Source organism: Struthio camelus, chromosome Z (genome assembly GCF_040807025.1).
Source record: "Struthio camelus isolate bStrCam1 chromosome Z, bStrCam1.hap1, whole genome shotgun sequence".
NCBI classification, from domain to species: Eukaryota; Metazoa; Chordata; class Aves; order Struthioniformes; family Struthionidae; genus Struthio; species Struthio camelus.
This window is the reverse complement of record NC_090982.1, coordinates 27,129,441-27,201,529: the sequence shown is the minus strand read 5'-3', so window position 1 is coordinate 27,201,529 and position 72,089 is coordinate 27,129,441. Positions and strand designations below refer to the sequence as shown.

Here is a 72,089-nt window from a genome sequence, read left to right as displayed (position 1 = left end):
TCTGTTGAGAATACCTCCAAAACTATAGACTTTTTGATGCAAACAGTCCCTGTTCTGACAGGTCTCTTTTGCACAGTGACTTCCTGCAGAAATCTTTCTCTATCCATGACATGTCTGTTCTCCTTATAAGACCCTTCTACATGTCAGGAGAGATAGTTCTGTTCATTCATCAACTTTAACTGACTTTAAATAACTCCATTAAACCACTGTATGCAGACCAGATTTTCCCAGACTAGATTTTATCTAACAAGCTTCTCAATGAAGCTAGATAAGACCAGGATGGTCTCCTATTAAACAGAGTACACAAGAAGGAAAAAACGTTTTTTTCTCATGAGGAATATATATTCTGGGTTACTACCTGCAGAACCACTTACCAAGGGCAGTAAGGCAGTTCTCAATATCACCCTTCAGCTCCAAATCCAGTACCTTGTTCATGTCATGCTGGCTGTATTTGGTGTACCTCTGAAAAACTAAATAAGGGAAGAAAATAGTGATGAATATATAGTATTTTCCCTCTTACGCCTTTGTCTCTTTCTGCCCTTACTGCTGCACCTCTACAGAGAGGACCGGCTGTAGGCCATATTTCTCATCTTCCTTACCAAGCACAATGTTAAGAGCAATGTTACTGTATACCTGGAGTCAGCATGAGAAATAGGACTGTGGAAGGATGGTGGGGTTCATGTTCCCAGTGGTAGGGGAAGGGGAAGTCCAGTGACTCCACTGGAGCCTGTGTCATAAGGTAATATCTCCCCTGCCTAAGGCAAACTGGCTGGGGACCAAGACCATGTGGGTAAGCACTCAGGACTCTAGCCTGAAGAACCCCGATCCCTTCGCCTTGTGATCACCAGCCTTATGATACTTTGCGGTAACGGGTTTGTTAACAACTTAAGTGATATTGCCAGTCACTAGGGATTGTCAATTGCTAGGGAAAGGCCAAGCTGCCAACCGCACCCTTGGATCAGCAAGCACATTTCCAATTACACAGAGCTTTGCAGCAGTCAGAGTCGCATCTTGGGAACCCGTATAATCTCTCAGTGGATGAGCAGACCATGTACAAAATACAATTCCTGTGAGGCACGAAGTTTCATCCAACCTACCTCTTCGAAGATGGGGGTAGCTTCTTGCGGTAAGAACAGTAACAAACACATTAACATCAGTTCCTTTTCTTTTTTCTCCAGCTTCATATAAGGCCTATCATAAAGAAAAGGAGGTAGTACAGTTAACATCAATACAAGGAAACCTAAACAGAAATACTGCACTTTTGAGGCTACTGCCCAAAGGTAGGCTATTGCCTGTTTGCAGTGAACTCTAATCCTTGATAGAGCTCATAACAAGACACAAAATTCTGCACAGCCTCAAATTAACTCTAGCTCTGTCGAGTAATACTTCATACTTGCTTATGGCTTAATAGTACCGAGAGAGCACCATACACCTACAAATCATATTTTCAGACTTTTTAGAATCACTGTGCAGCTCTCTTCACATTCTTGAATGAAGATATTCTTCATGTGTCATGATACGCTATGCTCTGTTTGGGTGTGTAGGACTAGCAGGCCTTCTGCAGACAAAGAGAATTAGCTCTAATATTAACTGGGTAAATGTGAAGGAGAAACCTACGCACCAAGTACTCCTTGTCCTCGCAGGAGTGACTTTAACGAAAAGTAAGAACAACTGAATCATTCATCTCCTTCATTTTCCCCACCTCCTCAAATTTCTCTAGAAGTAATAATTAAAGATCTCCACACTGTAGCAAAGAAGATTTAATGACACTCTCTCTCTAGGTCCCAGCAACGAAGCCTTCTGGAACAAGGGAAACTTTATTGAACTGTAGTGCTTGTACAGGGCATTAATTTACTGTCTCTCAAACCTAGGGCTGATGACAAAACTAAAACTCTCTTATGTAGCAGGAACAAGAATAATATTGCTCACTGAGCTCTTTTTGTGGTTGGACTTTTAAAAATTTATTTAAAGTCAATTTACATTCGAACTGTAATAGTGATGCAAGACTTTAAAGTGAAAAATTAGACTAGACCGCTAAGCTTAACCAAGATCTCAAAAAAAAGTCACACTAACATAGGAGATAAATAGGGAAAAATTAGTTGTTTATTTTAGAATCATTAAAAAAATGACTGTGATATGCACTTAATAATCTCGAAAAGTACATTACTGAAAAGTGATAACCACAGGTGACATACTGCAGAGTTCACACTGGTCAAGGTACTGTAGCTGGTTCTTCACTTTGTCCCTCAACTGGAGAACTGTATTTACTTTATACATAAGAAAAAATATGTCCAATTTCTCCACCTACTGACCTCTGCTTCCTATGATCTACAACCTTTATATGAACTAGAAGACATCTTGCAGAAGCCTTTCTGAAACTAGATAGCTTGGGGGTTAAAGATTTCCTTTAGCTAGTGAAGCTTATGCCAACCTTGCAAAATAGCATCCTCTCAGAAAAAAATTACGACATAATGTACAACTCTGTTAAAAGTCTGCAATGCAACAGACGCAGGTAGGTGAAATGCAACATTCACAGGCAGGCACAGCTTCTAATTGGAAGTAAATGAAATAAAGGAACTGCAGAGCACCAAGTAGGATCTTACCCTGGCATCGCTGTCAGCCAGCTCATCATTCACATGAGGATCTTCACTTCGGTCAGCCTACGTAAATAAATAAATGACACGTCACTACTTCTCATTATCATTCAGTTCACCAAAACCCAGTATTCTACAGTTCTGGCCTGCCATCCTGGTACATGTTTTAATATTACAGAACTTTAACAGGCACACTTTTTTCTGTTCTGTAAATGAAGCTGAAGGGTATGTTAATCAATTAGAGCTCACATTTTTAAGGCCATTAGTACCTACTTTCTGAAACAGTACCCGCAAGAATTAGTGTTATTCAGTGTTAAGTTACATTTCTCAGAAGCTACAACTTGCTTCCTGATGAACTTCTACAATGAACTTCTTTCAAGGTCACTTAAAAACAAAACTGCAAATCTATATACACAGGCTTATCAACACACAATTTGGCATGCAGGTACAAGCTTCACACACATACTCAACAGTCATGGAGTCCAATAATCACTGCATTTCCAAAGAGTCTTTTTATAGCAGCTCTAGCGTTTAAACCGAACTGCTTTTGAGCACCAACTCACAGAATGCTTTGTCCACTTGTTAGCTCCCACCATCCCACTATGCTTACTATTAGAAATATATCTTAACAGCGAACCAAAAGGTTCATTTTCCTACTTATAAGCATCACTCTTTTTCTACTTCTACTCAACTGATGTGACATTACTTCTATTGTTTTTTTAAAAAGCTTACAAATACTTACCACAAAAAAAAGAATTAAAAGTAGATTGGATAACAGTAACAATTATCACATTTTTAATGCTCTTGAATAAAATCTCCTTACAGCTTTTTTTTTAAAGAACAATTTCATATAGTCTAACGCGTGTAAGTAAAAATAACACAAGGAAATAAATATTACTTAAATTCTTATTTATTGTATTCCTTTCCTTAACATAGTCTTCACAAAATTAATCGTTAGCATTGGCAACAGCAGTAAAAATGTTTAAACACAGCATACCTTGGCTAGAGCAACCAAAGCCTTCTGAAAGTCTCCAGATGTGTCAGAGATAATGTCTTGTATCAGATCTCTCTTCAGGACTGAAATTAAATGAAAATGGATTCATAGTATGTTTTAAAGTTATCATCCCTATCATTTTTCCTTTCTTTATTTATTTTCTTACTTAAATATGCCTGATAGAGTTTTTCCTCATTTCTCTCACTTCGTTTTGAGAGAATGAGTATTTTTTGTAACATGCCCTCTCATTTCTGAGATGTGCTGTGAAACCAGGGGCTAGACTGAAAATCTGCTGAAACAGTCATTCTGGGCATAGGCCAGTCTTAGTTTCTTGCTTATGAAATACAAAAAAAAAAGTTTGAAACCCTGTGTCCCGCTTATCTTTCATCCCTTTTTTTCTGACTCTTCTAAATAGCACTGAACTACATCCAGCAGGACTCAAAATGCTTCTGAAAAACTGAATTATAAATCTGGGCTTCCAACTGAGACACGTTGAACGGAAATTTTTTGGAAACATTCGTCCATAACCTCAGAAGCCATGTGATTTAATTAGACAACACAGACTCACTGTATTAAACTCTAAATAAAGTGAGAGATGCCATATTACGTTCTAGTTACTCCTTCAAAGACCTTCCCGTCCTGCAACTAATGTGATCTGTTACTAACTCAATAAGTGTTTTTTCAAGGCTAGTGAGCTCTTAAGAGGTCAGCTAGGACTTAGTTAGGGGAGAATAAAAGCAGCTGGGTTTCACTTGCATCCTAGAAAATATCTAAACCTATCTCCCGTTCCATGAAACATCAACACTTGTGGCTGGGATCACGAGCCTTTTCCTTTTGCAGTGTGATCTCTTTGGATCAGATAAAGTCAGTATGGCCTCTCCCACATCCTTTCCTAAGCTAGCTAAGATGCTAAGCTAGCATCTTCTACTTAATTCCTAAAACGTCAGCTCAGTTTCTTCTACTGAGAAGTGAGGCTGTGAGCATAATGTCTCTGCTACAGCGTTATGAGAAGACTTGCATGACCCAAACTAGATTTCTTAATGCTAGGTATTAAAGTTTGCAGGGATATGTTGGTTATGGCTGCTTAAAAAAAGTTTTTGATAAAAAGAATTCGACTTTGCAGAACAGGGCCTGTCCATTTTCTCCCAATGCTGGATACCTTTAATATTTTTTCCTTCTCTGATTTACCTTCTTTGTAGTATCTGTTGGCTTCTCTGATTTCTCTGTTATTTCTTGAGGCCAGAATCTCAATTAAGGTATCTTCATCAGTTCCAAGCCCCTGTTGAAAAGAGACTGAATTTTTAATTTAATACCGCAAACTTAAAATGTAGAAGAACAGGAAGAAGATGAAAATGAAGGGGAAGGATCTGAAAATCCCACATGCAGGAACACAGAGAAATGAAAAACATTTCTGCTTTTACATAATAGTCTTACTTCAACTTCCCTAGAATTCATTTTTTAATCACACCAAATATCACCAGTACCCTATAAGAGCTAAAATGACTGAGCAGGGTACATAGAAGATCGGAACTCGTAATCCATGAAGAAATACCCCCCATTCCCTTTTTTTTTTTTTTTTTTTTAAACTTTTAAGAAAACCCCTAAGTAAACACTGTGGCCTTCTACCTCCACAGTAGCAACCTGTTTTCAGAAGACAAAGAGTTTATTCTCGTAAAAGAGTAGCATTTGCAGTCAATCTCCTCCAGCTTTGATATTCAGCGCAGACTTCCATGTCTCCTTCTTAGAGCATGCATTAGCAGTACAGATTTATTTTACAGAATGGGAGGGAAACGAAGACAATATGCAATCCTCAAAACGCAAGCCCAGTATCATTTTCAGGCCCTGAGAATTATTTACTTTTCTTAAGGAAGTTTTTCTGAAAAAGTTTTTGTCCAACCTTCATAGAAGCTCTTAATTCTTCAGCATCCAACTGAGCCGGAGTTTTCAGCAAGGCCACAACAACATCCTCCAGGTGACTTTTCAGAACTTTTTTCAAGGCTTCTTCCAGACTCTGTGAAAGGAAGAATGAAAAACATACTAAGCTCGTGCAGGGTTAAAAGCTGCTGTTCAGCTACAATGTAAAAATTAGTTTAGTATCTGAAGGATCTTAGTCTACATCACTGCTTTAGCTAGCTACTAAAGAGGATTGCAAAGACTTACATGAGAATTATAGACTGTCATCTTTCTGTTCATTACAGAGCTAGGTTTTTCTTCAGCAAATATTCAGAATGCTTTCATTCACCTATTTACAGCACTCGAAGCAGGCTCAAAATAGGCTGTTTGTTTTTTAAGAGAAGATACTACATTGACGTTATGATGGTGATTTAGTTGCTTAAATGTGTATATCTGGAGAATATTTTAGTTCATCTATTTACAGCCTAAAGCATATGGAAATTGTAGTGAAAATAATCTGGCATAACCTCATCCCATCCAAAACTGCAAGTCCTGAAGTTAAGAAGAGATTGGGACTGTACTCCAATCTGATCTACATCTAAGCAGAAGAAAAAAACAAAAACAGTATCTGTTTTATTCCGCCTGCAATCAGTGCAAAGGTCAATATACAACTGCTTTTTCAGGGTACCTAAGCCAATGAGGTTACTTCAAAAGCAAGCCATAGTCAGTTCTGTCTTGCTTTTGATGGTGCGCCAGGCACCTGGGTAGCTAATAATCTACAGCATGAGGCTCCCTGTGACTTTGAAGTTGTATGTTAATTTAGGCCTTGATAAAATGTAATTGTAAGGCTGGAGCTTGCTCTGTGGAAGAAGACAGCTGTGAAACTGCAAGAGAGGTTTCTTGAGCAGAAACACAAAAATCTAGGGTAAAATGAGAAATGTGACTTGTTTTCCACATCAGCCTTTACAAGTCACTTACAGTTACAAAGCAAAGAAATCCAGGGAGTCCTAAGAGCAAAGGCTTAGTAACTTTGGTATGCGAACTTTGAAATTATAATTGCAATTCAGAGTTAGAAGTTCAACTGGAAAATTTTGTTTTAGGGATCTTTGTGAAGAGCAATTAAACTCTAAACCCAGTAATTTCCAAGCTCCTCAGTTCCAGGAATTAGCAGTTTTGCCACTAAAACGAATAAGCACACTGCTCCCTCTGCATCTGCGGGTGTGAAACAGGACTGTGGTCCTGCGTCTTTCCTGTTCCATTCTGTATTCTGTCAACACTTAAATATCCGGAGAGAGATGCTGCAAAATCTCCTCCTTTCTCTCCTTTTCTCCCAGCAGACTGTCTGCCAGGTGTTAGCGAGCTCTCTACATTCCCAGTGATAGAATGACTTAAAGGACCTTCAGGGCATTCAAACACCTGGAGGCTGAGAACATGGGATTATTCCCTCCCCCCTCCCCAAAATAATAGCCACTGTATCCAAAGACTCGACACTGGCAATGTAGTTTCCAGGGTACTATCACCTCTGTCACAGTTTTCATAAACTGCAGAAGGTAATTGCTGGAGCCTTTTGTTCTGGGAAGCTAAAGCTGTATGCACCACCAGACCCAGGGGCAACACTGACACTTCAGGCATACATTTGAGATGGACTTGGATATACTTTACCTTTCCTTTCAACTGCTGATAGGCAGCTTTGATCTGCTGGCGCTGGGCATTTGTTCTTTTAGTTAAGATATCAATGATGGTGGCTTCATCCACACCTACGAGTAACCATACAACATAACGTCTAATATATCGCAAACGTTAACAGTGCCTAGAGTGCTATTTAACTAAATCATCGTTTTTGTATGTTATTATCTGAAATGTGTCACATTTTGTTTGACACGCTCAAGTTTAACCAAAGGAAAAACTACAATCATCTACTGACTTAGAGAGTGACATAAGGAAGAAAGTTGATAAATCGGTTCCCATAGAACAGAAACCTGTATTTGCCACAGTTTTTCATAAAAAAGCCTTAAAGTCTTCTGGGAGCCAAACCTACACCACAGCATAACTAAGTAAAATAAACAGCATTAAATGACATACTCATTTAATCTTAGCAAGACAGACTGAAAAAGGTTTCACATTACAGCCACATTGGCCTACTGTTAATTCAAGCAAGAAGCCTAATAGAAGCATATAATACAGTATCAGCATATCCACTACTTCTCTCAGGTTTTTTCTTATGGAAATCAAATCAAAAACCATTAGCTTCATGTGTCATAATATTCCTTTTGATTCTCTGGAAATTAAACTGTTACTACACATCCTTCAACACATGCAGGGAGCTTAACATAGTATTAAGGTCTGAAATTGTAATACAATGCCAGGTTATCAAAGAGTTCAGATGCTTTCCCAGGTGGCGTAATTTTGATGTCTTGCTAGGCTTTTGAAAGTGGTTGCATCTCTGCTGCTTATCGTTGCCTGTGACTGATATTTTATCCAGGGCTATGCTCAAATTTTCCTAAGGAAGAATTCCAATGTGATGTGTTAAAATATTTCACTCCTCTTACCTTTGACAGTAATTGCTTTGTCCAAAGCAGCAGCATCAGCTGATGGTTCAAAGTTAGGGTATGACTGGACTGGAGAGCCACCTTTCGAACTTTTCTGCCGGGAGAAAAAAAATACTCATTCCAAAGAATATTTATGCAAAGAAGCAGTTTTACATACCTAAATCATCCTTGCATTCAGGATTGCCTGTTATACCACTGTGAAGAAATGAACTCTGAGTCTAGTAGCTACATATAATTTAAAAGACCCAGTATGACGTATGCATTGGTTTTTCCTCCTAAAGGAACCCGGGGATAACTGGGGGATAATGAATTCCACCACATGACACATTATGTGCTTTGACCTAAGTCAACATGACAAAATAAGTTACTGGTAGGGCCCACACCCCGGCAGAACTATATAACCAATGTTCTCCTCATTACCCTCTTTGACAGCAGCTAAAAAATGCTCTGAGATTCTTGGATGAAATATTTAAAGAAAATCCCACTTGGCGTGAAATATTATAAGACCTTTTAGAACACAACAGCAGTTTAGCTAAACTTTCTTAGAATCAGCTGTACTCTTTGTCTTATATTCAATAATACGCTATCAGAATATTTTTTCATCTTTTGCCTCTCAAGTTAATTAGCACAAGACGAACAGTAACGTCTTAGGGATATATATTTCACATACAGCATTCTGTACTGAATTTTTGCATACTTGTAATATCTGTTAGTTACATTTTCCACAATTTTATCACCAGGAGTTGTATTAAACAGAACATAGATATTGCATACTTAAAGAAGTGTCTGGCATACTTAAAAAAAAATAAAAAAAAAATCACTGTGACTTGTGGAAGCCAACAGAAGAATAGGTCTAGCTCAGTGCCTGGATCCCAGGCTAGCCAGATTAGTATTTGTGTGCTAGTTTCCATGACAAATTTATCTAGTAGCTAAATAAAAAACTGCCTGTAACCACTGTAGCTAGAATGACTCAAGGCCCTGCGAGCACAAGGGGGTTGAGATGTGGAGCCAAGGGATTAGTCATAATATGGTGCCGGACAAAAATCAGAAAGTCCACAAAGAAGATCTAAAGCAGAAAAGTTTGTTACTGAAATTCCCTCTTATACTTTATTTTTCCAAGATGAAAGTTGCTTTCAGAATCTGCCACGACTTCACAGCGTGCTGCTTTACCTGCGCCGACAGCCTTGTCAGTATCCTAATCAGCTTCCTTATCACAAAGACACTCCGGAACCACCTAGTGCACTAACATATAATTTCTCATCACCGTCAGCCTTTCCTTCAGATTTCTTCCAGTTAGTATCACTACCAATCACTTGAGATGCTTTATCACATACAGTGACTCTTCCCACCCTAAGCATGCCATATGGTGAGAAAACCAGTATTTATACAAGGAGCATTAGTTCCTCCTTTGCATTCCTGGGCTCCAACTCATGGCTTCCTGAACCTCAGTCTAAGCACCTCTAACTTCCCCACATACGTCATCTGCACACGTTCTTACACATTCACACTCCTGTGCATCAGATTACTACTTTACTTTGAGTCAAACGACGACTGACCAGTGGAAACAGCAGTTTCATTACAGTAACTGGCTCTGTCTATAAACTAGCAACTAGGCACTGAAATGTGCACCCAAGAATATTTTTTTATCCGATATCAGAATGCTATCAGAGACTTTTTAGACTGTATGTTATAACAAAATCCTGTTCTAATTCTAATCAGCAGAATTTTGCCATCGTCTTTCCTCCCTTCCGAGTCTATGAAAGATGTTCGTTGGCCTACGGCTTTAAACCACTTCTAAAAGTACTTGACCATAAGCATGATGCTCTGAAAAGGTTATAATACTTACAATACATTCCTGCTCCTGATTGTCCATGAACCATGCCTGCTTCAGAAATTCTGCTACCATAGCCATGTTGATGGACTTTCTGGAAAAGATGCATCACATTATAAACCATTTTTTCTCATTTTCATTGCCAGTGCATCTCAAGCTTTCCCACTGCAAAGTCTTTTCTCTTGAATTATGAAACATAGGCGTTAACTTCCCAAGCATTAATTGGTTTGTGCTATTGGAAAGCAGTTAACTTTTGATTATGATGTTCAGCAGATGATGTAATGCTTTGCAGTTGCCTGATCATCCAGACACCCTTAGCTGCTTCCACAAGTTTTAGATTAGAAATAGAATACTAAACTAATTGGATTATTTGCTCATTTCGTACGGTAATACCTAAGTGGTAGCACTGGCTTTCAAAGGAAAGTTACAAGAAACAAATTGTCTTTCTCCCTTATCAAAGGTCCATATACCTGACTGAATATTCAATTCTGTTCAAAGTCAGTGATAAACAAGTATTCATGTATGATCATTTACTGAGTTCTGAGCTTTTGTGTATTGTGTTAAGCAAAAAGATATTCCCCTGTTAAACATACCCTCATTTAATTTCTATGAATAGCCCTTTCTTAAGAAAGATGAGTAGAAGTGGACAGTTTCACCTACACCATTGCTTATTTCTCACATGTACTCTCCAATTTCTACTGAAGAGTAGAGCAATATCCATGCAGGAAGTTAAAAAAAATTTTTGCTTTTCATCATTACAAAAGCAAATCAGGCCAGCTTTTCCACAAGATGTCATGCAAAATAGGAAAAAAAGCAATGGAGAAGTGATTTGAAACCAAGCACTCAATGGTAATGAATGGGCTGCTTCGCAACAACCTTGGTGCAGAGAAAATTCTGTTTCCTAATAGAAACACTGAGGGAATAGAGTGGAAAAGATTACGTTTTATCAGGTAAAGTATTTGTTGTCTGCGCCAAATGGATTTTTCATCAAAACACACTTTTCCACAGAAAACTCTTGGGAAGGCTAGGTTTTAAAGCACACATATAAACAATAAACTAAAGATAACACAGCCTATTAATCTGAGGTATCTTTGAATAACGCCTCACGCATCTAGCGTAACAAGACCAAACACTGTTTGCAGCTGTGTGTATGTGAACCTACTGGAGTTCCTGAGGTACAGATCACATAAGGCAGATCTTACGCAAAAGTATTATAACCAATGCTGACTGTGCAGCAAACGCCCTTGCTTTATTTATGCCCTGTGATCCATACGGTGCTGAATGGCCCTGGGAAAGGAGCAGTCATCTAAAGCGACTCCCTCCTAGGGCCAGGCAACACGGCTGCAGTCAAGCTGCTCCTTTTACCAGTAGCAAAGCTGTAAAGCACATTTCCAGGTCCAGCTGTCAGCAAAGAGAGCTGCCTCCCCATCCCAGCTCCCCATCCCAGCTCCACCCTTTGCCAACAAATTCCTGCTTCTCTGCCCTTCCCTCAGCCCTGAGGGCACAAAGTTCAGCTCTGCCCCTGCTTCTGAAAAACCTGAAGCTGGTTCTGATCCTGTTACTATACATCACTTAAAGTATGTGCAAGTTTAAGGACGGGGACCAACTTTCAGGTATGTGTAACTTACTCAGAAGTCCGGTCTGAAGACCAGAAAAGGTTATTTATGTTGCTTGCCAAAACAGTATTTTGTCGAAACGATCTAGTGACTCCTGTACCACCCTTGCTTTGATAGCTGAAGTGCATGAGGCCAGATGAAGTGTTGTGGTATCTAAAATCCTGCTGTATTCTGTAACAGGCAATTGCCCTGCACAACGAAGATTGTTTGCAGCAGGATGATGACATTTTATAGCCTCTGGGCTGAGCGCTGCGTGCCTGGTCACCGGCAGTGACGCACACAGGTATGTCTGTCTGCTAACAGGTCTGCAGACTGTACTCTTGGTTACAATTTAAATTTAATAAGCCAGATTCAGTTTCATAGCACCAGATCTACCAAGGGGTAGAACCAAAGTTGCATTTGGGCTGACAGCGTTAACATTTATCGGGAAGGAAGCTGGCAGGGCTGGCCCCAGGGAGAACCACTTACTTCCCCAACCCTTCTGCCTCTCCCCATCCACACCCTCACCCAGCTCTGGAGCTCCTGCTGCTCAGGGCAATGACTGAAGCAGAGGGCTGCTAACCTGCACTGCATTGTGGTTCATTAAGCCTCTAAGCCTTTATGCCTATTCAAATTTAAACTAGAAATACAGTGGAAGAATTATGTGGCTTAAAAACAAAACCTTTATTTTTTCTGCCTTTTAAATAAAGACACTTTGGCGTGTACATCCATCTGCTTCCATCTAGTAAACAAACAGTATTATAACTTAAAAAAGAAGCTAAAGTAGACAAATGCTCTTGAGAAATGTTAAAGACTGCTTACACTGGCTCAGAAAGTTATGAAACCAGCTTACATGTAAAATTGTTGTTTGCTATCTTTATAAGAAATCATGACTAATACAAAAAGATTGCAGGAATCCAGGGGAAAAACAGCCAGCCCCCTAGCAGAGTAGGGGCCTTTCCCAATGCTTTGACCCTTGCCACTCTAGAATGCAAACAGCTCATGTTAAGCACAGCCTAGGTTTAAAAGAGATAAATTCAGACAAAAAAAAAATATCTTGAAGAGGGGGGAATGAACTACTGGCTTTCTACCATACTTTCTCCTAAAAGTCTATGAACAAGGAGAAAAAAATATACATATATCTACACCACATAGCTATTCAAAATTATTCTGTTTAATAAAATATTGTACACACTGTGTGCCCTACGACCCAAACTGGAATCTTTAGACATCCCAGTTAAAAGGAGATAGGAATTTAAAGTTTTTCAGTTTGAAAAATATTATGATTATCATCCATTTTATCAGTCCAAATTGGAATAATTACTATTGCATTTGGAATGACAAATAAAAAGGAGATTTGGACTGAAAGTCATAAATGTTCCTTTACAGGAATGACTGATAAGTTTGTTACAGTCTGGATGCCACTCCCTGCAAGAAGTGCCCCTGAATTTGACATGTTTAAATTCTAAAAAGTTTTCAGAAAATAAATACTACCTATTTATTCAACATATTTAAAGACTCCAACTTTTACACGACACCCTCAGCTATAGAGGAGTCAAATCAAGTTCATCCCTGCCATTTCTCTATCCTTATTTAATCACACATCAAATATATCATCTCTGATTACAGTCCCATGCTAATTACCAGAATTTTGATGTAAATTAAGATCATAACACCCTGTCAGAAAAGCAGGCAGTAGTTGCAGGCGTTTCTTTTACAACAACTATGTGTTTCTTTTATGCTTGCAAAGTCCAGTGGATAAAAATGAAACATCATGGAGGAAAACAGCCTCGCCCTTGGAAAATTCAGTGGAAAGTGTCAGCAGAACCAATCCCAAATTATACAGCCCTTACTTCTGTGACTTTGCACAAGTTTTTAGCTACAGAGCAGATTTTTGCTGTTATGTTCCTTAAAGGTTCTTTTGTCTCACTTTCATCATTTTCACGAGCAAAGACTGATCTACTTTCCCAAAGCAGGGAACTGCTGTTGAGGTTAAAGCAACTGCTTTTAAAAACATTTTAAGTTCCCATATAAAGCACATTCGTTTCCTAGTGATTCCAGTTTTGCTGCAAACAGATTTCTACAGCAGCCTACTACAAAGGGGAAAATGAAAGCACAGGAAGCAGTAAACTCCAGTAAGTTTACTTTTAATCATTTAAGCTATTTTTTTCAACTCCTCGCGTGCATTAAATAAAAGCAGTTATTGTGTAAACTCCTCCATGTACATGAAATATTTCAAAACTGAAAGAATTTCTTCTGCCTATACCCTTCTTTTCTGGTGGCAACAAATCCAGCCTGTACAAAATTGCACCAGGTCACTTGAGAAACACAACTCTTAAAGCTTGTCGGGTCTACAAAGAGCAACAAAGAACTACAAAAACCTACCTTCTGCCTCACAAACGTTAGTTTTCAGGAGGGTACAGCCGAGAAGAAAAGAGCTGTGGCCTTGCTATGGCTTTTATAGTGCTCTGCAGCACGCCCCACCTAGCAACCAGAGTGTTTCCACAGCCCCAGTAACTGGTTGCTCTTTGCTACAGGCTAAATTGGGGTATTGTCCAAAACACACAGAACTGCACAAAAGAAGTCATTGCAAAACCATGCGCTGGAAGGAAGCAGGAGCAGATTACATAGGGGAAAAGACAACTCATGAGCATGCCTTGGTAGGTTCCAGTCTCCACAATCAGAGCCCTCACTGTAGTGAATTTCCATAAATCTTTTGAGGTTATTGGATTAAAATACTAAAGAGACAAAAGCTAAGCTTTAATTACTTCCTGGACTTTTTGACACCTCTTATACAAGTAAAAAGTGAATATATTAAGACATCTCATTCCCCAGTGAAAATTAACAACAAAAAAAAAGAAAAGTAGAGTGGAAAAGAGTTAACGCAGGTTCTTGGCTTTACTGAGCTCTGGCAGCTATTAACTCTGCTTCTGGCCATGAATTCACAGCAGAGTTGCCTCAGTAATAAGACACCTCCAAAAACGAATCTCCCTATACTATGTCAAAAGGGCACTGGGGGGTTTTACGATTTTTTTTTTTGGGAAAGGTAGCAGTTCGGACCTGCTAAGCTTAACAGAAGTGAGAAGAAGAATTAGGTACTTGCATAATTAAAAATGGTTTGAACCACTTGGCTTAAACCCTGAAGTTCAGAGGGTGCTGGCCTGCTTGCCAGAAGGGGTGATCCACAAGCTTTCCCTCATCACGCTGGCCAAACGCCCCTTCCAGAGCACTTCCGGCACAGCGCCGAGCGCACGCATGGCACGCGTCTCCGGTGGGCGCAGCTCGCGCTGCCCCGGGAAGAAGTACCAGTCTCAGAAGGGGAAGCATCTGAAACTAACAGCTTGGCCTATCTGCCCAGCTGATACAGACCTGCTGCAAAACGCTGGCAGCAGTAGAAAGGTGAAGTAGGGCTGATGTGCCTCTGATAAACCTGCATGAAATACAGCCTTTTCTGGAGCCCTGCGTTTAGCAGTTAATGAAATGAGGTGGGAGGGGCACAGACTGCAGGGCAGTGTAAGAGGAGCCACCTGCTGCAAATGCTTTCATTACAGCACCCTTATGTTCAATTTGCTTCACAAAAGGGCTATTTCAACTTTGGAAACAGGCTGCTTCTTTTTTTCTTCTTCTTCTTTTTTTTGTTTCTTCTCTTTAATCAAGTATGTGGTGCAGCAAGCATGCACCTTCCTGTGCCCTGCTCCCTCAGGGCAGGGGGACGGGTACCCATGGCAGCCCCCAACCCTGGCCCCAAGGAGCCCCCGCAGCGCCAGGACAACAGTCTTCTCCTGCATATAGCACCTTCCTTCTCTCCTCCGCACTACATGTGTTATTTAGCAATATATTAGTATTTCAGGTGTTTTCAGACAGCTGAATAATTGAAGGGGTCTGCCAGTTTAAACGCTGATATTGTCAGCAAGCTGTCAGGTTGCATTGAGTTTTGTTTGTTTAATTATTCTGTGCGAAAGTCAGATTACTTCTGCCTTCCTGACCTTGTCCATGTCAGTATGAAGTTAACGTTATTCCTTTAGTGGTTTCCGATGTTGGCCAAAAACTGTGTTTACACTCTTTTTCTGGAACTGTTTCCCTTGCCTGTTAATGAGCATGACTAATTATAATCCATTTACACTGAAAAGCTGGAAGTATGTTTGTATCCTGGTTTTCCTTGCTGAGTCTTTCGAAGGCCGGAAATAACCTAGAAAGATAAGTTATGCAGACTCAGAGCTTCCTTATAAGTTGCTAGCATTTTCTGAGTAATGAAAATAATACAGCAGCATTTACTAGAGGCCTGTAAGGGCAGGAAACAGTGTGTTAGAAGTACTTAGTAAGACGTTCTTCCAGCTCAAACCTTTTTTAATTTGCTTTCTCAACAGTTGGACTAATGTGCTGTTTTCGTCACTGTAGTTTTCTACTTTTATTTTATTTACTTGTTTTATGTATTTAGTCTTTCAAGCCTGTGTTTCAGCTTTCGGAGTGAGCTGAGATGAAGCCATTTTGCTGCATTTCTTTTCAGGAGCTGTTTGCAATTGCTTTTTCTCTTTTCTAATGGGCAGAGATGTTGACTCATCGTCTTCCTGAAATCAGACTGAGTCATCAGAGCCCTTTACTGTATAGTAGTCTTACACTTAAAAATTGCAATTTAATTGGAGAGAACCTAAGCATTTATTGTTAACTGTTTAACAGTAACTCCATCATTTGTTTCACAAAGCTGTAGTAGTTTGTAAACAGCTTCAGGATTTGGTATTGTTTATGCAAAAGATGCAATGCATGGAGCTACTGTCATAATAGAAATGAGAGAAACTTTTTTTTTACTTTTACACTCAAAACAACATGCCTCAGATACTGCTAGCATCAGTATTGTGATATAATAGTCACCTAGTAAAGTATACAATTGTTCCTGTGAGAACTGGAAAAGTACTCACTCAGAGTAAAAACAGAGCAAGAGAAGAATAGCACTTTTTGATAAACTACCAAATTTGGCCTCACCAAATATTTGCCTTGAGGCTTATGATAACAGCTCAAATGGGCAAACAGAGTTTCCCCAAGCCAGTCATCCTATAGAGCACTGGTGAAAGCCAAATAACACAGGAATTTCTTGGAGTCTGGGAGAAAGACAGGAGCCCTTACATCTGTTTCAGAGGCCAGTGATTCCCCTGCCTTAGAAATGCCCTTCTGTGTGCATTTCAGTGGGAATGCCGTAAAGAGGACCTATATTTGGGAAGGTTTGGAAATGGATCATTCTACCTACACTCAGCTGAGGAAGCCCATTGTACTGATCACCTTCAGATTACCCATGAGATAAATGTTAAGTGAAAACTGATGCTCACACATTGCATTGTTCTGAAATAGCATTGTCCTGCAGGAGCGCCTGAGTGTACTGAGTCAGATAATAAAATAAGTCAGAAAATAGAGCTCTGCCTGTTTCCCACCAGGTCAGTCATCCGTTTGGGACCAGCTGATAGCAAGCCAGAACAAGCTGGAAGCCACCTCTCTGTCTTGCACCCTGTGACTTCATTCCTTCTCACTAGCTTTTATACACACCTCGTGAAACTGCCGAGAAATGTATTACTCCATTTCCTTAGACAGCAAGAGCCTGAAGGGCAACCAGCTATACTCAGGTTTCAAGTAACAGATACAGTTAATACAGATGATACAGATACATATGATGTCAGCACTGTATGAGTACTAACAAAGGCAGTAAAGGTTCTGGCAACACTTTCCAGTGCAAACCCAGGACTTCCCCCACTAATGCATATTTGGCAAAGTACAAATTCCTGTTTTAGGAAGAGTATCTCTATTAGGTTGTTCAGAAAAAAATCTTTCCTGCTTATTGAAGTATAGTGCGTTCTCAGATCTTCATCACTTTGACATTACAGAAGATTAAATTTCAGTTTCAGATAAAACAGCAACCCTATCTGTTGTTGTTCATCTGCTCATTTGCATCTAATCTTTGTGATTCTAGATAGGTCCATGTATAGTTGTGCTGTGATCATGAAAATATACAGTTTAACTAACTGTTTGCCTGGGTAGTATACAGTAGTGTAGACTTCAAATCCAGACACAGATTTTTCTTTTTACTTCCATGCTCTAAGAAAAAAATAGGAGGGGAGGGAAGGGGAGGGGTGGGGGGCGCGTATGTATAAGATAGGTAATCAAAACAGCGGCTGCTGTGTTAAAGGATTTGCTTTCATCGATGCATTATTTCTCACTTAGTTCACGTTTCAGCTGCTGCCCTCTGCAATTTACAAAGGGGAAAAGATGGGAGAAAACAGGCAAAGCATGCATTTATGTATCGATAATATTTCAAATTAATTCATGAATATTTTTGAGGAATATTTATAGCTGGGATTCATTGTATTTGTTTTAGCCTTGCACAACATATTTATCATTCATCTCTCTCTTTCACCTTGGATTAGCCAATATTTTGTTAGTGTCTCATGAAATACTGAATTGGCATTGATCCTCTGGCAGGAGGAATTCTGTACTTGAATCGCACATGTACCTTCTGTCCATAAATAGGTCTAATACTTACTCTTCACTTAGCTGCAGTAAATACCTTTCTGTAGCTCAAGAGATTTCTAGAAGTATAAAGAGATTTTCTGTTTCTCATTGTAAACCATAGCTTGGCTATTCAGAAAACACAAAAAGTTAGTAAACTGTCCCATACATAATGAAATAAATACCAGCCCATGCTGTAGCAGGAATGCGCAGCTTAGCTATATGTGAAGTGATGACATCTCAGCATCACCTGTGGAACTAGAAATCCCATTCACTTTAAATAAACTAGAGCAATGTTACTGATTTCAGTGGACCCAGGAATTCATCTTAGGGATGCAGATTGAGAAACATTTCCAGAAGCTTTCTTGACTTGTCAGAATGCCTTCCAGGTAGAAGCCCAGACTCCACTATGGTTGTGTGCCAAAGTAATTTATATGAGACAAATCTGAGCCTTCTAGGAAGCCTCTAGGAAAAAAGGTTTGGAAACCCTGGTTACACAAACCCTCTTTGGAATTGCAGTAGAACAATGAAAGTACTCAGAAGTTTATACGCATGTACTCCAGGCCCAGGTCTTTTACTCTTTCCCCTTTTTGTTGCCATGAAGGTGGTACTTCAGTGAGGAAGGTACTACACAGAGCACATGCAGTGAGAAGATGGATGAGACAAGGAAGCGTGAGCATACCAGCCTTTTACTGGCCTCTGGCCTATGCTGAGTATCTGCAATGCTAATCAGAGGGGCACATCAGAAGTGGCATTCAAGAAAAGGGAACACAAATGGCAGAGCTTTATTTTAAGCAATAGAACAATATATGACTGCTGTGAACAGCTTAGTGCCTTCGTGGAGGAAAAAACTCTTTTTGTGGACAAAAGTAAGGTAAGCTGCTGGCCTGCCACAACTGGGTCTCGGAGAGGTGTAACCAGGCAATGTCTTCCCCTGAGCCGAGAAAGCTGGGTAAATAGTGCTCTGCATCTCACCAGAAGTAGAAACCCAGCTAAAAAATAGTGTTCTTGTAACCTCAAAGAAATGAAAGACAACACTAACTAGCAAAAAGTTAATGAGCAGATAAACAGTCTATGATGTTGCAATATGTAGGTAATGTTTTTGTCCTCCAAGTTAGCTCCACAACTGTATTGCTATTTCCATGTTCTCTTTTTTCCTTTAAGGAAAATTAATATATAAAACATTTCCAAGGTTCTTGTAAGCAAATCGTTCTGCCTTGGCCGTTTCTCTGTGTTGAAACACGTACCACTATTTGCATACATTGATGGTAGCAATCCAGGTTAAAAAAAACATATCTTACTCCATAAATACAGTGAGGAACAATTATCACATGTCAAAGCTTCAGAATCACTTCAGTTAGGCTGAGGCCTGTTTGGAGTGTCCCAGCCCTGGCGTGGCTCCTACTACCCTTAGAAAAACAGGAATGACATGATCAGTGAATAATAGTAGCTTATGTTTGCTTATTGTCTATGTTCAGAGCGTGGTAAGAACAGTCAAGAGAAGGTTGAGAAAACTTGGCATTCAATTTTCTCTTTGTCATACATGGTCCTAGCTGTTCCCATTATTAACAGGGAACTGTCAAGGTTAGCAAACGTTATTCAAGGTATCTTGGGTATTATTATTTCACTGAGTATTGGCCTGCCAAAATAAATTCTGTGCAGAGGACACAGAACTATCTTCTCAGTTAGTCAGTGACTGTAAAAGTGATTAGCTTCCACAGAAGATTAAAATAGTTTCTTCTCAGACAAAATGTAGATCTTTATGGGGCTTTCCCTCAAACCTTCGCAGAAAAAGGATATAGATACAAAAAAAAAAAAAAAACTAAACAGATATATTCCATGTGAAGATGTACTTTTTCAGGCCTCCGCCATTTTATGTGTTTTCTCCTCAATATAAATGTAATACTTTTGTTGACATTCAACAAAAGAGTTTGCATCAGGGATATTTGTTCCAGACTTCTACATTCAGATGTTGAAAGGCAATTGCTTGTTGTGTTTCTAGCTCAGAAAACAGAAATCTCCTGTTTTTATGTTTCAGTTTTACTCTAGAGTGAGTTGCTTCATGGCTGTTACCGCTTGGGGAAAAATACTGCACAGAGCACAACGGACAACAACACAGTTCAGTCATAGCTATTCATAAGAAACTTTAAAGGACTTCGGCTTGTTTCTATTTGGAAGAGAAGAAACCTCAAGGCAGGTTTGTATTTGTTGCAATTTGTCCCATTGTAAAAGTGCCCAAAGGTACGGTTCGTTACTCAGTGGTTGATTTGCATCTGAACTTCCTCAAAGGGGAAAGGTGCAGATGTGATATGTCATAGGTGGCCCAGTTCTAAACTAAACCAACCCTCTCAGGTTTTTTATCCCTGGAGCTGCTGCTACTACTAGGTTTTTCAAAGAATCATAGTGATTGGCAATATCGGTAGAGGAAGAAGAGGTTCCCAGCCCTGGAAGTTTGCCTTCTCAAAATTATGCATAAAATATTATTATCCATAACACAACACTGTAGGCAAGAGTGAAATATTGAGTCCCAACATGGTAGTGATTTTAAAAAGGAAGGCCTATGTTGTAATTGATTATTAATGGCATTTTATGAAGGGTGATTTAAGTAAAAATGTAAAGAAGGTTTGCAGATATTATTTTTAATATAGTATTAGCAAGAACACATGAGTCAGAAAAGAATACTGAAAGGAGTGGTATTAAAATGTGTTTCTTTAGTAACGAGCACAGTCAGCTGCTAGTTCAGGACTGAGGCTATTATTCACTCCTAAAATGCTTAGTGACAGACACAAAGGACATGGCAATGAATGTTGAAAAATGGAAGTTGAAACCTGACATAAACCTAACAGTTTCTGGTTTTAGCACTATTTGCAGTGCTAATTCTAAGTTGTATATACTTTTATTTCTATCAAAAAATTCTGGAAATGTGATCTGTCAAATATAGGTTTCTATTGTTACATTTGCAATTTTTGAAACATTTTCAGCTCTTCAGAGGTTACTTTTCTCTTGCCTTTTCTCCTTTGCCCTTCTTCAGTTTTCTCCTCCATTTTTTCCCTGCAGCAAGAGACAAAAGAGGGGGGGAAAAGAAGAAAAGGACTCCTGAATATTTTTATTGTCATAAAAAGAAATAACACAAAAATTTCTTTTTAAATAAGGAAAGGACAGTCTTTCAGGGAGGCCTTTTATCTAGTCCCATGATTTATTCCTCACAGCGCAGTGAAGCTATGATGTATTCAAAAGAGGACACCAGAGAAACAAGTCATACAAATTGGTTAGTTGTGTCTTAATTGGAAGGAGATTCCCCACAAAGTTGCTCCTTATAAACGGATGGTGAAACTGCTTGTGGAGTTAGGGATATGAAAAGCCTCACTTTTGGCCTCCTGTTTTTAATCCTTTTTGACATAAGGGTGGGGTCCAGAACAATGGCAGCAAAGGTTGGACCGCGTCAGCCTGGGAAAAATTTATTCTATATTTGCTTTTGCAGCTGCTGGCTAGGACTTGCTTCTCCCAGTTCCTGCTACTGGGTTGTTCATATGAATATAGGAACATATCATAAGGCATGTGCCTAGTTTACTCCAAGAGAACACAATATTTGCCCTATAGTTCAAAACAACCTGCCAACTTCATGAGCTGAGACTAATCTCAGCATAATGTTATTGGCAGTGATAAATACGTTTTTTACCTTCATAAACCAAAGAAGGGAGAGAGTACAACGCAATCCTCCCAAATAGGACAGACTATGTTCTAACAGAATACCAGTTTCACATCTGGAAGCATTTAATAACCGTGTTTTTGTGAAATTAGGGCTGAAATTGCATGAAACACTCCTTAGAGTTTTACTAGTTTCATCACTACTGGATATGTAGCAAGAGTGTCATATTTCACATTCTTTCTGCTGAAACAAAGAAATGTGGATATTTGTAAATATTTTCATGAAACACTTTTAATCTTGTGAGTGTTTGTGCTTTCTGGTATATAGCATATGCCTCTATTCTTTTCAGTTATAGCTGTCTTCCACAACTTTGAGTTTCATCTAGTAAGATTTAGTTTCCTGACAGAGCAGAAGTTGCTAGCCACAGGAAACAGTAGAAGAAGAAACATGATCCTTATCTCCCATTTTACTTTCTACAGGTATCTTGTTGCCTAGCGAAGCTCTTGCATTTTTAAAGATAAATATTTATATACGTAGCGTAGGAGGCTGACAGAAAATACCAGGCTTTAATTCGCACCTCTGTGGAAAACACCGGCCCTGAGAAACAGACCAAGACAATGGATGAAGGTAACTCTTTAAAGACATAATATATATTTTGAAAAGCTCGGAGTGCTTGTGTTATGTTATAGAACACAGTTATGGAGAGTGGAAGGGTGGAGCCAAGCAAATACTGTGTTAACAGTCTGACTTTGGAAAAAATAATCGTCTATTGTTAAGCTTCTTAGCTATAAACAAAAGTCAAGGAAAAAATATCTCACTGATACACAAAACATGCCAAAAAGCTACGTTGTACAAGTAACAAAAGTATGGAATACATATTGTTTCCACAAATGGATAAGTATAGTTTTGAATAAACCTAATAATTTTTCAAAAGCTGCTTTGCCAACCTAGGAATGTGTATATTCTAATTCTAGTGACTACTTGGGAAGTTTGTGCATGTCCTCATAAATATTCGGGATGGTGGCATAAGTGAAATTCTCCTAAGTAAAATCACTCCTTGATTTGCAAATATTTTGTGAATTTTTAGAAAAACCAGACTGAGTTTCCACAGCTCAGCAAGTCACTGACTTTTACTTCAGCCACAGCAAGTGACTGTATTGCAATGTTTATTTACTGTGTCTCACTTTAAGCATGTCATTTCAAGAAATACGTGAAGCATGTTAGCAAGTAAACAGAAAACTGAACAATCCTAAGGCTAATGAATGTGCCTTCTGGTGAAAGATTGAAAAGTGGGTTTGTTAGTCTGCTAATGCAAAAACCCTTAAGCCCTTATTCGGAAGCATTTATTCAGAAGTCTGCAGAAAACTGTAACTTGGTTGTAGGGCAAGAAGCAATGAACTCCAATTTGAGGGAAAGGAGTTTCAGTTGGACATTAAGTAGAAAGAAACACAGTAACTAAAAGGAACTTTAATAGATTGGACAAACATCTGAGAAAAAAATATTTTAGGTATAAATAGTCATCCTTTGTTTTTTATGATGCATTTTGTTGGGAGTATTTTCTTGTAAGCTTAGATTTTTACTCCAATTTTCCTGTTCCTGCTGCTTATTCCTTATCTGAAGTTATAATTCCTTGTTTGACTAAAAAAGTCATTTGCAAGGCAAATATTTTTACCAGAGGTTTATGCCTCAGAGAAGAGAACATTAAAGCAGCAACAAAAGAGAAAAAAACACACATTTCCTTTCTTTTTTAGAATATATATTTTCCTTTCTTTTTTAGAATATATATTACCCTAATTTTATCATACAGAGTACACCACAGGGATCATATGTATCCTAAGTGTGACGTGTTAAAATTCACATTAAATACCACCTGTACTCTGGAAATCATTTTTATTTTACAGAACACAACTCTTAGAAGATAGTAGTCTAAGTGTTCAACGTGATTAGTGACTTTGGGCCTTCAGTTTCTTTGATACACCTCCTCAGTGGCTAGATCTCAGGTCACTAAGCTATTTCAAGTGGGGCCTCAAAAATGGAAGTATCCAGAATCAGTAGTCATTCTTCAGTTTGGGGCTTTTATTGCAAATGGATTTAGTAGAATACAGAAGTGGAAGTAGAAGGCCAGATTCTGTGAGTGCTTTTCAGGGGTGTGTGACTGAAGAATACATTTATGGCTATGCAAAACCTATAATAACAGCAAGACTATTTGTCTTGCCCCACCTTTAGGGAGCAGGCTGCTCCACACCTGTGTGAGGAAGGAGAAGGAAGATTTGTGGCTCTTTTCTGTGCAACCAGTCCCTAAGTCATGAGGGAACAGCCTGCTCCAACCTAATATTAATGAATATATTTGAACCTTTCCTACCTGTATTAGTATAATTACTTTTGGGAGGGGTATCAAATATACTTCTCAAGAATTATGCTTACAAGTGAAATACTTCACTAGAGATTCAAAAAGAAAGATTGCCATGGCTGATTTAGAGATTAATAGCTCTCGGTTAGTGAGGCATTGTGCTCTGCTTGAATTCTGAGGTAGCTGACTAATAAATGGGTGAAGTTTGAGAACATGGGAATAGGAATTCTAACCAATAAGAATAAAATGGGTATTTCTACAGCTAAGCCTACAATAGGTTATCAATTTCCAAGGAAAGCTAAGACTAGATTCTCATCTTCACTTCAGCCACTGCTGCTTATGGTCTGAAATACATTCCTTCACTTTGATTCCCAAGAGGAAAATACTCATAACTGCCAAAAGATAAAGAGAAAACAAACCCTGTTGTTTGTAATGCAAGTTGTGATGGATAACAAGCCATAGTATTAACTGATGATGTCAAAGTTTTGTTCCAAATCAACAGTTTATTAGTTATTTACTTCTATATCTCCTCTTCCTTATGACAGTATATTTTTATACGATAATGAAAAGATTTTAATGTTAAAAGGACAAGTCAGTTAACTTATTTGTGTACCCTTTTCTTGGAAAATAAACTGAAATTTAAGACTACCAGGTTAAACAATACTATTGTTTGTCAACTCTGTTAGGCAATGCCATTGGGCAAGGCTGTTGCTTAAGGCAGTGTAACCTGAGAAAGATAGGGAAAGAAATGTGGTTTTACCAGGGTGAGTGAGTAGAAGAAGGTGATCATTTTCTACAAAACATTTTGCATAATGTATTTTTGTCTGGATAAACCTGAGGACAATACAAACAAATATCTACCTGTAAAATACTGGCAGAAATTTTTCTTGTTAAGTTACTTTCCAGAAATGAGGTGGGGTTATAAGAGATACCCTTCCCAGAAAATGAAAACCTAGCGGCACAATACCGAGGCTGAATTCATTATATAAAGAATGACTTGCCTATAACTGTACCATAACTGCAGGCATATATGCTATAACTGCAGGCATAGGTGTCACTGAACAACCTGCTGTCACTGTGGTGGAACAGTCAGCGAGAAGCAAGAATCAGACTAGTCTGTAGCACCATCCAGTCCGTAGGATAGCAGCCACTGTTCCATCCAGAGACGAGAGAAGAGGCCCTAAATGGCCCATTTCTAGCTACTAAACTATGCTGAGTATTGCAACTAGTTCCAACACTACTAGCTGCGCTAGTGATCACGATCAGCGATACAAATGACAATTCCCAGTTCTTTGCATGTGACAAAGAGAAACAATGTGGTCTTGATTATCAGCCCCGACTTGGTCAGGCTATTAGGGGAACCACTAAGAAGCCTCTGGTGATTTTATCCACATCTAGTTTCACACCTCATTTTTCAGGTAAGAAAGGGGAAACAGTCTGTCCATCTGTCCAAGTCAAGGGTGCAGTCTTGCCTTCTTGTCTCTCATTGCGACTCTTCTTTTGAGCCATGCTTAAAAGACAGTCCCACCACCCCCTGAATGTCCTCTCCCTGCCCTTCCACAGCCTGCATCCAAGCACAGGGGGCAGGACAAACTCCAGCAACTTCTTGATGAGTTTATGAGGAAGCCTTGAGCACGCACCTGCGTTATGGATGACATTCAAGAGCAGAGAGCCTGTGCATCCCTGAAATGGTCCCGTGACAAGGAGCTAGCATAGAGCTTACTCACAGACAGACCTTCTACACAACATTATCAAAAGAACATCTGCTTTATATGTGTGGTATATATAGTCTTCTGTCACAGCAGACAACTTTTTTGTGAGCTAGTGCTACCTCCCTAAGTATCAGTGGGTAAAATTAGGGGTATTACAACAGGAGGGTGGGGCCCAGATGGAGCTCTGGGTTAATTTACCCCAACCACGCCCCACAGATCACAGACTTCAGCAAATTCCTGCCCTGGCGTGGTTTGAGAAATTGCCTTGAATGCAAAAGTCACTTTGCAGTTTTGCCATTTTGATGAAAATCACAGCATTTTTGTGCTTTGACATATATGAGCATAAGCATTACATAATAGCAACAAGAAACAAATGCAAAGGTATTACTGGTTTAAGCCTTCTTTTTCTAGCATAGCCTTGAAATGCCAGTTTATTGTATAGTGAAATTAATCTAGATGATGTTTATTGTATTGATATATCAAGATGTATGAGTATTTAAATCTGTGGATTAGCAGTTTTAATACTGAATTTGCAGAATCAAGGAAAGATATCACACAATCCTGGCCAATTTCTCCACAGTATCCTTTACAGTATCCTTTCTCGGGTGTCAGGAGCAGCTCACTGTACCATAAGTTTTGCCTTGTGTTCCAGTAGTTCCCAGCCATGTAACACACTTGCATGAATTGCAATTTGAATTAATTGCATATCTGATGATTTGCAGAAACTCTCAGAGCCCCTCTCAGTGCTGGTCTGAATTGTCTAAGGAAGTAACCTGAAGCCAAGGAAAGCTCCATCTGACTTGCCCACCATAGGGTTGTTTGGGCTATCAGCCTTTAGCTTATATGACGCTTAGCAATTAGCATTAAAATTAAAATATTAATAGGTAATATATGTTGAAATGCAGGGGACCTCTGGAGGAGCAACTCCATACATCAGTGAGATAACTCAGTAGCTAATGCCTAATAATTTCTGCAATGTTTTTTCTTCGTCTAAAGATATTAAATGAATAAATGCCATAGCTGGCAATACCATGTGTAAAGTGTCCTACACTTTAGACTGGACACTGAGGCAATATATCAAAAAGTGGTCCAAGAACATAAAAGCTGTATTTGAAGTTGCAACATTGATTTTTTCTTGACCTTGTGCAGATCATAGTTATGTTTTATCAGAATCAAATGACTGATTTTACTCTATTTGGAGATTTTCTTTAAATAACCTCATCTAATTAATATAGAATTTGCCTCGCTCCTTTTATTATAGCATGTGATAAGTAGGAAGGCATGAAGATCTTTCTGAAATACACCTAGATGCTTTGCTGTTTGTACTGTGCATATTAGCTGAATGCATTCTCATAGAACAAAGAAGCTAACAAGCTAATAACTGGAATAAGGATGACTTTTTCAGAATATGCAGTTTGGTGGGGGGGCTTCTGTTTCTGTTGTCAGAGTTTGTTTGTTTGTTTGTTTGTTTGTTTGCTTTTGCTTAGAGCAATATTTCGCTTCTGAAGAAAATATCCCCCTGTCATCACGATCCTGGCTCTGGAAGAAGACAAATTCTGTTTCTCCTGCTGCTAAAAGCCAAAGCAAAACAGGTGATGTCAGCCTCTTTTATTTGCAAACACTGGCACATGCCAAATGGTGAGAAATTATCACAAAGGAGGTGTTAGCATTATAATAGGGGTTTGGCTTTTTTTTTTTTTTAACAGAGCCCTTACTCTAATTACAGGTACAGTGCATGGGCTGAGGAGACGCCTGTCTTAGGCCTGGTCAAAAACCTTTGATAGGCCGCACGGACGGGCCTGCAGGCTTGGGGACTCCTGACCCCGGAGTGAAAGTAGCGTCACTGAGCACATTGGTGATTTTTTGAACATTACTGATCCAGTCTAGCTATTTATAAAGTTAACCTATTGTGCCCAACTGTAAGCCCAGGGGTCCAGTCTCAATCACTTTCCATTTATATTTCAATTTGTGGGGGAGAGGGAAGCAGAAAAGAGCATTTGGCAGAGCAGAATATAGCTTTGTCATAGTAATTGACAGTTTCAGATATGGCCTTACAGCTACATTAACTGGCACACTGGCATTTGTGATAGACAAGTATCTGTGAAGTTGGAAGACTAATGAGGTAACTTATCATTGCCTTAGCTTGTATTACAATAGCCCTTGGCCCAGCTAGTTCAGTGTGTTAGCATAATCCTTGTACCTTACGGCCAGACCATTGCGTGTTAGCCGTCACAGCGCCACTTACGCGGAAGGTTACGGTGCTGGATGAAATAGTATCCGCTGCAGTGACTAAGTCTGTATTCCCAAATGCTCTAATTGCTGCAACCTAGGCAGGTCCCGAGGTAGTTTTGGAGCAGAACATGAATATACCTGCCACCTATGTGAGCATAGGTAATAACGTCACCTGGCAGTAGCCTTGCAACCGTAAATAACACGTTTGTTAAACACACAGGCCTCTCCTTCCCCGATGTTGGTTTGCGACCTAACGATTCAGTGATTTCAGCTGCAGAGAAGTGACTGCTCTATTACGGATCAGATTAGTTTAAAGTGGAAGATACTATATCTCTGTTGAAAAGTCATGCTACTGTTTCAAAAACTGGTACAAAGAAATTTCCACTGGGCTTTTCCTTTTTGGAACTTTTGGGTCTCACTGAAGACAATCTTTAATAGATGTATTAAGGGTGGTAACTGACGCTTGGAAAATGCAGAGGTAGAGGACACCACTCTGGAGCAAAGTGATTAGATGTTTATCACCTTGAAATCTCCCAACCACAAGGGGAGCTCCAGGAACCTTGTGGGGAAGCGACCGGGCTGTCCCAGGCACGGCAGTGCATCAGTCCATGGCAAGGTTCAGCAGGGAGTGAGTTTAAGGCGGATTAATAGGCTACAATGTAGAGTACTGCACGTGCGCTACAGATAACAAGAGAAGCAGTAATCCATTAGGTATACAGATAACAAGTCCAAATCGATGCCTACATGGTGCAAGTCGAAGGGTTGCGACCTGCTGTTCCTCATGAGTTCTGCACACCAAGTGTTTTGGCAGCTAGAATTGATCGCTCAGCGTGCTCCAACCTCCTCACCAGTCTTCCACTGTTGACCCACTACAACAGGCTACTAAAGAAACAACAGTTCTTACTTGCATCCCTTCTTTTTATGTCTTCCAAAGTGGAAGAGGGAGACAAAGGGTTTTTCTCAAGGTCTGGAGCTGAGACCTTCTTCAGCAGAAGTAACCACTTCAAAATGTGATCCTCATTGCTTTATGGTTAGTGCATTTCAGAACCCAAGTGGTAATGCTCATAAAGTTCACAAGGTCAACTGCATAAAAATGTCAGAGCTGAGATGCTAGGAGAGAAATGAGTGAATTCAACTCCAGCTGAAGTCAATGAGAATTAAATTTATTCAGAATATTGACTAATGAACTTGAAATTCTTTAGGAAATACAAATACAAGTGCCCAATAATCCAAAAACAGGCACAAAAGAAGAATGTTTTATTATTGTTTTCCTTGTGAGTTTTCCCTCATTAATATACAGTCACATGAGGTTGTTGGAACAGTTATTCTTGTTATCCTGATTACTCCTGATAGCTGAGCTGCAATGAAATAAGGAAGAGAAAATATGAAAATAGAACTGAATCTTCTGACAAATATTTTTCCAAGGAGAATGTCACCTTATCGAAATCAAAACTTTTAGTGGGGATACTGGGACTTTACAGACAGACAGCCCTTCAATATAGTCCTAGAATGGAAATATCCTATTGGCACCAGAGAGATATCCACTACAAAATGTCCAGTACTCAACTAGTTAAGGCAAGCGCTTACATTCTTGCTCCACTGAAGATCAGGAAGTTGAATCTCAGGTTATGTTTCAGTGGATTACCACATACTTAGAATAGCACAGCCGCATGGCACCCCTTTCTGCATTGCAGAAAATTGAGCAGTTTAAAAGTTTCCATGGTGTGCTGCTATGGCGTTCCGGCATAAGTCTTTAGCCAGTTTCCTTAGTACCCACAGCACAGGCCTGTCTGTGAATTTGTCTGAGGCATAATTCAATAATGCAAGACATCGACAGGCCTGAGGCATGTTCTCATGGCTGCTCCTCAGATGTTTATTGTGGGCAGCCTTGCCAGATGATGTGTGGCTTGCCAGTGCTTTGTGATGGCTTGTGATTATTAAAAATACAAGCATACAAATACTGTTTAGCCACATGAGGCCTACCTGGGTGCGTTTTGCCTGGAATTACAGCTACTCATACCTCAAGGAAACTGCAGACCTCGCTAGCTTAATGCACACCATCTAACCCATGCATCCATGCTTTCATAGCAAAGCTTCTTTCAGTGATAAAGTTGGCATGCTGCACTTCTGGCCATCTGGCTTCCATTTCACAAGGCCTAATCCTGTGAAATCCCCACTGCCATTGAGATCCTGAGCATAATACCATTTTGAGCAGGTTGCTCTGGTATACTTATATCAAAAGTGGTAGCCTCCTTCTACCCCTTTTCTTTTCTGTAAACTCACTGATAAACCCACAGGCAGATGTAAAGACTGGATTTCCATCCACTTCTGTTTTTCTTTAACACTCTAAATATAGAGCACAATTCAACAAGCAATGGAAGTAGCTTCCCCACAGAGAATGAGAGTTTTTGTCAAAGACTAATTGTTCCTAGTTAGAAAGGAAAGAATTTCCTGACAAGTGAAACAGACTATAATACAAAGATGCACTCAGAAGTAAAGTTGGTAGTGCTTGTGATTTTTTTTTTCAAAAATAGCAGTTTTATCTTAAAAGATGATGCTAGTATGGACAAATAAAATCAAATTAGTTATTCTATCTGGACTTTTTGACCGACCTGTACTAAATTCTTAATCAGATATTTGTTGTACAGAAAAAAAGGAACTTCATAAAATAGCTGGTTTCAATAGAAATTAGCCTTTTCTGGAGATATGTTTTTTTGCTCACAGAGCCCTTTGTCTTCCCTCAGACCATAGCTGCAACTGATCAGATACAGTCTGAGCAACTAACCTCCTATTTATGTTACACTGGTTTAGGATAGGGATTGGATTGATAATATTCCTGTTAAAGTTAATGAATTTTGGATGTCACTTCTAATGCCGGGAAAAGTTAGCTATTCTTCTGGCTTTACTGTCTGCAAAACCTAGCCTTTCTTCCATCTCACAGAAGTAGTTGGTTGCCAGCGTATACCTCTTCAGAATACCAGTCATTGTAACATTTAATATTTGGTCTTGCAATAAAAGAAAATAAATGAAATGTGCACATGCATGCCTTTCCCAAGATGTATTTTTGGTATAAGAAAAGGATAGCAATTTTGTGTTTCATTTGGACTAATGGCTATTATATGGGATGTTCTACAGAACATGCTTTTGAGTGTTAAACCTGTATGTTTTCTCTGATGGCTGAGTACTATTGGATTGTTGCTACTGGCAAAAAAAAAAAAAAAAAAAAGCTGAATATTAGTCAATCAGTACAAAATCAAGATTTTGTAGCAATAACCTTCTGATGCCTGGAATTCTGTATGAAAAATGATATTACATTAGGCTCTCTAACAAGCAAGCCCAACTAGCTTGTTATGAAGTTGTCTTTTATTTCTGGTGGAATATTCTACTAATTGCAATAGAAGAAATCAACTAAATTACTACTAAGGAGGCAAAATATAAGAAATATTTCTTGTTTGCAAAGAAAACAAGTGCCAGACCATTTGCCTTTGCTCTGAGAACCTCTGAAAAATTCCCTTTAGATAACAAATGCAACATGGCACATCTGCTTCTTCTTTCTCTTATCTGCTTTCAGGAGGGATTTGTTATGAGGAAAGAGGAAATTAGAGTGTGGTGCAGTAACATTTTTCTGTTTGACTTTGTTTTGATCACTTAAAAATGCACATTCGAATTTGCAAATATTTTTACCCCACCAGGAAAATGTTCCCTTCAAATTGTAATATAATAATAACAATAACAATAACAATAATAATAATAGTAATGTAATGCTTTTCCATGTTGGCATACTTTGGTGTCTTAATTTTTTTAAAGAAAAACTTCTTTGTTACCAGGAAAGCAAAGAATAAACGATACGAGACTTTGGAATTTCACCCCCAGGAGTGAGTGATCTTCCATCTGTTTACCTGTTTTAAGCAGTACTATGAAGGCCCTTGCATTCCTGTTCTTTCAAAATTGCTACAGGCCTCTACTACAAAAATAAAATAACTTCCTCTCGTGGAGCAGTTTATGTTGGTACAATACATAAGAAAGGATTCACTATAGGGGAAAAAAAAGGTATCTAAATAGAGGGACATGTGGCATGTGATAAAGCTGCAAGACAGACCTCAGAACATATGCTGCATAACCTCTGGATATTAGAGTGCTACATCTTATTGCAGTTGGCATGAAACAGCAGAGAAGTAGCATGTGATAGGGAAACAGCCATTTTCAGCTGCAGCTAAGTCTGGAGAATTCGTATTGTGAATTCTTAAGCAGTTCTTTCTCCACACAGTGGACAAACATCAGTGGGAATGGCTTAGCTATAAAATGAATATGCAAAGACTGACCACTCCTATTTTAAATTAGGGCTTTTAATTAAAAAGAAAAAAATATGCTTCCCAGGCATCAGTTTTGAAATATAAAATAAGATTTCATCTAGACCAAGCAGGTTCCTCAGCATAGCTAGGGATCCAGATCCCTGAACCATCGTAGCTGGGGATGTAGCCACAGAGAGTTGTTGCTCTCTTTCCTTCCTAGCTGATTATGCACTGATAACTTACACTGAGGACGACCAATCTCCTCCCCTGCCAGCGTCGGTGCTCAGGTGGGCTCACGTGGTGTAAAGCAGAAGCACGAAACATGGCGAGTTCAGACACAGCCTTGCAGAGTCACTGCAAGACGAGTGGCAGCCCTGTCCGCAGGGCAGCATTAAAGACTGATGCTTCACGGGGGGTTAGTTTAGTTTCCTCGTCACATCACAGAGATACAGGCTATCACAGTTCCTGTCTTGTCCCTTGAGCATATATCTTTATAAGAGATGAACTGGAATCATAATTCTCCCTTTTTCTTTCACTCTATAAGAAGATGGTTAATTCTCTGAAGTATTCCCTGTTCCTTTCAATGAAATCTCATCACTTTCAAACAACAGCTATAAATGCCCTAGCTGTTCCCTAAAAGCTAGCTGCCCAGAGTTTCCCTGCCTTCCAATAGCCGTTTATCCTTTTGTTCCAGCTGGGTTTATAAGCCTGGCTCCAAGAAGTTTTATTAGACCTCGCAGGTGTATGGGAGGTTGGCAGGCTTTAACCCTCTCCTGCTGTCATGGGGAGGACTTCTGTCCCCTGGGACTGTATGAAGAAATTTAATATCTTCCTTAAGACTTCTGTGTTGTCTGAGGACTGGAGGGAAGCAAATTGACTTAGCCTGCTGAAGCAAGCTGACAAGTCCTATGAAGAAAGGCTGAGAGAGCTGGGCCTCTTTAGCCTGGAGAAGAGAAGACTGAGAGGCGATCTCATCACTGTGTGCAAGTATCTGAAGGGAGGGTGTCGAGAGGATGGGGCCAGACTCTTCTCCGTGGTGCCCAGGGACAGGACAAGAGGCAGCGGGCACAAACTGAAACACAGGCAGTTCCATCTGAACATGAGGAAAAACTTTCCTGTGAGGGTGACTGAGCCCTGGCACAGGTTGCCCAGAGAGGTGGTGGAGTCTCCTTCCCTGGAGATATTCAAAACCCGCTTGGACGTGATCCTGTGCACTGTGCTCTAGAGGACCCTGCTTGAGCAGGGGGGGTTGGACTAGATGATCTCCAGAGGTCCCTTCCAACCTCAACCATTCTGTGATTCTGTGATTCTGTGACTTTTAAAAAGTTTCTAGGACTTAGTGAATTAGAAGCCTAAAAGCTTGATTCCCACAGCAGACAAACTGTAGAAACTAAAAGAAAGACTGAATTAGCAGACAGGTGGCTAGATAAATAAATGCAAAGGAAACCAGTATGCATAACCAAAAAATATATGCTCGTACCTTTTTTAATCATCAGTTCTGTTCCAACAAGTTTTTTTTTAAGGAAACGGGAAAAGATAAGTAAACCTTTTTTGAAAATGCATGTATTTACATGAATTTTGTTTTCCATGCAGTCTGCACAACCTGCATGTTTACTTTTCAGCATGAGGATTATTAATGTGAGGATCTTTTACATTCCTCATCAAGCATTTAGCAGTTGTGTGTATATACAGGACAGCCACCAGTTAACACTCAAAGGAAAGAATGGCAAAATAATGCTACATGCTAAATTTCCTTGGAGGATGTATGGAAAGTTCCTGCATTGACAGAGGAGCTAAAACTCAGCAAGCAAATTGAAGCTTTTATCTGAGATTATTATCCCCTGTAAAGCACCAAAATAGTCTTGGAAATGAAAATACTATCAGGGGCTTAAAGCTGAAAATAAATAATGTGTTGAGATCCATTGTTGGAAGTAAGGGGGACGTGAAAATTAACCTTTTAACTAGAAAACAAATCTATTCATGTTGCACCCCAAGGAACTGAGTTGTTTCTAAAATTATAGGCCTCTCTTTTTGCATCTTAAATAACGGTAGGCAGAAATAAATAGCATCTCAGGGAAGGAAAGGATGCCAAAATGTAGGTTTGTAGGAAAAGCTAATCCTCCCCCCACCCCAAAATCCCAAAGCCAGTCATGCTAATATCTAAAATATTATGTAGAAATAATGAGAGGTTAAGTAAAGCTTAGAATTACTTCCAATATTTTATTATTGATTACCATGTGTACCTCTACTGTATAGATGAATCAGGTATTTTCTCCTTGTTCTTTAGAAGCATGCGCTATTAAACCTCCCACTCTACAAGATTAAGCATGGCAGTTTCTTGGCAGAAGTGTTTGATGGAATTCCCTACTTACAAAGGGAAAGTTGAGGGAGCACCCACTGTCACTAGCACTGTTTTTTTTCATATATATATTTAGTTTAGAAGATGAGGATCTTTCCAAGTACCAAGGAAGGCACAGATTTCACCTTGCTGATCTTACAGTCTGAAAGAAGTGTACCAGATCCCACCGTGAACTGTGACAGTGCTTTTATTCAAACTAAGTTCTGATCATGAGATAAACTTTCCTTTGAATTATTTCCACTAGATTGCAGGCTGGTTAGCCTAGCCGTAAAGCAAAGTAGTCTTTTAGTCTCAGTCAAAGCTGGTAGCATCCTGATTGCAAGAATGAGAGCTTATCAAAGCTTGTTACGTCTAGTTCTTTCCCTCTAAATCACTGCTATGTGGAGTACAGAAGTAGAACTGATGATAGATTAGGATATTTTATAGTGTAACCCTTTTTATTAAAAAGGAAAGTGAAAAAGCCATGTTTGCATCCTGACTGCAGTAGGAATCAAATAGGTGACAGCTTTCTCTTTACAGATACGAGCCTCTTACTAGTAAATGCTTTACTCAAAAGCTGCTCTCGTCTTTAATCTTACCATAAAATTTATTTACAAATATTTCACCAATACTTCTATCTTTCTCTTCCCACAGTGTTTCTGCTGCTTCTTTCTCTCACTTGTGCATGGTACTATTAAACAATACTGTATTTGCATTTAGCTTTCATAAAACTTTCCTACTCAGATAACGTTGTAGCTTACGGTAGTCTATATTGTGAATAGAGCTCTTACACTCCAGCTTTTTTATTATACAGATAACTTTAAATGCTTACTATACTCATTTTGAGTGAAAAACAGTATGTTATCCTTCCAGCTTCAAAAAGATGCCATTCGGCTCTCAGCCTAATATCACCTACGTTGCTTGGAAGCTATTACCTATATGTAAACATTCATGCATTGTCTGTTTGACGAGTGCTACTGAGCAAATTGATGGAGGAAACATAAAAAATACTCCAGACTGCGGTGGTGGTAGGAGAGGAGGAGTGGCGAAACCAATCTGACCCTTGTAATAGTGTGATTATTCTTATTACATTTATTACGTGGAAGCATTATACAGTTATAAAGAATTTTTGGTGTCCCAAAATCACCAGACAGAATAATCTCTAACAGAATACGGCAAAGACTATCTCCTTTTCATTATTAATGGAAATCTTCCTATATGATTCTCCAAAAGTGTGAGGAGAATTAAGGAGAAGAAATAGCGGTAGGGCAAGAGATTCGCTGCTGAACTGAGTCTATCTAGGGGAGGTGATGAAATCCTATAATCATGCCCTGAGTGACTAAAGTTTTCTCTGTAGGAATTTTGGCCTACAGTGATAAACTATGATCAAGTCTAAGAAGGGTCCTCACTTCTACCATTTGCACATGAAGAAGAAAAAGTAGAGATCATAGAAAAGAGAGACAGAAAGGGAAATTAATATTTATCCTGATAAAGCATTAAAAATCAAATTAAGAGGCTGTTGGTATTGGAGCCTGCTGTGCAGGCCTGAGCTGAATCTGAATTTAAGCTGCACATTCTGTGTAAGATGGAGAGCTGCAAGCGTTAGAGGATACACTGAAGCATGAGGGTTAGCTGAAAAATGGCCATCTGAAAAGCGTGTTGCAATGTGGAGCGCTGAGCAGTATTTTTAACAACTGCTCAGGTGTGCTACATTACAGTGTAGTGTAGTTGCCCTAATAGATTCCACTCTGAAAAGAAAAATGTCCAGGCAAGTAAGAAAATTATTCAGTTCCTCATGAATTTATCAATGGGAAATGAAGTTAGCATTGCTTTAAAGAGCAGTTTAGGGAAAAACAGAATATTGCCAGGTGCACACAGAGCTTCGCCGTGAGTGTTATGGTCCATTCTAACCTAGAAGAGGATCAAATGCCGATCATTTATCCTTAGAAAGCACAGTGTCTGCCCAAGTAGATCAATGCAAAAGTTGATGGAACAATTTCCTTATGGCAGTAATATCCTTTTGCTAGACATAAACAGCGTCCTACACTCTTCACTTTAAAAAACTGCCCAAACTTCTGGGGTCCAATATCTTTCAGGATGTGTTCCACTTGTGCTGCATCTTTGGGCTTATTCAAGCAGGAACAGTCCTAGTATTTTATTACCAACAATGACTTTATTTGTTTTAATTTTGTTTTGTTTTGTTTTTTTCCAGAAGCGTGGGTGCAAACAGTTATACCTTCAATCTATCAAGTCTCTAAAGATTCAGTAAAGAGTAATGCTGACCCTAAATTACAGACCTCCATTCACTCATCTGTTCCTCTACCAGGCAGTGTTATTGATTATTCAGATGAGACACAACAACATCCTTCATGTGTGATTCAAAATGTTATGACTGAAGAGGAACCTGATCAGGGTAAGCAGCCACTTTGTGCCTCGGATATTCAGAACGACAGTGGACTTTGTTTTCCACAGAAGAGCCGACTGGTTGCCCATTGTAGCCTTACAGTAGCAGAACTGCACTGACATTATAGTGTATATCTCATTATCAACATTGAATAGCTTGAATATGGGTGAATGTGAATATGGATTAGATGGGAAAGTCTCTGCCACGATTCAGCGTATGGGTAATGCAACTGGTCCTCATGCACAAGAGGTGCATATCAGCCTTGTGCCTATTAAAACTAAAGCCAGCAGGAGAATGGAAATAAGCTTGTATGTTCTATATTTGTAATTTCTTTAACAAGATGTGTGAGCTACCAGATTCTCTAAGAACTGTCATAAAATACAGTTGCAGTTATTGAGAATTAGCAACATCATAGTCCAACTTTTCTACCAGTCTGTGGCATATAGAGTAGGCTAGCTAGGGTTAAATGACTGGAGCCAGGGCTTACTGCATTACCCTGTTAACATGGCTAAACAGAAGGTGTTCTTGCCAGGAAATAATCAGTAGCAAAAGAAAATTGGAGTTTACCTTGAGGGAGGTAAATGTTATGCTCTGATTCTAGTTGTACAGTGCAAAAGGAAAGACCTCTGGTTTGATTAGGCTCACAGTCCATGAGGAATTAAACGATCAAGTCCTGTGGTGGTCTGAACATCTTTGTGAGCCAGTCTTACTGATAGAATTGAAAAGAAAAAGGAAGAATTATTAGAGACATCTAGTCCCTTCCATACTACAGTTTTAGGTGTGTCACTTCACAAGTATGGTGTAAAAAGGTATATTCAGTACTACTAGGATGCTCAGCTGAGGAAAGAGGTGTAGACTGATTTTTAACATTCAAGCATTAACCTACCGTGTATGAGTTTCAGATGTCCTTCCTCTCCATGGACTACTGCGAACTAAAGAGCAATTGTGAACTCATTTCACCAGATGCTACAGCAAGCTCCAGTTATATAGTACGCATTGTTCCCAATAGGAAGCAATACCTGTATATCTGTTTTCCTTTAACATTTACAAGATTAATCTTTAACATAGATGCAAAGATTGAACCTGCAATTTCAGCCTGCAAGTGCTAACAGTCTCGTGGCTGATTCAATCCATTTTGCCAAAAGCAGGGTGATGTGTACTGGAGGGCCTTTTCCAGAAAATCCTATGCTTTCAGAAAGTCTCTAAAGCATTAGAAAGAAAGCCAAATATGAACCAAATAAATATAGTTCCAAACACTGAAATATCGAAGTCGTCTGAGAAGTGGTTACTGTCTATACAATTTAGCATGCATCCTTCAATGATGTAACTGACAGAAAACAATTTTATATATATATATATGTATATGCATGCATAGTGACGTGAATAATGAAATCTATAACTTGAACTGAGGGTACTCTTCTCTGCATATCTTTATTTACATATTTTATGAATCATCAGAACTGGCTTTTGGACCACAAGGTTCTTCTGGTTATATGAGAAGCAAGTCTGCTAATTCTATCTAGTAGCTAGGTAGACTATATTTTAAAACAGTACATGTTGCTATAATGTCCAATAATATGTGATGAGACCAATATCTGGCTGTAGAAAATCATTGTGCTGTAGAAGTAAGTTAATGTTGCTTCAGAATTACACCAAAGACAGCTCTAGATCCAGACTTCCCCAGTGGCCAAAACTTCTTAGTTTCTGGTCATTGTTTTGACCTTTTCAAAGAGTTAGAAGGCTCCTTTAGAGATAGTTCCACTTCCACACCAGAATGCTTGGAGAAAGTGCTTGTATTGGTTGTTTTGGTTTACATATCTCTCAGCAGAAGTGTTCTGGGCAGGCAGAGTGTTCACGAAAAAGCTAGGAGACTACAATGTGGTAGTGGGCTAACAATCTGCTCTTTTGTGGAAAACAAAGTTCAGTGCTCACATCTCCTCTAAGGATGTGCTCTCCCCGCACATAAACTTAATTTCAAAGAGGCAAAACTGAAAAAAAGACTAGATTTTGCTGAAGATTTTAACTGAGGTGGATGGAGCCCATCCAGTCTGCTTCCATATGCAGCATGCAGCAGAACAACTGATATTAGCTGCAAATGGTCAGTAGCTTGCCAAAGTTGCTAAGCGTGGTAAGTGGTGGTAACCAGGAATGCCATGAGAAACAAGTCTGGAGGAGAACCTTTGGTTTTAGTGTATTTTCAGGATGAGGTGGAATCATTCAGGTCTCGAATACATCCATGTTCTGCCTGTAGCTCTCCCAGTGATGTCCTAATCTCCTGCTTTTTGCTATCACTTTTACTCATACAGTACCCTGTAGGGCCCAACACAATAAGTGTATAATTACGTATTATCACATTTTAATCCAATAATTTAAGGAATCAAGAGAATTCAGAAAATTGCAATGATTTTACCCAGATTTCAGCAGCTGCATTTTGTTAACAGATGGGCGGAGAGACTCTTGGCTGTACAAATTTGGGATGAGTACAAACAAGTGGTCATTTATGAATTCCCTGATTGGGTGGAGTGAGAACAGAGCTATAGAAAAAGGTATAGTGAAGGTCTGGGGTTTTTTTTCCTCTGTGTGCAGTGAAGTTTCTGAATGACGTTACATGGCTTGGATTTGCACAAATCACCATCCTAAGTGATCATCTCAGTCTTTTTTGACCATACACATCTTATAGTTATTAATAACAATACTTTAGTTAATTAATTATGATAGAATAATTTTCGTTAGATTCTATGGTAGTGACACAGGGTTAAGGCCAGTTAAAGAGATCTGATCTGCAAAAGTGTGATAATATGTTTTTAATGAATAGTACTCTCACAGTAGTAAGAAATTAATAAAGCCAGTTTCTACAATACCCTGAAATAAACTGTGTCTTTCAAAACCACTTGCAAAAGGCAGTTATGAAGAAGACTTTAAAATGCTCTATTTTTAGTTGTGATAAAATTCTTAAGAGGGAGCGTCTTTATGCATGATTTTTTTAATCTAATTTTATCTAAGAAACAAGTGTAAATATTTAGAGTTTAAGCAGTTATGGTCAAGTAATCGTCCCACAGCATAACTGTGTGTGATGGTGTCCACAAGTCGAAGCTATGTTGCTAAAACTGCCCTCCTGAGGGTCAGTTTTTTTGTTATCAAATGGAAAGGTTCAAAAGTCTATTTGCTTTCGTGAAAAAGTTTCTGATAGTACATCTGGAGTTTGTGTACATTTTCATTCTTTACTTCAAGTTGTTAAAGGCATTTTTATTATCCAGTAGACCATGCAAACACATCTGGAGTTTGTTCTGCTGACAACAACAAAGTGACTGAGCTGGAGGAATGTAGAACCAAAGAAGAGCTGCTGTATATTCCATACAAATTAGCTAAATTATATATCACCAAGGTAAAAAAAAAAAAAAAGAGTGAATGAATAATGTTCAAAACATTACTCAATGAATTAAGTATCTCTTCTCATACCTATACCGAGAAAAATGTTATTTTCTCAATGCTTTTAATCATACAAATTACTTCACACCATCTTACTGCTTCCTCTTGATATTTGGAAGTTTGCTCTTAAATTTTGAACATTAACATAGAAATGCAGGCATTAAAATGTAAATAGCTAACTTAGTTAAGATCAGATAGCAGTTTGCTTATTTGCTTGCTCCAGATATTTATCTAAGAAATTCCCTTGTACCTGGATGTGGAGAAAACCCTCAGCCTTTCGTGTTTTTCTCATCACAATCTCTGATTGTTGGAAATGGCTTTTGATTTCTTATATGAGAATCTGTTGCAATTTCAGTATTTTTGGTAGCAGTAACTAGCACAACTTTGTATTTTCTGTTTAGCTATTGAAGTGGCCTATGTTTTCTTTAAAAAATACTTTTTTTATTCAAACATCCCCTGAGCTAATGAATTTTATAATTTTATTTTATATTGTGCAATATATGTAGATATATTCCTATTGTATTGACTTGAATTTGCTACCTTTCAATTTCATTAAATATTCCCTTGTTCTCGCGTTCTTTTATTATGCAACAAAGAATTTCTTTGGTGACTTCCGTAATAGAGGGTGCAGACTCCTGAGCTAGCCTTAAGAAGCAAGTTCAAATATCTGAAGCAATCTAGTTAAGGCAGCTCAGAGCTCTGTGGGTGATAAGAATGATAAACCTGTCTGGATCTTTTCAGTCTCCTCCTATAAGAGGCTTTTCACATCTGTTAACGTTTTTATTGTCTCTTTAAAATTCCTCTACTTTTGCAATATCATTTCTGATGAGGAGTAAGTAGGACAGTATGTCTGAATGCCACCTTACTGCTTCTACTACTTTTATATCTTTGAGTTGTGTCAATGTCAGATGGTACAGATTTTTCACTCCCAAATTAACCACTTGCAAATACGCACAAAGGTTTAATTTATCATTGTAGAGCAGTGTTACCAACCACAGCCATTTAAAATCATGCATCAGCCTCCACAAAAATCTGAGATGTTTTCTTTGTCGGTTTAATTTCATCTCAGCTGCTCACTGTCAGCTGAATCTGACAGTTATTATCAGATCTTATTATCTTAAACTTAAATGAAGACTTGAAACCAAGTAAATCTGTAGAAAAGGCTCCAGATGTTTATAATTTGCATATAACCGTGTCCATTATTGCTGTAATTCAGTCCGTGGTATCTGTTAGTCTCATTCTGCGTAATTTGACATTGCAACATTACACATGAGGAAGTCAAAAGAAAACTGGACAGCAGGAATTGGCACAGGAGATAGTGGAATTTTCCTTTTGTGACTATTATGAATGGGATCGGGAACAAAATGGATAAACCTGAGTCACTAAGGATCTTGATGCAATCTTAAGTGACTCATTTTCTAAGGGGAAAAAGAAGGTCACTTTATTAATCTTTTATGTATACATCTGTTTTTATTGGCCATGAAAAATGCCTGTGATGAACCTTAAAGTTAATTTTGTAGTTTTTCAAGTTATTTGTAATGGCATACAAAATAAAACTAAGAGTGAAGTCTATTGTAATGAGTTGCATTATCTAACTCTTAAATGCTGTCTTCTCCACTGTCCACTGTCTTTTTTTACTTTTTTTCCCAGTAATAAGTCTCACAATGCTGTCTCTCTCTTTTCTAAGAACTTTGGAATAATTATTATCTTTTCTGTGCTGAATTCAGATTACTACAGTAGCAAGAAAGGTGTAGAGGTACAATCCTAAGATCAGAAAAGAAAATCCATGTCAAGCCAATAAACTTACATATTTATACTTAGTAATATAAAATAAGTTTTAACTGCTGAAACCTGAAGGTTTTGGACTGCAATCCTATTGGCTATTTTTCTGTTTTCAAGATCAAACGCAGTGAAGAGTATCATATTTGTCATTAGCATTTTGAGAAACATACATTATCATTATTATTTGATGATGCATTATAATTGAAGTTAGTTGCTAGTGCTCTGATTTTATCATTTCCTTCATCTTCTTCAGATTGTAGAAGATATGCAACAAATGAAAATCAAACACACAAAAATAATCAAAGAACTGGGCAATATAAGGAAAGAAAACCAGGTAATTCTACTGAACCATTAGCATCACTCTTGGGCTATACCATTAGTCAAAATAATGCTGAAGCATAAAATCCACTTCATTTACATTTACATCTGCATTCAACTACCCATTGAGAGTCTCCAGAAATATTATCAATGTGTCTTTAAGTGTATTTGATTTTACAGCTTCGTGAATTCTGATCTTACTTTTGGTCACCTGTGGCTACATTTTCTGACTTCCCCTAGTCCCTTTCTTCTTTCTCATTGTTAAGGGTGGCATAGTTACAGGTATTTTCCGAATTTCATTATCATGAAACTTTCCTGTTAAATGTCACTTTCCTCTAGTAACACTATGGCTAAAACTTTCACATTTGGTCAAAGGCTGTTCTTAGTATCTAGATTGTGCCTCTCAGGAATAATCTTACTGTGAAGGGCCATGCCAAGCTACACTAACCTCTTCACTGCCAAAGTGGAGAGCACTGGCAAGTTTTCTGTTTTCTTCATCTGTGGGTACATTCTCCTCTGCCTTGTATGTGGAGTCCTTTCCTCTTCCATCTTGAGTGAGTAAATCCGCTGTTTGGTTAGCTCGGCTTGCAATGATTACTGTGAGGTTAATGGTATTAATAAACCTGATGAAGATAATGAAGAAGCCATACCTGAAAGCCTAGTATTATACAAATGGAATAATATGGTCATTTCCCCAGTACAGATAAGATGGTTGCCTTCAGTCTCAAATTACAGCCTGGCTGACACACAAAGTGATGTCCACATGATTCTTGCTGTTAGCGTGCCCAGACAGATCTCTACATACCTGAGTTTAGTCACCTAGCATTTTGTTGACATATTCTCTTACAGAATAGCAGAATCCCCTTTCCAGTAAGCCCCACCAAGATTACAGTGAGGATCTGCAGGGGCAAGCCTGTGCTTGTAACCCCACGCTGCCACATATTCCCTTGGGGGAGAGGGAAGATGGCAGTTCTGCATCCCCTTCGGCAGTAATTCTCCCAAAATCAGAAGTTGCCCACATCTTCCTTGGCTACTTTTTCCTTCAGTCACTGCCTGTTTGTGCTTATTCACTAAGTGATTTTTTTTTTTTTGTAATCCAGAGTAAGGTAACCAGTTAGTTCCTGTAGATGTAGGCTTTCCATACAAATAAACTTAATTCTGTCTAAAGGGCACACACAGAAAAGAGATACAGAAAGTCTTCTGGAGCCTCCAAGGGGAAGTGAATTAAACAAAACAAACCTCTTAGTCTACAAAGCAAACTCAAGAGAGTTCATTGCATGCGGTGTACAATAGCTTTTATTCTTGGGTAAGGAACAAGATTTCACTGAATTCTCAAGTTATTACACCTGCACAAAGATTGCAATACCTATGCAAATCTGATTCTGTGCTTCCCTTGTAATTTAACACTCAGAGAGTCACACCTTAAATTTTCACATGTCTGTGTAGAGTGTAGTTAGAGCTAGAGAAAAAGGAAAACAAAGTGGGAGAACAGAAAGAACACAGGCACACACAGTCGAGAGAGTTGCCTGCAGGACAAGGACACAAACACAGGGTCTATAATGATTTTTTTCACTGAACTGCTTTCGTTATGGCTGCTCTGATGTGTTAGTAATTAAAATATTTGAAGTCAGAATCACTCCTAGAAGCACTGAAATCATTCACTTTTTAAAAATTTCTGATTTGTTTCTATTTCTAATAAAATTTTTCTGCCTTATTTAGATGGACCCTGTTGCACAGAGTTATGTTCTGTGCTGCTTGTATCTTATCCTGTCATACTTTTATTTTCTGGGCAAAATTTTATTTTTTTAAAGTTACTTTTGCTGTGCTTAGAGAAAATTCACTCTGGCCTGCTCCTGAAGTACTTGGTCTTTATTTCTTCGGCAAATGGGAGAGAAGAGAAAATATTTTAGCAGGAATTCTTGCTCAAAGTCTGCAGCCTGTGAAGACACAAACCTTCTGTGCCAGTATGATCAGCATGAAAAGTTTACAGACAACAAAAAGCAACGGAAAAAGAAAATCAAATGTTAACTGTTGTGGAAGCTGCTCTTTTTATCTTGCTTGGCTTTCCTGTTCTCACTCACTTTTCATTTTCTCAACAATCTCTTCTAATACAGGAACAGACTATAACTACTATGAAGAAACATTATGGTGATAAAATGAGGAGTGTGAAAGCCCAGTTAGAAGCTTACCAAGAGCTGATGAATAAGAGGAGCACGCACTGGCAAGTTACTATTAAGGTACCCAGGAAGTACTGTTTTTATGTGACAATAAGAACCACAGGTACTTCTAGAGGTTGTAGAAGCAGCCTGTATAAGTCATCTTTTCTTTTTTGGGAAGGACAGTCAAATGAAGACAAAACAATTTGTGAAATTACTACAGAATCATGCAGATGGTTTTCTGGTGAGGGTTTTCCTCCTTCAGGAGATGATAGTACCTTAAATAGTATGTTTTCAAAACATTTTTCACAGCTTAGACATCTTCACTGCTCTGAGGAGAGCTCAGTGTGGCGTTCCCCCTTACTGTCCATGCTTGCATACTTGAAAATAGCTGGGTTTTGTAATGGAAAAAAATATGTAAAGAAATTCATGGAATATTTAGCGTGGCTAATGCTTGCTGGTGGTGAACAAGGTTTATCCCGTTCCTCCTTCTTTTCCATGGGGAAAAAAAGTTTCTGTATATTCAAGCCTTTCAAGTCTTTGGAATAAAACCACCATCTATACATTCATTGTAAGGCAGTCAGTTGTTTTTTGTGCTAGATCCTCATGTCTTGTCAGCCTGGTCCACTCATTATGATTTCTCAAAATGTATGGCGCAGAAAAAAATATAACAGCCTTTTTGCAAAATGAAGCCTTGGCATAGAAATTCTGATCCTTTTGCCATATTCTACCACTTTCAGAATCTGAGGGAAAGGAACAGACAGCTGAGCCAAGATAAGGAAGAACTTCTTCACCAAATAAATCATCAAACAGAGAAATGGAAAGAAGAAAAGGTACACAAAGCTAGTTTGGTTTTCTTTTGACAGTAAGGCAGCATTCTTATTTCCATTTCTGATGGCTGTAGTTCTCAAGAGCCTGGAGGACCTCGGAATTGCAGTATCTGCTTTTAAATACATATTTCTAGATCAGCGAGGACTGAATTGTCTGTGCTGCTTAGGCACCTGTTTTCTAATTTCAGAGTGCCCAGATAACTTTTGCAAGACTGAGGCCTTTAAACACCGGTGAAAATACCGCACATTGTTTTGTCATACTACATTATTTTTTTCCTGCTAAAAATCATAAGAGTGTAAATTTCTCTCTCATTTCACACTTCCTTTCTTTTGCATAGTTGTAAAATCACACTAAAGCACATTGTTTACTTAAGATTCCATGGTTTATTTTAGAAATAAACAAGAATTTCACCTGATCTGAGCTACTACAGTGCTGCAATGCAACGGATCAACCTAACCAGCAAACTGTCTGGCATGGTAGTCGCTAGGAAAAAGGGATGTGCCTAAAATTCCTCAGAGCTTGCAAAATTTTTTTCCAACAATGCAACTTTAGTTTACTAAAGATCTGAGATGACTGCAGGAGTGGCAAAAGAAAGCAGCAAGTGTTAAAAATGAGTAGCTGCTGCAGTGGGTTAAAACCACAATCATTTGTATCCTACCCTTCATCTTGGCTCAGCTGTGCTGCAGCCACATTTTCAGCCGATTTAGTAATTCTTAAACTTTGTTCTGTATTGAGCCATTATCAGATGTTCCTGTTTATGACAGAAAGGAAAGAATTGTTGAGGGTGGGTAGGAGGGTGAAAAATGGGGAAAAAAAGACAATTAGGTCAAAACAAAAACTATATATTGCAAGTTCGTAATAATTCTGTTAATCTCTCTTATTTATGATTGTAACAATTCTGTTACACTAAAAAAGAGAGGGAAGGATCTATTTGATTTGAAGAGATCCTGAGGATATAACACTACTAACTGGCATGCGTACCAAAGGCGGTTAATACCTTTGCAGAGATCTAGGGTCCTGACTTTTTTCACTACGTTAATATAACTGCATGGAGTTTAACAGAGTAAGCCTTCATTTTTACTTCAGTGAGCAGAACAATAAGGTTATGTTTTATTCAGCAGTTATGTGATACTCAAAGTTGTGTAACGTTCAACAAGGATTATGTTTTTAAAGAATAAAATAGATTGCTAGGATTACTATCAACAATCCTTTACTGGTATGCCTAGTACGCTCTCAGCGTTTTACCCAAGTACATATTCAAATTATTTAATTTATTCTAAATTATATCAGTGACCTGTTTTATCTTTAACATGAAATCACTGATATATACACTGTGAAGTACTATGCAGTGCCAGATATGGCTGTATTAGGTACCCTGAAAAAGCATGACCATGTAAATATTCCAGTGTGTACTCCTGTATAAATTTGCCTGCTGAAATTTATATGTAGAAGTAACTTAATTTCTAAAGAAATTCATTTTTGTGGGTACACTGCAAAAGTTTTGGTTAATTTGACCTGCTAAATGATGGTTTGTCAGAATTGCTCTCCCCTTAAGTCCTGCGGTACATTTTATTTCACAGTTGGAATCTGTCTTCCGAGGTAGGAAACAGCTGAAGTTCACCATAAGTTCTGGATTTCTTATGACTATGACAAAAGAAAGAAATTTGCTGTTTATTGTAGATAGAATCTAAGAGCATGGGGCTGATCCTTGTCTATTATTTTCTGAGCATTGTTTTATTTTCCACATAATTCTTTCTGTAACTCTGCAAATCTTCAACATTACTTTGTAGCAATGAATTGTCGTTGCGCTATTCCAAGGCATTTATTCAGAGACATCTTAGCTAACAACTGAAAAAAAAGACTCAGAGCCAGACTCTCATTTACTTTTATGCAGCTGAAGGCAGATTTCCCTAGTGCTTCGGAGTGAAGGGCTCAAGAAGCTGCATTTGTTTAATGATGTAGCACCATCTTCTGATTAAGTTCTGCATAGCAACAGTATTTAAAGCTAGGGTTTTCTCTTTTCGTGCGGTTTTAACAATGTCTACCACAATTACACCCGATTTCTGATTGGCAAGCAGTTAAAAAACCCAGTTTTTACAAATCCTTTGGCTTAATGTAGGTCAAACAAGGAAATATAGCAAAAAAAAAAAATCATTCTAATGAAGACTAGAAAGTGATGAGGATACCTTATTCTGAGGCTTGTAGAAACAGGGAGGTTTTTTTTCATTAGATATTTTATTTCTTTTTTAGGAAGTAGTACAGGCAGGATTCGGAGCACGCAAGCTTTCCTTCAGGGCTAACTTAGGCCTCTGTGTCTAAACACTTTTGTTCCCCAACTGTTTCAGAAGTGTCTCCATGTAAGTTTTTAATCTCTTCCTTCATTTTAATGACATGTACAAATGCTATAGAAAATATAAGCACAGAATATCTTGGGAGAGGCTCTAGTAAAAGTAGTAAAGCCTGAGTGGTCTCTGTTTTCCTCCTATGCTTTCTTTTCTAGTAACAGCCTATTACTTACAGCAGCGCATTTGTTGCAACTCTTAGGCATAACCTACACAATATTGTTAATTATTAACCTACACAAAATTGTTAATTATTGCAAGTCTTCTCCACCAGCTAATACAATGAAAACTCATGACACTGATTTCCTGCTGTGTTCTTTTCCTGTCTTGCAGACTTGGATTCTAGAGAATGTGTCTAAAAACCTAGATCGTCTTTACGCCCAGCACATCTTGAGTGAGTTTTGTATTTCAGACATAGATTTTCTTGGTCTGCCTATTTTCTTTCCTGTTTGATTTTCTTATACGCTGGCACATACCAGCTGAAGTCAATATAAACTTTTCCATTGCAGTACTGTGTTTTATGACCAGATAACAGAAGAATATTGGAGCTAGCGATAATGTCTGTCATGATTCCAAACTCTTTAGAGTAGCTGGCTTATTACAGTCAGCATCAGTTTTGAGTAGATTTATTTTAGCACCTGTGGCTTTCCCTCCAGAATTTTAAAACAAAACAAAACATGATCCCTCTGAAATTATTTGAGCTTCAATAAATAAATGAAATTCTTGATTATGATAAATTACAAATGTATAAATTTGATTGCAAATTCTTGATTTCTAAAGGGAGAAATGTTTGGTTAACTAGATAATATTCTGGCAACTACTTATTAGAAATGCTTAAGCCATTCTTGCCTGTTTCTTCTATTGATTTCAATTCAGCTTTGCAGGAACTTCAGAACCTCAGTCTATATGTGGAAAAAGTGCATGACCTTGTGAATTTCCGAATAAAAAATCTTCAGAAAAAATCTGAAAAGACAGCAATAGAAAAGGCAGATGTGTCAGTGGTTTTAGAATTAAAGGCAGAACAGGTGAGTACAAAAATGGAAATGTAACTGCTTGTTTTTAGAAATATTCCAGATGCTTCAAAGGCAATTAGACTAACTCACACTAGCAAAAGCTAAAAAAACACAGTGAACTACCTGATAGTAAAAATTATATTTCTGCAAATATATATGTGACAAATTGGTGATGAATGATTAAAACACCACAGTAATGAATGTTACATGAATGGTATTATCTTGTACCCAGTAACACAATCTATGTATAAATCTTTAATTTTGGAATATAATTGTTATTTAGGAATATGCTATCTCTGCAAATTTGGTTTCTCTTTTTTTCCCTCTCTCAACACTTTTCTAACTCATATTTTCCTGCAAGGATCTATATTTATGGTTCAGATACTGAGAACTGAGTTATAACATGAAAATGCTGTGGCTTTCTCATCTTAATCGGACTCTTTACATAGAAGTTTGTTTATGCAAGTGTCTCAAGAGTACCTAGCTTTTAGACATAGTGTACAGAACATATAATAATATACATCTCTTGTTTCAGTATTTTCCAATTTGGTATGTCTTTAGACCAGAGTTCATTTATTTGCTGACTACAGGGATTTCTAGGAGATGATCAGTGGATCATCTGGGGCTGGGGCAGGACTATAGCCTCTCTAATTGCCCACTGGAAAAGTTCTCCCGTGACTGCTCACTTTATTCTTTCCCAATCCTCAGTGCTGAGTACGGACCACGTTTAGGAACGCATGCTTTGCCATGCGGACAGGCTCCTTAGCTAATCACAGGTGTGCTTCTAGCTTGTGCAAAGGAAAAGTATCCATCTCATGGTGGTGCCTCTTAAATATGCTGGCTTTCCACTCTCATACTGAAATAAGTTTTCAAATATTTCACTGTTTATTGTTATTGCATTGGTTTATATTTGATTTGATGTGATAGTCTGAGAACAACTCCTCTGTAGTATAGGTAATGTCTATTCACTATTTGAAATGGGTGAAGAAAAATATGCACGATAGAAAACACATACAGAGGTGCCGTAACACTGTCTTTCAGATTTTCAAAACATCAGGCCAGTTTAAATGAAGTATTCATTCATGTTATTCAATGGACACTTTATCTGTTTTGATAAGTGTACAATGAATGAGAAATTAACCAAACTGAGTATTCCTGAAGATTTATATGTGACATTTATTTATGATTATTTATTTAAGCTATGATTGTTTCTCTAGTTATAGGATTTTATATTTTAACCATCTCTTATAACTCTTAACTCATCTGCTAATTTTTATCAGCGTTATTCCATTTGGAAGATAATTGTGTAACAGTTACTTTTTTTTCTTACTTTGTCTATAACAGAAATAGTAGATCTAGAGAGTTATGGTCTTCATTTTTAGATTATTTAGTATGCTGTACTATTTACATCATGTGTGAAAAGAATAAAGACTATAGAGGTAGCAATAAAACCTCAGGTATTTTAGAATGCTATTCAAGGACTATTCCTATAAGCTATCATTTATAAAATTAGGAGAAAGTCCATTACATTTTTAGTTTTAGTTTAGTATGGTTTTGTAGATATTTACATCCTATGTTTTGCACAGTGGTTTCTGAATTCTGATGTTCCTGCTGATATTGCAACATTGTCCTCATAGTAATATTAGATAGCATAAAATTGACTACAAGAATCTTTTAAAAATTTCCTTCTCTGAATTATAAGCCTACATTCCAAATGCTGGAACCTTCTTCAACAATCTTTTTGCTTTTCTCCTTTTTGTTCTAGCTCGCTCATTAAAATCTGGGAAATTTCATATGAAAGGAATGAAAGTCTACATCTTCATCTAGCACACATACAAAGGATATTCTTGTTATTTTCTAGGTAGCTGATAAAGAGATGAAGCCTGAATGGTTGGTGGAAAAAGGTTATCTTTGGGAAGCACGGGTCATGCTGCAAAAGATACAAGAATCTTTGGATAAACGAGAGAAAGAAGTCGCTGAGCTTCTACAAAGTGCAAGGAGATATAGCAAAGCATTGAAACCTCAAATCACAATGCAAATATTCTTGAAAACTCTTGTCCAGAGGGTAAGTAGTCAGTCATTACAAAGAGGGAAAATGATTTGCCGGGTTTTCTCAAAGTCCACTTATTACTTACTATTATCATTATTATTATCTTAAAAAATAGGAAAACTTGTGATGTGTTTACATTGATTTAAAGGCTATAGTCAATAAAAACCTATTTAAACCAATCATCACATTCCTTAATTGGCATTATTTTAAAAGACAAATTAGTGAAGCATGAGAGTGGCATTGTGAAAAAATACATGTTTTGCTGTCCTTATAGTTGATTTCTGAACCACATGAACTGTAAGCAGATGTACCAGCTTTGCAAGAAATATGATCTAATTTTTGATCCATGGCAGGTTCACAATATATACTGTGATGTCCCCGAGGCACAGCAGTACCTCCATCAGCTTATCAGGAAGAACAAGGATGAAAGGGCTGGTCGGAAAGAAACCTTTAATAATGCTCAGGCTGACATTCTCTCCTATGAAGTATTTTCTGGAAATGAACCTATGGATGACAAAAGGTATATTGGATAGTTAATAAAGCAATAATAGAAATAATGCAGAAAAGTAATGGGTTGTTTTCACACAGAGAAAATACATTTTAATAAATGCTGCTGTAAGTTCCATGCATAGTTATGAGTAAAAACCAAAATAGAGTCTACCTTTATTGCAAGGAAAAAAAAAAGTGAGGGAACTTAGAAGAAAAAAGCAAAAGAGCAGCAAACTATCTCAGCTTAACTGGCTTATACAAGTTTTATCCTATGTATTATAAAATATACTAAAATACGCTTCTTTGGCATGCCTGTGCTACAATGTCAGCATCTCTTTCTTCCTTCATTTTTACGGGATGCTTCTTCCTCTAATTGCATCTTTCTTGTGGTTTAAGTAGCTTGTTCCTAAAAAACTCTGTTTTTTTGAATGACAGGACACAGGTCTTGACGAAGCTTTTCAGAAATCTTGGGAGAGCCAAGTCTGAATTAGAGTATGTTGAAACAGAGGAGATTGTGTTTGATTGTATCCAGACAGGGGAAATCCCCAACTGGATTAAAAAGGATTGTCTTTATGTAGCCTTGACAGGTGAGAAACCGTCTTGTCAATTCAGAGAAGCTTAATTATCCTGAACCTCCTGACTTTTGAGTATAAGGAATCAGTGTAGCAGCAAAAGGCATTTAGATTCCTGCTTGTCTTTTGACTGAGAGAATAGGCAGCTCTGCCACAAAGTACCTCATGACGCAGCTACAATTATGTGCATTTTAATGAACTGATAAATGAATTTTAAGACTGAGCCGTGATTTGTTAACTCATGGCTTCTACATTTACTCCCTCCTGTGCTTTTTTATTTGGTATCTTTGTCATTTTCAAAAATAGAAGAATTGTTTTGTACCTCATTTCTGGACACCGCAGAGGGTATCCAAGATAGATAGACCCAGAATACGCCTCGGTTTGGCAAGCAATGCACTGAATCCAACAGTAAATAGATCCGCAGGATTTGGAGAGAGGCAACCCCAAACTGTATGAAAATTCTTCAATATATATATTGTCTCAGTTAAATAATTAATTAATTTAATCATTCTGCCCTTCTGAGAGGAGTAGCAGGAAATCCTTTTCAAATATTTGGCTTGCTTGTTTTTTTGATTCTGCAACACAAAACATGTGGCTTTGGTAGGCTGTGCAGGGAAAGGAGGAGGACTGTGAACTTCTGCTTGAAGGAATTATCATTTTTAATTTAAGAAAGTTACTATGTTAAAATAAAGTACTTGCCTTATATAACTATACACTTACTGGAAACCCCCAGCGGACCCAGGAAAAGATATATACTCTGCAAAGACAAGCCACCTGCCAGACGAAGTCATGAAGAAGTTTAAATCACAAATCAAGGTAAAATACTACAACGACATCTGACATGATTTTAAGGAAGCTATTAAAAAATGCCTTTCTTTTCCTATCTGTTCTTAAGGGATTTGAGATTTGCTCTGGATTATATCCTCTCATGTGTCTACATGTGTGCCTGTTTCCAAAAAGTAGATCTCAATAGGAATTACGTATGGAGGTTCTACAGTTATACTTTATACCAGCCACTACAAAAGTATTTGCATTAAGAAAAATACAGCCTTGCTAATTAGCAAATTATAAATTTGTATCATTTTGTGTATTTAAAGATTCTAATGTTCTGTTTGTAAATCTCTATATGCATTTTTTTACACATGATGGCCTTTGACGCCTCTTACAAGTCTCTACTTGGTAAAGTGTTCATGTATCTAAAGATTTGGGAGGCATAGATTTCGTGCTTAAGCTTACAAATGAAATTTCATCTCATCTCTTTGCATTAAAGAGTAAGGCAGACAAGAAATAGCTAGTTGATCTGAGTTTCTGCTGCAGACAGTGACCCAAAGAAGTACTTAAGCAATGCAATGAGAGCCGCAGTGCAGTGAGGCCCTTAACATGGTTTTACTCTTGGATCTCAAAGCAAATAGCCCCAAAATTGCCTGAAATCCTTATCTCCCCCTACACACACATTAGCACAACAGCTGTCATGCTGAGTTAATGCACAGAAACTCTCCACATTACTTACTAATTGTAAGTAATGAACATGAACTGTAACATATTTACATTGGCAATTATTAATAATGTAACTGATATTTTTTAGGCTGCTAATGAAACAAAGGAACAGTAAAAGAGATACCAGCCCTGGAGCAAGGTCCCTATTTTAGAGGTGGACACCAGGTAGGGAGCCTGGAAAGAAGAGGTGCTTTCCTCTGTACTTCTGGAGTGGAAACTGGATTGGAAGAAATACAAGCCTGTTCCTTACTACAGCAACTACTTACTGCTACTGCTTAACTGCCAGCAAAGGTCATATAGCCATTTAAGCATTTTGAAAATTATACTCACTTTAATAAATGATTTGAAGGCATCTTAAAAATGATAGCACTGTGATGACCTGAAAGAGTTCCTGACTAACAAAGGCGTCCAGGATTTTGAGTCAAACTTGCAATAGATCTGCTTGCAATTGGATAGGATATATTTTTAGACAGCTAAACTTTAGCTGTCTGAAAATGGGCATTTGGGCTGCCTTTACAAGTAATATATAGATAGAGGTGGCTCCAGAGGGAAATTTCTCCATGTGAAGCATCTCTCCAAGGTAGACAGCAGGAACAGCTCTGTCCCATGGAAAGAGGGCATTGGAGGGAGTCACTGGAAACCGTAGTTAATGTTTCAACAGTTAATGCTAAGCAGGGTCTGTCTCAAAGAAACGGGTTATAAAAATTGATTTTTTGTTTATTTGTTTAAATAAAAGTTTCACTCTTTTATTCAAATGTTGTGAACAAAACAGAAGATACCTGTACTTAAAAAGGAAGTTTATGTTAATTTTTAGAGGTGTGGATAATAAATGCCTGACTGGCTGTAACGTTTGGCCTGGTAGACAGCCATCACATATCAAATGCATGCAGGTCAATCCCAAACAAGTAACTTTTTTTTGTCTTTGCCTCTTAAAAGTAGATACGTGGAGAGAATACTGATTTTGTGCTGTAAATGGTAAAATAAAGTCAGTATATCACTATGGACTACATTATATCTGGCAGATCATGTTACTGTAATACTGCATAATTTGTACATGGGGTGGAATAAAAGCAGATCGTGCATACACCGGCAGTCGTTTTTTGCCAGTCAGTCTGTTGCTTCTCTGTATTGATCACTCTAGTAATCAGACTCTGAGGCACTAATGCTGCGGAAACGTACGTGGATTGCTAGCTCCCTAGAAGGGCACAGCACAGAAATATGCAGGATTCAGTTGAAGGAGAAAGAAAAGAAGGAATGTACAAAAAAAGGTCAAAGAGACTCTCCTAGTCTTGTTAGGATAACTGAAGCCTTAAATTAAGCATTTTCTTTTCTTTTATAGATGAGGAACCATCCTTGTTAAAACCAAAGCTCTAACTAGCTCAGTATCCAGTAAACTTCTGCAATTTTCTGTTTAGTTCCTTCCAATCTCCTGGTTGAATCCTACATGAACCTGGCAGTTTTCTCCTATTCATGTTATTGAGCTGTTCTAAAATCTCTTTTGCTGACACTTCAGTTTGAGAAAATTCCTCAAACTTGCCATTCACAGACAGTTTCCAGTCTGACAGCCTTCTTAACCTCATTTACAGTGAAGTTATGCAAAGAAATAAGTTGTTGGTTCCACGAAGGACTAATTTTTTCTTTTACTCTTTGGCCAATTTTGATCAGGGTTAAACCAATTTTGTAGTCTGTAGCTGCGATAGCCCTTGTGTCTTTCTCTAAATATGGGCTATAAATAAGCTGTTTGGTTTATTTAGGAGGTAGGATGAATGTGAAATTTCATTTTAAAAAAGAGCTAGAACTTAGACCAAGGATACTAAGCTAGATATGAAGTATAGAGTTAGGTACACTCCTCAAACACAACAACAAACCACTTTGGAAGAAGACATATTTTGAGTCCAGCCTTTTTGATTTCCATCATCCAATATCTTCATTTAATTTTTTCTGTTGACAAGGAGAATATGGGCTTAGGCATAATTACTCCATATCTATCTAAATTAGGAAAGTAGGAAAGTTGAATACTTTGAAATTTGAAACTTATGTGGAAAAATAAGTCTTCAGGGGGATGTTTCTTGTTTAAAGAATATCTTTGTCATATATCAGATAATGATATTTGCCTCCCTAGCTTTCTCCTTGATGATTTGGGCCTCTGAGCAATGTTCTATTGGGAGTCGAAGCCAGAGCTTATATAGCATTGTTATCAGTTTTGTTTGGTATGATATATAGCTCCTCAGAATATGTTAAACTTCTAGGCCTAACATTTCTAATGTTGAAATTGTTTCATTGTATTTGAAGTGCATATGTTTTCTTTGCCAGAGTCTGTGCTAGACAGTGACTTTATTGGCAGCTGCAATTCCATCATAGGTACTTTACAAACAAAGCAAAAGGTGAATTACTTTGAACAAATTCTGAACAGTAATATGGTCTATAAACTACAATAAGGAAGGGCAACCACTGAAATTCATTGTTATATAGTTTAATTCTTTCTCTTAAGTGCCAGTCAACAGTTAAAAGAAACATAAAATTGAAAGCTAAAAGCATTTACCCTAGAAAAACAACAGTAGAAGAGCTAATATACTTCAAGGTTTGGACTTTTAGCACTTTATTGTGTATTTTAAAGTCCTGCGTAATAGCATTTTGGCAGTAGTTGACCAAAGGCTCTGTTGTGTAGCATTGATAAACAAGCCAGTAAAACGAGACCAAAGTCCGGAGGATTAGCTCCAACACAGTATAAAAGGTATAACTGCTTAATATATTTTAAATTAAATTAATTATTTGAATTATTTTTAAATATTCTGAATAATCTGAAATGTTCTGAAAATGCTGGACTTTGCTCACTGAAGTCCTAATATTATGTTTCACAAGGGCAATATATTTGTTCATTATATATCATATCATATGCTAGTTCACTCTGTTATAGGTTGGACAGTTACAAACTTCCATCACAGAAGTCAAAATCAGTTTACTTTCTGGGACATTTTTGTCTGTAGAGGGTTCATAATAGCTCAGGTAATCTTTAGGAGAACGGAGTGTGGTTTTAGAGCCCGAGAGTGGGGCTACTCACACACTGTGAAAAAAATGCATTTCCATCAGCTACAGGAAGGCAATGACAAGTGCTGGTGAAAACCAGTGCTCTAGAGAAAGTTGTCCTCTTCTCCTTGCCAATAAATGGCACTCACATTCCTACAGCGAGCCCACAGTGACTGCAACTGCATGGATGTTTGCTCTAATAAAAGGTGTCACCTTTTCCTACAAACCTTGCTCCTCTTACAGCTTTAAAGAGCACAGCAACTACAAGAACCACTAATAGCTATGGTTTGCTTCCTCTTAGGATCCTGCTGTTTCTCAGTATAGCCAGTACATTTTCAATCCAAAGAAGTCTTACCTCTCCTTATGTAAGGTATTCCTTAATTTCCTGCACCTGTTCTATCTCATTTCTATTTATCAAAACTTCTCTATATGAAATGGAAAACATTCCAATTTTTTCTAGTAAAGAAGTAACCCTATTTCCTCCTCTACAGTACTGCACTTTACGAAATGAAGTATATACCTTTATGTCTCTGTTCTTATTTCTGATGTGTTTTGAAGCACGTGGTTCAAAATCAGCTCTATCCTGCACCCACTTAGGCAGCTTTTCATTCCAGATTCTATGCAGAACTTTTGTGGATAATATCTCAATTATACTGGACTTTTCAACAAAAGTCCACTTGTCTGAGCTACACCCAGCATACTTTCTGACCTGACAAAGTGCTGCATAGGCTTGTTGGCCAAAAGCAGTGGTATCCACGGGAGTGAGAATGTGAATACAACCCTTATAAGAGCTATTAGAGGCACAAATGGTGGTCTCTCTCCTGCCAATCAGCATCAACCGAGAATGCAGCCAATGTTCTGAAAAAATTTCAATTTTCAATTGAAATTTCAATTATGATTGGACCTATGTTCTCTCTTCTGTTCTCTGCCTATTCTCGTATATCTTCATTGTATCTTACAAGAGCATAATTGACAACTTTTCTTTTCAGACTTGCATTATTGCCCTTTTCTTTCATTGGGAGTGCATTTTTCCAATAAATCAAGCCAGTTAGAAACAGGAAAATTGTACCATTTTCATTAAAAAGGTGAAAATTGTTCTGAGAAATGTCAAGTGTCAAAAGAAATAATCAACAGATGTGAGTGAAATGCCAAAGCTTTCATGCAAAATTGCAAGCTATCAAACACAGAAGGCAAAACATATTTATTAAATCATTCATAGGAAAGTGTTCTTATCCTTGGACTTAGAACAGAAAGAAGCTTTTTTCCCTTTACCCCATTCAAAACACTGCTACCACTAATTTCAGGGGTTATCTAAGGAGGTGATTATTACAGTGCCAAGAACATCAGAGTCAAAGTTTGTGAGAAATGCGTATTTCAGAAAATATTGAAGCTTGTAGCTAAGATAAAGCCTGAAGATTTTTTTCACTCTGTCCCAACTTCAGTTATATCATTCAGTGGTTGTTTTGAAGTGCCACCTCTTGTACCAAAGTAAGTATTTCAACTCTTCATCCTTTTCCTTTTTTAACTAAAGAACAAGGTTGAAGCAGTCAAAGTTATGAAGAAAGACTTGAAAACATGAACTGGGAAGCCGTAGTTCAAACCAGTTAGAGAACAAATGAAAATTCCCTAGGTTGTTGAAGATGATAATACTAAGATGCTGGAAAAAAAGTATGTTTAAGTTTCAATACCAAAGGTGCATTCTTAGGGTTTATTACAGCTGCCAGGCATAGGTAGGTAGAGCTGCCAGTGGTTTGTTTGCAGTGGGCAACTGAATCAAGTCCCTGACATGACTGTCTGTACGCTAAACTGAACACATGTTTTAGTCCAGCACTCACCCGGCATTCAGAAAGTATTATTAACAATCTTTCATTTGTCTTTTATGGCATGTCTGTTCATTATGTGCTTCTGGATTTGAAATACCTACCCAAAAAAAGAACACTCTCTACCTGCCAAGCATACCTCTGTCAGAGTGCTTTTATTAAAACAAGTTAATCAGTACGTTTTAAATATATACTGCTGGGAACATAATGTGTGCTCTTGAACGCCACTATTGTATTTAGTGCCTGCTCCAGTTGGGCTGTTTGTCCACTTTTCTACAGTAAGACCATTGGAAGGGAATGCAAGATAAAAGAAACAAAGAGATAGCAGTCACTAAAATATAGGTGCATTATGGTGATGATACTGTAGAGAAAAACAACAGGAGTGGGGGTGGGTAAGAGGAGGGTTGTTGTCAGTGTTTAGTAATGGACACATCACTCTTTAGGATGCAGGACCGCTAACCATCAGTTCAAGCATTTGGCAGGTATGGGCCAGTGTTGGTCCACCACAGAAGGAGGAATAATCTAAATATTTGCAAAACTATATATGAACTACATACTACTGTAGACCATAGCCTGATCTACAGCATCTAGGAAGTTATATGGTTTTAATATATTTGGTGGTGAGACAGTTAAGGGCAGTTTAAAATATGCTTTACATGGCAAAAATCATGTAACAAGTCAAATCTCTGATTTAAGTCAAAGGAACTTTTTGTTCTCTGGTGCAGTAACCAATGTGTCTGGTGTACAGCAATTAAATATATTATATAAAGTGAAATGAAATGAAATGAAATGAAATGAAATGAATTGAAATTAAATTAAATATATTCAGTTATATGAAGACATTAGTATCTAACAAGAGATGACTTCTTTACTAACTTTACTCTTTAGCTTTGTTAACCATTTAAACAAAGTCATCATACGAAAAGGTTGTATCGGTGAATAAGGTTTGACATGATCTTTACTAGGCTATCTAACCTTTCTGGATGTCTAACCCCAAAACTCATAATTCAGCTCCTCCCTTCATTTAATCCTATGCTTATGCAAGTTTACCAAAGCAGTTTCACGGCTTGACATGCAATTGCTCAGATTGCTAGCTTTTATGTCTTTCTTTAATGCTGCAGCAAATAGAAAAGGATTCATCTCTTTATTTATTCAATTATGGATTTTTTCTTACTATTAATGTCAACGTTAAGGCAGGAATGAAATTTAATTACAAAAATTCACAAAACAACATCTAAAATCATAGCTGTTAAACACTTCAGATTCCATTAAATTATCCAGTATATCATAAACAAGAAAAATGAAAAAAAGAAAACAATGTCAGTTGATCCAAGCTTGATTTGGTTTTGGTAAGAATTGTTCTATTAAGTCAACATGTGCTAACTGAAATTAGTGAATTGATAATTTGTTTCTGATCTTGGATATTTAAAGGAATTTCTGAAATCAAAATGCAAGCACATGTCTGACTATCAGAAGAACTGAGATAGTCAAGATATCTAGATCCTATGAGCTAGCTGAAAAATTAAAATCCTACTAATCACACTAATTTCTCATATCTCGTCTTTTCAATAATCTCACTTGTCTCATATCCTGCTTTCCCACTTTATTTTTATTTTTAAACTGAAAAGGAAACAAAGTTTTTCTCTTTAACTGTTCTAACCCTTCATTAGCTGTTTCCTGTACTGGAAGGAACTAATAGGGAAAAAAAAAAAAAAAGAAAAATTTCGCTTTAGTCTGAGTAAGATCAGAATCAGGCCTTAAATAACAAAGCTTACCTCATTCTCAGCTGATAAAAATGAAAAAGGCACATTTATTTGCAAGGAACCCTGTCAGTTTCTATCATCTGTAAAGCTTCTCCAGGGCTGGTCTTCTAAAGGATGCTTATAATGCATCATGGTGGTATTAGAAATCCCTTATTACTTTATTTTACTATTCCCCTGGCACATAGAAACAAAAATGAAAAAAAAAAAAAGGAAAGAAATTAGGGAACGAAAAAAAAATGCAGGTGTCCTGGAAAAAAGGATGATAATTATTTGGAAAACGGACGTTATTTAGAAACTTCATTTTAAAATGCTTCATTTCTTGTCAGAGAAAAAGCCTTTGCTCTGGAAAATAATACACTTTAGGAAAGCTTCCTTACAGCGCAATTCTCTCTTAACAAATCCCATATTTTGAACTGCAAACAATCAAGTGGGAATATTTAATGTAGTCCATGAAAATAATGAGTTTTTGATTAAAACATAATACCAATTTCTCCATGAAATTCTCTTTGAGTGTCTGACAAATATTCTCTACAGCCATAGTCAAATAAAATATTTGATCCTGGAGAAAGAAAAATAAAAGCCCCCCACCTCCTGCAAGACAGCAGCAAAATATAAGATAAGACTCTCTTAATGTAGGCATGTGTGCTGTCTAATATCCTCCAGGGAAGACAATGAGGTTGAATTGCCATACACTGCAATAATTTTCAACTTCCTGTTCTAAAATAGTCTGAAACTTCCCAAGAGTAATGGTTGAAAAGTTTGATTGACTTTATTAACACCCTCCAGCAAAAAAGGATGCTATTAGCAGTACTTATTATATTATCTTTTGATAAGTCTGGAGCTTTTCCATCAGTTCTTTTTTATTATACTTATTAGAGCATTAGTAATGTCTCTGACATGATTCCAAAAAGAAACAAAAATCTTGGATAAATTTTCATCTGAAAAAGCTTTCATGTGACATTTTGTCACAACTAATAGGCTTGACTCTAATCTGACACACATGGGGACTATGGCTTTAAGTGCCTTAAACATTTCTGCGAAAATTATTCTTACAAGTGCAATTAATATTTTCTCAATGCCCTGAGTCATGATAGTTATATAAGAAAGGAATCTATCTTAGTATATTTCTGCAAAAGTAATGATGATGCCCTTCTCAGAGGAAAACTCTGAAATCCCTGATCTAAGGTTTGATCTCATTTGCATTTCTCAACTGTACAGTAAAGCCATTGACTCCAGGGTAGCACCAGATATACAGTGTTATATCAGATATCAGAACTAAGCACCAATCTGTGAATCACTTTCTGTAATAGTTTTTGCTAACAGAAATAAAATGGTTCTACCATTTGATCACGGCTGAAATGAAGAGGCATAGGCAATTTAATCTACCTAATCATTTGTTTAATATATTGCTTCATGCAGATTGTGCTGTACAAAACTATACAGTAAAATGAGAAGTCACAGTTTTTCTGTGTTTACTATGGCAGATTTTTTGAGGCTCCATGCAAAGAAAAATGTTTTTTCCTTTTTCAGAAGTAACCTGACCTTTCTAACTTAAGGCAGATTCATGGGAGCACAAATGGAAGTCAGGAGTTTATTGCCTTTTGAATTTTTGGAGAATAGGGACCTAGATGCTTGTTCTATGCCTTTGAAACTTACTGATTTAAAAGCCATAAAGGCAAAATCTTTGGAATCACCTTGGAACTGTATTTCCTGATGACCCAAAATGAGAAAAGATTCAAGATGTTCCCCAAAAATTCGTAGATAAAAGAATGCTTGGTTACCTGAAGCAAATGGCATGAGTCCTCCATTTTCACACATGCTGGCTTTAGCAATCTTGAGGAAACTGGCTTCCATCTAAAACAAGTATATAGGATAAAAGGAAACAGCTGACAGTTAGAGCCACAAATCCTTCACTATATACAATTTGGAAAAAAACATCCTCTATCAAATATTTTCAGAATGGAAGATCATTAGCAAGGGTTTGCAAAACTTTTTGATTATCTGTCATTTGAAAGATGAAAGTAGTTGTATGGAGAAAAAGGTTTTGAATCAGAAAAGCACCAGGTCCCAAGCATGTTTGCATTTTATATCAGTTTAGGCAGGCGATTTAAAGTGTTTAACTAATTTATATACTAGTCAACCTCACTTTTTGTTTAAATGATTTATTAACTAGATACACAGCGAGAACACAAGTGAGCTTCATTAGTACAGCCCAGTATTAGCTGTCTTACTAGAAAGAAAGGCTGAAAGGAATAGAGGGCTGAGTTTGAATCTTACCAGCCTCTTTCTGCTCCATTTCAACTTTAAGAGGCACAACAGTTATTGATCTAGTCTATGCTCAGGGGCTGCTACTGAGCTCTCTGGGACACCCACCTGAAAAGCACACAATTCCTAAGCTTTCTTCTTTAACTTAGGCAGTGACAAAATTCTGGTATCACCATTTTCTATTTCTTTGTATATCACTCTTCCAGGGGAAATTTGGCGTACACGATGCAATTACAACACATGGGTGTTTTACAGACATGACTGGTACCTCTTTTCAGTGTAAGGCAGATTAGATATAAGATAAAAGCAATTCTCAATGCTTCCCTTTTTTTTTTAGGTATCCACACCTCTCCCATTAACCCTTCTCAGCCACAGATAGATGCTTTCTCCTTCATGTGAGATGTACTGCTGAATTAACTTTCAGTTAGTATGGCAATCTCAAGATCAAGAGACAAATTCATTTCAATTATGCTTATGTAAACAGATGTAAAAAAAAATTGCTCTATTCATGAAATTCAACATAAAATAAAATTCTATTTTAATGGAACCATTACAATTGTACTTTTAATCCAGGTCCCACTTTTACAGTTCTCTGCCTACATATATTGTGAAATTATCCCTTATTTGCAGAGATATAGTTCTGAAATTTCATCTTTTCTTAGGTGTTTTAATATTATCCTACATATTGTGTGATGGAAAAGATTATAAAACAAAATATATGCTTCACAATAGGAATGCAAGATAGTGACATCGTGATGCAAAGTCAGCCAGCTTGTCGGAATATATGGGTTTTTTGAGTTTTGATTTTTTTATTCTTACTGTTGTCTCCTTACCATTGTGCTCATACCTTTTGCAAGAGGAGAGGGTAAAACCAAGATTAGCAATGACATAGGCACCAACACCAGTGTGATCGAATTGTGACTGTGTGAGAACATCCGAGATTTTTGTCTGAGCGCTAACAGTCACATGTACAGGTTTTCCGGACAGTCAAGAATAAGTAAAGGCTTTGGCTTCTGATTTTGCAAACATTAGTGGCAAATTTCTAGCAGATTTTTCCCCCCTTTCCATGTTCTAAAGAAAACGCGTTTGCCTGAGACTAGAACTCTGCCCATCTCCGTGCCTAAAATACATATTAGTACAGCTGAAATGATGACAATTATTAGTGGAAATGCATGCCTACATTTGGATGCTTTTAACTGAAACTGGATTCCCTTAAGTTTGGCCAACTTGGCCTGATCCTGTTGCAAGAAAGGAAATGGGGCCTTCTCCTCAGCCTTAACTTCCCCTTGTCTTCTCTTCCAGCTCATGGCTTGCAGTGCACATGCAATGCTTGCACCTGCAGCTTTCCAACAGCTAGCACAGTCTAATGCCACCTTTTTAATTGCATAGAAATAAAAATGAAAGCCATAGTTAAGGGAATGTTCATCATCTGAAAGAAATCACTTATCTGCTATGCTCAAATGAGAGGAATAATTTTAGAGACATTTGTGGTTAACGAGGCTAATGTTGATTTGGACTGCGTGGAAAGCAGGCCCATGGGCCTTACTGCATGGGAAAAACTCCCTGCTCCATCTTCCCATCACAGAAATCTGCTCTCACATGTGCCAATCGCTGCTTGAGGAGTTTGCATATGGGCTCTGGATAAGTTTCCTGTTATATTCTTGGTGGAATTCAGGACCATTCATTTTGATGATCTTTTCTATCAAGTGTGAGAGCATCCATGATAGCCTGTTGTAGTGTGCATTCTTTGATACCTATCTTTCTGTTTTTCTAATTGGGCCTCCAAATTTAGTAAAGAGAAGTCACTGGTTTCAAATGCAGATAAATCGCACATCGATTTTTTTTCTTCTTGTCGCTGCTGCTTAAGGTGCGTTTAAGAGCAGTGTCCTTAAAAAGTACCCTTTAACAGTGCACTCTAATCTTGCTGGTCATGAGCCTGATTTTCTTGTTTATTTACTTAAATATTTTAATAACCACAGATTCAGACAGCGTATGTTTTTTGCTTTGCAGTTTCTCAGTGAAATCTTGGCACATGTCCTGCCTGTTGTTTGCTGGGTGATCAGAAAGGAATATGCTCACTGCTTGTTTAGCACGAAAACTTATTGTTAACTTACTGGAGTTGCCTACTTTTAATGAGTAACAATTTTTCACCCTGTTAAAATACAGATGACATTTTAAATTTCTCTCCTCAGATAGACTACAAACTATTTTATTTCAAGCAGGAATGAATAAGTTTAAAGTCTGCTTTAGATTTAATCTCACAAGGGGCCTTGGATGATAGCACGTCTACATGGTGGTGCAGCAGGAACAGTCTCTCTCTCACCAAAGAGGGAGAATTGGCAGGCCTCACCTTTTTGGCTGATGAATAGTCACAAGAAATGAAGAAATAAACAGCACAGTTCTTGTAATGGATGTTTCAGTTTTTTTGTTTTTTGAGTTTTTTTACTTGAACTTGTTACTTCAGTAATATTTGTTTCAGGCATTAACTGGTCAGATTGGAAACTATTCAGATGTACATCTTTCCATTTAATCAGATGTCACAAAATTCCTGCAGTATAGGAAAGGATCAAAATATGTTGTTTTAAATAACTTCATACTGGATTTCTTACTAATATATTTTCTGCATAGCCTAGTACTAGTTTTCTCTATTTATGCTCATGTGAAACTTTGCATTTCTGCTCTAGACCTTTCCTACTCCTGAGGTGGAATGGTCTAAACTGGATAAATTAGCAAATCCATATTTTTATGGTAGAAAAAGAGATAAATTATTAAAGTTACTCAATTATGATATGGAATAAATATTGATCCCCTGAATTGCTATTACACGAGAAACCATAGCTCCTTACTCTGTTTAGAGCAGCAAAATCTGTTACCCCCCACTAAATCTCAAAGCAAACCGGTTCGCTAGTAATATCTCTCTGTAGTGACAGGAAACATTATAGGCACGCCTCACTATTTTTGTGTCTACACTCATAATAAAAACTGTTGCTGTAGGAGTGCAATTGAAAATGAATGGTGGACAGGTTATTTGGTCTGAATGAATGACACATGCATTACATTTGCTATATTAAAAATGTAAGCCTGAAATGAGCTGGAATTTTGTCCTCACTTTGTGCCTATAAGCAGTGATAGTCCTGATTATGCAGACACTGGCTATTTCTCCAGTGACCCTGGTTTGAAGCTCAGGCTTACAAATCTGAGCAGCCAGTTGTTTCTCCAATGCTTTTAGTGGCAGAGCTCATGTTTCACTGGGCTAGCCCCCTCTCGACCTACTTTAGAGCATGTTGGAGGTGTAGGCTCCGTGGCCGTGCTTTCAGGCTAGAGTATGTCCTTGATTCCCAAACAATGATAATATCCAGATGATGGGTCAGTCTTAGTGATCACTATGATCTCAGTGTCTGCAGGATTAATGCTGCACTGTGTGTGAGGTATTGTGTGAGTTATCAAGCAATTATTTTATGCTTGTACTTGTGCTAATTTTTTGCTGTGTCCAAGGACAATAGTAGCAATGGGTCCTTCCAGCCCCTCCTTGTGTACTGCATGGAAATTAGGCCCATTGGAGCCTTCTTCTCCCACTGTCTCCTTCTCTGCTTCAAGCTCATTTTTGCAGTGGCTCAACTCTTCACCTTTTCTTGTCTCACCATGTCCCTGCTGTTCACTCCATTTCCGCTGGCCATTTCATTCCTTTGTTCCTCCATTTCAGTATCCCTTTAGAAAAAGCCACATCTCTAACTTTAACAAAAAGAAACATCTTTAGCAGGTTGAAACATCTGAAATTTTCTCCGGACTTTACCTGGTAGATTTAAGTTGGTGGCAGTAGGCAATTAACCCATTCTCTGGTCACATAAACATTTGAGGATGTTGATGGTGTGCTGTGCAAGGCAAACAAATCGCCCCAGTGACAAACAGCATTCTTTGTGAAAGGGCTTGTTTGGGTGCTCCAAGTGCCAGACTCAGGGAAACATACCTCAGTCCTACAGGGTACTGGCAATGCCAGAGAAATTAGGGGCCTCTAGTGGTGACAAGTCCTTTTATCAGAGAGTCTGTGATGTATTTGGTTCACTGACTGCACCCACCCCTTGTGGTGAGAGGTGTGAAAGCAGCTCTTTTGTCGTGAGACGGAAAAACTGTGTTTCCACAAGTACTGCTGCTTTTTAGAAGGTGTGGTCCTGAGGAACTATTCCCAGTAGAAGGGGAAGGAAAACCTTTTACCTGTTCTTGCTTTTGACGAGGCAGCAGAATGAATTTTTTTTATGCTGATAAGCAGTTTGGGGGCAAAAAAAGAAAAATTGTGTCTGATATTCTTTGAAAACTTCAATTGGATTCCCATGGCATTTTGTACCTTGTTGTTCTCTTGTAAGCCAGAAAATGCAATAGTCACTACTCATCTGACGTTTAGACTCAAATTCTAAAATTTTATGCCAGTGAAATAACAACATTTAACCTTCATGAAACATACTCTTAAGCGTCGCCCTGTACTGCGAACATCAAAGTGCAATGTTCTTATTCATTTTATGCAGAGGATAGTCTGAAATGTCATATATATCTGCTGATAACAAAGTTTATTGCACTGAAATTATTTTATAAGTTAGAAATCTATTATTCCTGAAATAATTTGTTAGACATTTGACCTCTCAGTATACAAAGAAAATGGTATGTCTTCAGTAGATATTTTGGTAGCTAACCGAAAAAAATGCGTATATGACAGACAAATGAACATATTTATCTAGTCATGAGAATGATGCTGTAATGTGCCTTCAGTAAAAGCAAGGGGTTTTTTTTGTCTGTGAATTGCATTTTTTACCAACTTTTGCAATCTTTGCCTCCTTTTAAGTAGCTTAGATTGCCATTGCTTTGAATACAATTTCACCAAATGAAGGATTTTTTTTTTGCTACATCTTCTAGTACTTTGGTAATAGATAAAAATTTGATCAAGTCCATAATAACATATACAAGATACGTGTTTCATTCCACATTTTTCGTCTCTTGACATGATCTTATTTTAACTAAGGTCTTCAGAAAGGTGCTGGATTCCTACCTCATTGAAAAAGTCCTGGGCAAGTTCTGAGGAGGTGGTTTGACAATCTCTTGTGTGATTACTTGAAGTGTAAGATTAGATTTCAGATTATGTTTACTCTTTTGTTTACAGACTACTGTTTATGCAGCAAAAAGTGAGTTCCTATGCAATGCATAAAAATAAACTGGAAAAATATCAGGACAAAATATAACATTCTTTAGGATTCTACAGTTATCAAATTATTCTTAACTTATAAAATGAAGCCAGAAGTGCAACTAAAACTTTTTTTTTTCAGAAAAAAATAGTTATTCAATACTATTTTTTAATCTAAAAGTTAAATCCTTCTTGTTTCTCACAGAGATTTCCAAAGAGGCATGTGCCTTCATAAAAATCGGGGCAAGATTTTACTAAAATTTATTATTGCAGTGAGACTGAAATTTCAAGCTGGTTAGATTTCATTGTTAGTCCAACATTTGGAGAAGTAAATTCAGGCCTTCCGAACTCTTGATGTTTAGTCAATGTAGGAACATTGTTAAGAAGATGAAGACTTCCACCCAAGCAAAGCTGTCTCCCAAGCATCTTTTTGCAAGCCCAAAGATCATTACTTTTTCAGCTAGGTCCCTGTTTTTTGGAGGATTGTCACTTAGAAATCTTTCAGGGTTGAATAGGCGTGGGTTCTTCTCTAATATTCTGAAAATAAACACGATGCTCATGTGTATTTGCCTATTTTCCAATGTTATGGTAGGCTGTAAGTCTGTACGTTCAGGAAAAAATGTTTTCCTATTTAGAAAGTACTTGCACTTGCACTAGAACATATTTATAGTGAAGAGTAAAATTAACCCATGAACAATTATTTTCTTAGTATGGCTTTTAAGAAAATTCAAACTTAATAATTGTAATAGGAACTGTGAGTGATGGGTGAATCTGTGTGATGAGGTGTAATATCTTGATACAATTTTTTTTAAGAGGAGAAAAAAAGAGTTTTGGTAGTTTCATTCATTTAACATATGAAAGTTTTCAAATACACCAGCACAGATAGATAGATAAAAAATAACAGTGACATACCTGACGCTGACATTTCGAGGATGGGTAGCAACAGGACGTGGTTTATCATTTCTATAATTTTTAATGGAACATCACGATGATTTGATTCCAGATCTCTTGCAAATTATATTAATAGAATATATGCCTAGCAACGGGTAGTAGTGCTATTATTTGTTCAGCTTTGACTAGAAGATGAACAATGTTACTACATACAATGGAATAACATCAGAGGTCATGAATATTCAATACTGACATTATCTAAAGCCTGCAATGGCTAACTACAATATCCAGTAAAATCCAACTTAATTGTCAGGGTGGACTTGGTACTGACTGATGAAAATCAAGGTATCTTTCGGAGTAAAATATCCATTTAATATAGAGTCTTCAGTGGTGCAGAGGAAGCATGGCAACTGCAGAATGACATGTACATGTTGAACTTGATCTAACTTTCATTTGTTTCCTTTGCAATTCTCAAATTATACAAGTTTAATTTCAAAGTAAATAAAAATAACTTTTATAAAAACTGATTTTTAAAAATTTTGCATTTTCCCATTTATATCTGAGCTTTTCATAGTAAAAAAAAAGTGACTGGTACGTCAAAGTATGCAGTGCAGTTTAATTACAAAGCAAAAAACAAATCTCTGGAATAATCTTATTTGTCTTTTTCCTTGAAGCTCCTCTAGAATAAAGACTATTATTTTAGTGTCTTCCTAAATAACATACTTCATAAAGCATAGCTGCAACTAGAAATAGTAAATAGAATACCTGAACATTAACTAATGAGTAGTAAGACAGATTCCTTCAGTTCTGAAACTAATCCCATAATGAGGAACATAGGAGGACCAAAGCCTTCAGCTTCTAAAATCATGCCCTCATTAAATCTGAATAGTTTATAGTATCTTCAAAAATTCCTGTTTGCATTACATGCATGAATGAAAAGCTCTAGCTAAGCACTCACAAATGAAGAATTGTGAAAGGCACGTATGATGAATGCCTGAACACCTCATAAATAAAAGCTTCAGTGTAAGGCATTGAAGAGCTGACTTTGAATCTGGGCACCCAGCTTGGCCCGATGGTCTCACCTGGACTTGCAGAAGGAAAGATTAGGGGTATAGAAAGAGTCAAAAATGTGCATGATATTCTGCACTGCAACTGTACTGCATCTACTATAGCTATAGTAGAATTGTAGCACTCACAAAACGTAATCTTCCCCCCTCTTCTAAGTCTAAAACTAGACTGTGAAAAATGCTAAAGCACCACAAAAATCTGAATGGTTCTCTGTGGATCTTTCCCACGCATACAAAGACTGTACTATGGCTTTTTCTACCTTCAGCACTGGGTGTCCAATTTAAAAAAATACAGATTCATTAACAGTACATGCTAATGAGACTAACTATATGCTCAACTTTACAGTTCCAATTTATGTGTAATTCCTGTGCTGGCCAAAACAGAAGGAAACTGCAGATGGGAGTGGGAACAGATTGGATTCCTTATTACAGTCCAACTAGCATGCTGCGTCATGGTCTGATACTTTCATTGATATTGAATAGTGAAATGCTCTAGGAAGCATCTCTTTAGATCTACCTATGAAACAAATGTGAAAAAGGGAAACAGGATCTTGTAGCTGTACGTGGGACCCACCCAGACACATAAGCTCGCATAGATGGGCTAGACCTCCCTCTGGAGTCCTCCTATAACAGCACCAGCTTTTCTCCATTGACTACACAGAAAAATGAGGCACATCCTTCAGAAGGACTGGTTTCCTCAACAGCTAAATCTTAGACCCAAGTGAAGTGCTCAAATTAAACAGATTTTTTCTCACCTATGCATAGGGCATTTTTATAAAGTCAAATGTTCAAGCTGTTTTCAAAATGCTTACCAGTTTCCTGCTGTATAGTTTTCTGAGTTCTGAGAAAGCGAATTGGATAGATTAAACACTAGAACGATCCCGTTACAGTTGTATCAAAGCCTGTAATTTAAATGTTATAATTTACTCTAGGTTGTGTTAATATAGTTACTGTTTTTGTAAAAATGTTTTAATTGCGAAAGTGCCTGCCTTTGGCCTAATGAGATAGAAGTAAATAGTTAGACAAACAAATCCTTCTGGGGAAAAAAAAGCTTATTTTAAATTTTTTGTTGTATTTTGATTTTTTTCATTCATACTTATTTTTTGTTGAATTGCAAAGAGCTAGAGTGTCATCTGCAGAGTTGCTGAACTGAGAGTTTTCTCCTCTGAACCCAAATGGAGCAGAATATATTTCCCATGGGACAAAAGGTACCTGGTCAGGCCCCACTATGAGAGAAACCAGAAATATTTTCTTATGTTTACAGGTACTCTTTCTGGTGCTACCATTGGCTTCGATCTCCAGCAGTAATTTGCCTTGCAAACTCTTATCTTGGTCAATAAAATCATTTTAATGTCCCCCTTGTGCAGGGATCATTACTAAGGATTTCTTGGACACATCACATATGTCACTTATAGACACTTTTCAGCCCTAGGTTTGAAGATTAGGCAATTTTTACTGATATCAGACTGCTTAACTGGGGACTGAAAGAATAAAAAGAACTTATTTAAAGTATAGCCAACGATAAGAAAAAAGATAACATCTCCTCCTTCTGTGAGAGAGAGAACAAGAAAGACAAAAGGAGGAAAGGAGGGAGAGAGGGGCAGGCAGAGGAGGGGAGAAGAAGGGAGGGAAAAGGAGAGAGAGAGTGTGAATGGGAGAGAGAAAGGGAGAGGGAGAAAGAGAAAATTCTCCTTTTAAATAAGTTTATGTCCTCACTGGGCTACTTAAAATTTGAAATTGATGATATAATTAAATAAGTAATTTAGATATTTAATCAGTAAGTAGCTTATTAGATTATAAGCAATGTCAAAACAGGGAATGTAGTGTTCTGCTTGCCTGATAAGTATTTTATACAATGGGGACTCATATTTTGTGTTATAAAAATCTCAGTTTTAATAACTAACAACATAACTGAGCAGTTGATAGCATTTAAAAAAATCAAAAAATAATTGAAGAAATAGCTTGTATGGGAACCCTGTATGTATGTTTACTTACAAACAATTGTGCTAAACTCATCTTTATGTAGAAAATGAGAGGACTCCTGCATAAACAAATTTTACCTCACACCAGAAAAAGAAGTTTGCTTTTGACAACAAATTAAAATAGCCAAAAAAATCAACTTTCAGTGAAGAATAGCAAACTATCTCTATTGAAACAGCTTGAAAACAACTTATGGAAATAGCTATCAAACAACAATTTTAATAATTGTTCTGTTAAAAATGACATTTCAAAGGCTATAAAAATAATATATTGGAGCATATAGAAACAATGCAATAGGATATATGTTGAAACAGAAGTTTATTTTTTAAATGTGTTTTATGGTACAGAAAGCCCAAATAAAAATGAAGTTATATTTGATTTATGGTAATAGAAATGAATAAAGAAGCTAGTTTTTATTATTCCTTCTGATTTAAAATCATTCTTGATTTTAGAAAATTGTGACTGTTTAAGTATTTCTTCAGTTTAAAAATAAGCAATGATATTCTATGAAAAATAGGCAACTTGTATTTTAAGAAATATGATGGCAAGGTTATGGCAACTAAATTCTAATAAATTTATTTTTATTTATAATTCTAAATTGGACTGTAATGCCTGCTTTACATTTTTGTAACCATTATAATTCTATGAATTAGTAATGAAAAATGTATTGAAAAGTCAAGGAAAGATTAAAACAAAGCTTAT

At 37.6% G+C, this 72,089-nt stretch overlaps 2 protein-coding genes across 3 annotated transcripts in view; one reads left to right on the top strand and one right to left on the bottom strand.

Annotated features, from left to right (window-relative positions):
* ANXA1 (annexin A1) overlaps positions 1–14,070 on the bottom strand; it is a 17,732-nt gene extending 3,662 nt beyond the window's left edge. Inside the window, exons 1-10 of the mRNA XM_009673076.2 lie at positions 13,842–14,070; positions 9,877–9,955; positions 8,031–8,124; positions 7,144–7,238; positions 5,486–5,599; positions 4,777–4,867; positions 3,592–3,671; positions 2,604–2,660; positions 1,098–1,191; positions 375–470 (exon numbers count right to left, since the gene is read on the bottom strand). Of these exons, the coding sequence (XP_009671371.1) occupies positions 375–470; positions 1,098–1,191; positions 2,604–2,660; positions 3,592–3,671; positions 4,777–4,867; positions 5,486–5,599; positions 7,144–7,238; positions 8,031–8,124; positions 9,877–9,942 (787 nt within the window). The 5' untranslated portion in view covers positions 9,943–9,955; positions 13,842–14,070. The remainder of the gene's footprint in view (positions 1–374; positions 471–1,097; positions 1,192–2,603; positions 2,661–3,591; positions 3,672–4,776; positions 4,868–5,485; positions 5,600–7,143; positions 7,239–8,030; positions 8,125–9,876; positions 9,956–13,841) is intronic.
* Positions 14,071–22,082: 8,012 nt separating this feature from the next.
* LOC104142884 (probable DNA double-strand break repair Rad50 ATPase) lies at positions 22,083–54,495 on the top strand. 2 transcript variants are annotated; one of them, XM_068927419.1, is made up of 15 exons: positions 22,083–22,224; positions 27,147–27,251; positions 36,734–36,934; positions 39,367–39,471; positions 40,186–40,310; positions 42,390–42,470; positions 44,569–44,691; positions 45,351–45,443; positions 48,117–48,177; positions 48,660–48,808; positions 50,658–50,861; positions 51,200–51,366; positions 51,771–51,922; positions 52,641–52,723; positions 53,493–54,495. In XM_068927419.1, the coding sequence occupies exons 1-15, from the start codon at positions 22,215–22,217 to the stop codon at positions 53,517–53,519; spliced, it is 1,686 nt and encodes a 561-aa protein (XP_068783520.1). In that variant the 5' UTR covers positions 22,083–22,214; the 3' UTR covers positions 53,520–54,495. The 2 variants fall into 2 exon arrangements, with proteins under 2 accessions (XP_068783520.1, XP_068783521.1); XM_068927420.1 differs by lacking the exon at positions 39,367–39,471 and having other exon boundaries at positions 53,493–54,492.
* Positions 54,496–72,089: the final 17,594 nt, after the last annotated feature.

What these genes read in the sequence shown, in the direction of transcription:
- LOC104142884 (XM_068927419.1), top strand. An exon ending in CTAAATTATATATCACCAAG is followed by an intron (nt 40,311 to 42,389) that starts GTAAAAAAAAAA and finishes CATCTTCTTCAG; the next exon opens with ATTGTAGAAGATATGCAACA. An exon ending in TCTTTATGTAGCCTTGACAG is followed by an intron (nt 51,923 to 52,640) that starts GTGAGAAACCGT and finishes GGAAACCCCCAG; the next exon opens with CGGACCCAGGAAAAGATATA.